The sequence below is a fragment of the Dendrobates tinctorius genome, unplaced genomic scaffold (assembly GCF_039654945.1).
Source record: "Dendrobates tinctorius isolate UK_male_01 unplaced genomic scaffold, ASM3965494v1 ptg000366l, whole genome shotgun sequence".
NCBI lineage: Eukaryota > Metazoa > Chordata > Amphibia > Anura > Dendrobatidae > Dendrobates > Dendrobates tinctorius.
Window position 1 is genome coordinate 2,003,996 of NW_027362032.1, and position 71,822 is coordinate 2,075,817.

Below are 71,822 nucleotides of genomic sequence, written 5' to 3' on the forward strand. Positions count from 1 at the left end.
AGTTACGTACTGAAAAATGGGGGTTATTTGGCTAAAGTTGTGGGGGGGGGGAGGGCTGGCTGCAGGTTTTCATGTGCCCTGGGCGAAAGAGCGCCCCTTTAACACATACCACAACTCATCATGCTCCGATACGGCAGATAAATAGCGGTATAGTACAATGAAAGATACCTCACTTTTTACATCTCATGACGAGGCCCATCTATTTCTCCATACAGAATCATTGGTCCCATATAATGTTTGAAACAGTATATGATGAGCTCCACATAATGCTACAGTATATGTTGGTCCCCATGGATGAAGCTCCACTGTCTTATGGGCCCAAATAATGCTCCAAACATAATGGGCCCCATTTCTAATGCTCTAGTGTATAATGGGCCCTGTAAATGTTGCTCCAGTGTCTGATGTCCACCTTTGGAATGTTCCAGTGTATGGTGGGCCCCATCTATCATTCTCCAGAGTATAGTGCTCCCCAAAAATTGCTGTCCCAACATTGAAAACAATCAAATAAGTCTCCTCCCTAGGGAATCCCTGTACTTGTCTGGACAGGTGCTGTAGCTTGCTTAACAGCTCGCCAGCCGTTCTCATGCCCAGTATGGATTGCACGTGATTGCACAAAGGTTAGAAAGGGTACCGTATCCCTGGATAACATGTATGGATAGCGTACACATTCAAAATATATGTCTCAGGAGGCAGGCTCAGACGGTGTCAGGCCCAGTATGGATTGCACGTGATTGCACAAAGGTTAGAAAGGGTACCGTATCCCTGGATAACATGTATGGATAGCGTACACATTCAAAATATATGTCTCAGGAGGCAGGCTCAGATGGTGTTAGGCCCAGTATGGATTGCACGTGATTGCACAAAGGTTAGAAAGGGTACCGTTTCCCCGGATAACATGTATGGATAGCGTACACATTCAAAATATATGTCTCAGGAGGCAGGCTCAGACGGTGTTAGGCCCAGTATGGATTGCACGTGATTGCACAAAGGTTAGAAAGGGTACCGTATCCCCGGATAACATGTGTGGATAGCGTACACATTCAAAATATATGTCTCAGGAGGCAGGCTCAGACGGTGTTAGGCCCAGTATGGATTGCACGTGATTGCACAAAGGTTAGAAAGGGTACCGTATCCCCGGATAACATGTATGGATAGCGTACACATTCAAAATATATGTCTCAGGAGGCAGGCTCAGACGGTGTTAGGCCCAGTATGGTTTGCACGTGATTGCACAAAGGTTAGAAAGGGTACCGTATCCCCGGATAACATGTATGGATAGCGTACACATTCAAAATATATGTCTCAGGAGGCAGGCTCAGACGGTGTTAGGCCCAGTATGGATTGCACGTGATTGCACAAAGGTTAGAAAGGGTACCGTATCCCCGGATAACATGTATGGATAGCGTACACATTCAAAATATATGTCTCAGGAGGCAGGCTCAGACGGTGTCAGGCCCAGTATGGATTTGACGGCCCAGATTACACAGCGGAGGAGCAGGGAGAGGTAAAGATTGCAAATGCTGGGGCCCTGCCCAAGCAAGGGGGGCCCACTCGTGGGCGTCGGTACTGGCACTGGGCCCCACATAGTACAGCGGTGTGTCTGACGGCGGTTGTGCACCACCACCGTCAGAGACACTTGATTGCACTATGAGGGACCCTGTGCCAGTGCCCGAGCCCAAGAATCAGCCTACCCAGCTGTCCAGGGCAACGGCACTCGCACGGTGTCGTGCGCTAGGTGGTGACCCCGGCCATGGGGGGGGAGGCAGCACAGTTAGGGAGTTTTAGAAAGTGGCATATGTTGATGTTGGACATTCAGCTGATGCAAAAGGCGAAATAGGTGAAGTACCAGGAAGAGGTGGACCAAAGCAAGCCATTTTTCTGTCACCCTATGTGTCATCAGGGGAAGGTGGGACAAAATCCTTGGAAACCCATGCGTGGTTCATTTTAATGAAGGTTAGATCATCCACATTTTGGGTTGACAGACGGGTCCTTTTTTCTGTCAGGATTGATCCAGCTGCACTGAAGACTCTTTCCGATAGCACACTTGCAGCTGGGCAAGCGAGCTCCTGTAAGGCATATTGGGCCAATTCAGGCCAGGTGTCCAGTTTAGCGGCCCAATAGTCAAAGGGGAATGACCTGTGTGGGAGAACATCGATATGGGAGGAAAAGTAGTTTGTAACCATAGTTGACAACTGCTGTCTCCTGTCACTTTCCATCGATGCAGTATTACCAGTTGTGTGAGCGGTATTTGAAAAATCAGTCCACAACATTGTCATGAAACCCCTGTCTCCAACGCCACTTCTGCTGTGTGCACCACGAACACCTCTGCCAAGCTGCCCCCGGCCCGTACGGCTTGTGTGAGAACCATCACCGCTGCTGTGTGCTGGGAATGCCTCAAGCAACCGATTTACCAGAGTTGCTTGTTTATTAGCCAATATTAGGTCAAGGTTCTCCTGTGGCATGATGTTTTGTAATTTGCCTTTATAGCGTGGATCCAGGATGCTGGCCAACCAGTAGTCGTCATCGTTCATCATTTTGGCAATGCGGGGGTCCCTTTTTAGGATCCGCAAGGCATAATCTGACATGTGGGCCAATGTTCCCGGTGTCAATGATGCACTGCAAGTGCTGGGTGGAGGAGCACTTTCTGGCAAATCCACATCCCTCCAGTCACGCACAAACCCTGTACCAGACCTTGCCACGCCAACATTTTCACTTGCCCCATGAGATGCATCCTCCTCCCCTAAGTAATCATCCCCATCATCCTCCTCCTCCTCCTCTTCTTCCTCCACCTCGTCCAGGAGAGGTCCCTGAGCAGACAATGGCTGAATGTCATCAAGGATTCCCTCCTCCTCTTCCTCCTCATCAACATTGGCTGCAGATGCCTGCTCCTTAAGGTGCGTCAAAGTTTGCATGAGCAGACGCATAAGTGGGATGCTCATGCTTAGGATGGCGTCGTCTGCGCTTACCAGCCGTGTGCATTCCTCAAAACACTGAAGGACTTTACAGAGGTCTTTCAGCTTCGACCACTGCACGCCTGTCAACTCCATGTCTGCTCTCAAAGTGCATGGCCGTGTATCCTCCCACAAATGCATTATGGCCTGCCTCTGCTCGCACAGCCGCTTCACCATGTGCAGGGTGGAGTTCCACCTTGTTGCAATGTCGATAATGAGGCGGTGGTTGGGAAGGTGGAGCAATCGCTGCAGCTTCTGCATACAAACGGAGTGTACAGGCGACCGGCGGATGTGCGCGCACAGTCTTCGCACCTTCTGGAGCAGGGCTGTTAACTCCGGATAATTTTTGAGGAAGCACTGCACCACCAGGTTCAAGGTGTGAGCCAAGCAGCGTATGTGGCTGAGTTTTGAAAGGGCTATGGCTGCCACAAAATTACGCCCGTTATCACTAACTACCTTGCCTGCCTCAAGATGTACACTGCCCAGCCATGACTCAGTTTGTCGCTTCAAGTACTCGGCCAGCACCTCGGCGGTGTGTCTGTCGCCCAAACACATCATCTGCAACACAGCCTGCTGACGCTTTCCACTAGCTGCTCAATAGGGGGACACATCATGTGCAACAGTGGCAGCTGCAGATGGAGTGCTCGTACGACTGCGCTCTGTGGACAAGCTTTCGCTTCTGGAGGAGGAGGAGGAGGAGGAGGGTCGAACGCCTACAGCCAACTGTTTCCTATACCGTGGGCTAGGCAGCACTGTCCCACCACCGCTGTCCCCTGTGGACCCTGCATCCACCACATTAACCCAGTGCGCAGTGATGGACACGTAACGGCCCTGGCCATGCCGACTGGACCATGCATCAGTTGTGAGGTGCACCTTTCCGCTCACTGACTGCTTGAGTGCATGGACAATGCGGTCTTTCACATGATGGTGGAGGGCTGGGATGGCTTTGCGAGAGAAGAAGTGGCGACTGGGTAGGTCATAGCGTGGTACTGCATAGGCCATGAGTTCGCGGAAAGCTGTGCTTTCCACCAACCGAAAGGGCATCATCTCAAACGAGATTAGTTTGGCAATGTGGGCGTTCAAACCCAGTGTACGCGGATGAGAGACTGAGTACTTTCTTGACCTACTCATAGTGTCTGGGAGGGTGAGCTGGACTTGAGAGCTGCATATGGTGGAAGTAGCGGTGGACAGGGCGGACTGAGAGAGGGTTGATGATGGTGATGGAGTTGGTGTTCTTTCTGATGGCCTAGAATCAGTCTTTCGTTGATATAACAGTGGGATTCCCTGACTGCTGTGGCCTTGCAACGACACCTCAACATTTGCTGCTGTGCTAACCGGTGGGCTTACAGTGGGGGAAACAATGTAGCGTTGCTGACTACCTTCGTTGTGATCAATTGCACATGTGGCACTTGAGGTTTGGTGTTGTGTCCACGCTTGCAAGTGCATGCTGGTTAAATGTCTAAGCATGCAACTGGTATTCAAATTTTTCAGATTTTTCCCTCGGCTAAAGGTCTTTGCGCACTTCTTACAGATAACCTTGGCCTGATCATGAGGATTTTGTTCAAAAAAGTGCCACACTGCACTCTTCCTACTTTGGCCAGACATTTTGCGGCCTAGCACGCTGTGATCTTTTGACCCTCTGGACAAGCTGTCCAGCAACTCTTTTGATGTTTGGAACCTGTCTTTGGAGTGCTCCGGGCCTGCCAGATAACAGCTGTTGCGATGTCGATGTCTGCTGTGGATGCTCCTCATCTGAGCTATTGGAAGCAGCACCCTCTTCCCCAATGGATGCCAATCTGGGTCAACAACTGGGTCATCCATCACCTCCTCTTCTATGTCATGTGCACCTTTCTCTGTGTCACCGTGTATGGTGGTATAGTGTGCGGGAAGGGGCACCTGAGTCTCATCAGGGTCAAAATCTGGCTCTGTACACTGCGAGGACAATGTAGTGCTCTGAGTGAATGTACCAGCAGAATCATCCATCAGCGGCTGTGCATCAGTGCACTCCATGTCAGATTCATCTTGGCCTGGGTAATTCACCATTTGACTTGATAATCCAGGCATGGTATGTGAAAACAGCTCCATGGAGTAATCAGTAGTATGGCCTGCGTCATCCTTCAATCTTGGTTGGGGTGAAGGACACAAGGAAAGGTGTGGTTCATGAACATGAGCCTCCAATGACGACTCAGTGCTTTTACTTTTTACAACTGAAGAAGAGGAGGCGATAGAGCTGGAGGCTGAGTCAGCAATGTAAGACAAAACTTTTTCCTGATGCTCTGCCTTTAAAAGCGGTTTGCCAACTCCTAGAAAACTAAGCGTTCGAGGCCTTATGTAGACAGACGATGACGCAGGGTCAGCACCTCCTGCATTCGGTCCTATTTTGCTCTTGCCACTACCATCAGATCCACCACCAACACCATCATTACCAGCTGCCAACCCCCGCCCAATTCCACGGCCTCTTCCACCAGCCTTCCTCATTTTTGGAAGAAATGTAGACAAAATCCAACAAACTATATAGTAATGTAAAACAAGGTACAAGGTGTCTATAGGACAGGGGAGATTTAGAATTTCTGCACACACTTGTGGACAGTGGACACTTTTGGATTGTGTGAGGCCCACTGATATCTGAGCGCTATGTGACACGCACGATGGCACAGCTGCCTGTGACCAAAGTGACGAGAGGATAATGGAGATTTTGAATCTCTGCGCACACTTTTGGACACTTGTGGATTGTGTGAGGCCCACTGATATCTGAGCGCTATGTGACACGCTCGATGGCACAGCTGCCTGTGACCAAAGTGACGAGAGGATAATGGAGATTTTGAATCTCTGCGCACACTTTTGGACACTGGACACTTGTGGATTGTGAGGCCCACTGATATCTGAGCGCTATGTGACAGGCTCGATGGCACAGCTGCCTGTGACCAAAGTGACGAGAGGATAATGGAGATTTTGAATCTCTGCGCACACTTTTGGACACTGGAAACTTGTGGATTGTGTGAGGCCCACTGATATCTGAGCGCTATGTGACACGCTCGATGGCACAGCTGCCTGTGACCAAAGTGACGAGAGGATAATGGAGATTTTGAATCTCTGCGCACACTTTTGGACACTGGACACTTGTGGATTGTGTGAGGCCCACTGATATCTGAGCGCTATGTGACAGGCTCGATGGCACAGCTGCCTGTGACCAAAGTGACGAGAGGATAATGGAGATTTTGAATCTCTGCGCACACTTTTGGACACTGGACACTTGTGGATTGTGTGAGGCCCACTGATATCTGAGCGCTATGTGACACGCTCGATGGCACAGCTGCCTGTGACCAAAGTGACGAGAGGATAATGGAGATTTTGAATCTCTGCGCACACTTTTGGACACTGGACACTTGTGGATTGTGTGAGGCCCACTGATATCTGAGCGCTATGTGACACGCTCGATGGCACAGCAGCCTGTGACCAAAGTGACGAGAGGATAATGGAGATTTTGAATCTCTGTGCACACTTTTGGACACTGGACACTTGTGGATTGTGTGAGGCCCACTGATATCTGAGCACTATGTGACACGCTCGATGGCACAGCTGCCTGTGACCAAAGTGATGAGAGGATAATGGAGATTTTGAATCTCTGCGCACACTTTTGGACACTGGACACTTGTGGATTGTGTGAGGCCCACTGATATCTGAGCGCTATGTGACACGCTCGATGGCACAGCTGCCTGTGACCAAAGTGACGAGAGGATAATGGAGATTTTGAATCTCTGCGCACACTTTTGGACACTGGACACTTGTGGATTGTGTGAGGCCCACTGATATCTGAGCGCTATGTGACACGCTCGATGACACAGCTGTGACAAAAGTGACTAGAGGATAAGGGAGATTGGATTGCTTTTAAAAAAGCAGTTTGCGGAGCAGTGGGTAAACAGCAATGCCAGCGTGTCAGGAAGCCTTAAAAGGCAGCCCAACAACCAACACCACTGATACACCACTATATAGCCTCCCCTTGCACTGCACACACATTGACTTGTGTGTTGTGCAGGCCAAATCGCTAGCAGCAGAAGCAGTTTTTTTGTCTTCTTCCCTGCCTAACGCTCTCCCTACAGAATCAGCAGCAACCTCTCCCTATAATAAGATCGGCAGAAGATGGCGGTCGGCGTGCACGCCCTTTTATACCCCCTGTGACGCCCACCAAAGCAAGCCAATCACTTGCATGCCCTTCTGAAAGATGGTGGTGACCCGTGCCTAGGTCATCACGTTGCCCACAGTGTCCGTGGATCCTGATTGGCTGAAAAAGAGCGCAAAACAAACTTTTGAAACGCGACTTTGGCGCGTAAGTCGCCGACCTCGTGGCCGACCTCATCCTACGGTCGGGTTTCGTTTCATGAAACCCGACTTTGCCAAAAGTCGGCGACTTTTGAATTTTTTCGACCCGTTTCGCTCAACTCTAGTTTTTATGTTTTGCTGAAATAAAGAAATTGAATTTCATACTGAAATGTTGTTTATGGGAGTAACGTTTGTAGGCCATGTTGTTGATTTCTACTTCTGAATATATGGAGGACCTTGTTTGAGCTATATATACACTCACTGGCCACTTTATTAGGTACACCTGTCCAACTGTGTATTAAGACTTAATTTCTAATCAGCCAATCACATGGCGGCAACTCAGTGCATTTAGGCATGTAGACATGGTCAAGACAATCTCCTGCAGTTCAAACCGAGCATCAGTATGGGGAAGAAAGGTGATTTGAGTGCCTTTGAACGTGGCATGATTGTTGGTGCCAGAAGGGCTGGTCTGAGTATTTCAGAAACTGCTGATCTACTGGGATTTTCACGCACAACCATCTCTAGGGTTTACAGAGAATGGTCCGAAAAAGAAAAAAAATCCAGTGAGCGGCAGTTCTGTGGCCGGAAATGCCTTGTTGATGCCAGAGGTCAGAGGAGAATGGGCAGACTGGTTCGAGCTGATAGAAAGGCAACAGTGACTCAAATTGCCACCCGTTACAACCAAGGTAGGCAGAAGAGCATCTCTGAACGCACAGTGCGTCGAACTTTGAGGCAGATGGGCTACAGCAGCAGAAGACCACACTGGGTACCACTCCTCTCAGCTAAGAACAGGAAACTGAGGCTACAATTTGCACAAGCTCATCGAAATTGGACAGTAGAAGATTGGAAAAACGTTGCCTGGTCTGATGAGTCTCGATTTCTGCTGCGACATTCGGATGGTAGGGTCAGAATTTGTCGTAAACAACATGAAAGCATGGATCCATCCTGCCTTGTATCAACGGTTCAGGCTGGTGGTGGTGGTGTCATGGTGTGGGGAATTTTTTCTTGGCACTCTTTGGGCCCCTTGGTACCAATTGAGCATCGTTGCAACGCCACAGCCTACCTGAGTATTGTTGCTGACCATGTCCATCCCTTTATGACCACAATGTACCCAACATCTGATGGCTACTTTCAGCAGGATAATGCGCCATGTCATAAAGCTCGAATCATCTCAGATTGGTTTCTTGCACATGACAATGAGTTCACTGTACTCAAATGGCCTCCTCAGTCACCAGATCTCAATCCAATAGAGCATCTTTGGGATGTGGTGGAACGGGAGATTCGCATCAGGGATGTGCAGCCGACAAATCTGCGCCAACTGTGTGATGCCATCATGTCAATATGGTCCAAAATCTCTGAGGAATGCTTCCAGCACCTTGTTGAATCTCTGCCACGAAGAATTGAGGCAGTTCTGAAGGCAAAAGGGGGTCCAACCCCTTACTAGCATGGTGTACCTAATAAAGTGGCCAGTGAGTGTATATATATATATATATATATATATATATATAGTTAGACAAACGAACTACATATAGCGGCAAAAGGCGTATACATGATAACCTCATACTGCAGGGAAAGACAATAAAGAAAGTGATAACACAAAATGACAATATTTGGGAGTATTTCACCAAACTCTGACATGGCTGTTCAACATATTTAGTACTGATCATTCTCGTACAATGAGTGTTTTTATTGTAACATGGCCAAACATGAGGAATGACAAGGCGCTGTCCTAGTAGTGGTCAACACCTATAAGAAGATACAATTTTCAGTTAAATTATTTCTAACATTATGAATATGAAAAAGGCTTCTCCCCTTGTGACAACCATGATGTTTATTAAGAGTTGATTTCAGTGTAAAACTTTTCCCACATTAAGAACATTAAAAAGGCTTCTCCTCTGTGTGAGTTCTTTGGTGACTTAAAACAGATGATTTCTTCACAAAACATTTTCCACATTCTGAACAGGAAAAAGGTTTCTCCCCTGTGTGAGTTCTCTGGTGTCTAACAAGATTTCATTTATGGTTAAAATATTTCCCACATTTTGAACAGGAAAAAGCCTTTTCCCTTGTGTGAGTTCTTTGGTGTCTAACCAAATCTGATTTCCAGATAAAACATTTCCCACATTCTGAGCAGGAAAAAGCCTTCTCCCCTGTGTGAGTTCTTTGGTGTCTAACCAAATCTGATTTCCAGATAAAACATTTCCCACATTCTGAACAGGAAAAAGGTTTCTCCCCTGTGTGAGTTCTTTGGTGTGTAACAAAACGTGATTTATGTGCAAAACATTTCCCACATTCTGAACAGGAAAAAGGCTTCTCCCCTGTGTGAGTTCTTTGGTGCCTAACCAAATGTGATTTCTGGCTAAAACACTTCCCACTTTCTGAACATGAATATGGCTTCTCCCCTGTGTGAATTCTCTCATGTGTAACAAGATCTGAATTCTGAGTGAAACATTTCCCACATTCTGAACAGGAAAATCTATTCTCTGTTATGTGAATTTTTTCATATTTAAGAAAACTCTTTTCAAGAAAATTATTTCCATTTTCTGAATATGAAAATGGCTCCTTTCCTTTAGAATCAATTAGTTTTTTACTGCTTATATTGTGACTTTGATTTTCCTTAGTAGTTGGTAATGAACCAAAAGATGGGACCTGTTTCATAGGATCAGATGACAGATCTTTGCTATGAAGCGATGATGGTATATCTGGAGTAATGGCATTAACTTCAATTGGATCCTGTGAGATCTCAAGATCATCAGATTTAAAAATTGAAGATGTCAGCGTTCCCTCTGATCTCCTGGTACAGTCATCTGCTAAAAATAAAACCAATTAATAATTTTGAATAAAATATCCTCAAATTTTATACTTTTGGACATTTCTACTTAAGTTGTCCATAAAAATACAAGCTTTTTAAAAATATTGAATTATTCACCAAGACAATGAGAGTTCACAGTCTAATCGAAAGCCTCATAGCATGAACCAGTGCATCATTGTGTTCAATGGTTTGTTCATTCTGCTTCCCAAACATGGAATAAAAAGCCAACAAACAATGTTATATAGGTGAAAATTATACCAATAAAACTTCTACTCATCTCACGGAAACACAAGACACCACTAAGGTCCATCATCTGTCAGAGGAAAACCAAAAGGTTTCCACAATATTTGTGGCTCAAAAGCTCTTGAAAAGCAACATGGCTTCCTTAAACCAATCCAGCAATATCCGCTCTCCCAAAGTCAAATATCCACTCTCTTCTGAGCCTTGTAGTGCGCCCAAACCATATTTAGCATCCGTATATTTGGCATTACTATAGTGAGAAGAACCCACTTAATTTACAGTGTGTGTTTCCTGGAGCACAATCTGGGCATTATGTGTTGGATAATAAAATGGCAAATGTGCAATTTTCATGTTGCAACATCCAGTGCGAGCTAATTTCCGTAAAGTGTCACTACTCCCATAGAATAATTCACTGAGGGTTATAATTTCCAAAATGGAATTACTTTATGGGGATTTCTACTGCTTTAGTTTCCAGTAATTTTGTTATATTAGGGCATCTGCAGATGGTGTGTCCCCTCTCCACTGGAATCTCCTGCGATGTTTGATTCCATCACCAAGCAGCGCCTTATTTATGGTGCAGACGTTGCTGGTAATAGAAGAGACATCGAAACCAGAAGCTCTGGGTGGCGCTAGCTCTGCCCAGCCACTAAGATTAGGGTGCCTGAGACCAGTAGTTTCATCCAGCCTGGCAGTATGGGTTTGTGTGCTGTCCAGCAATCTGGTAGCAATTTGCTACCTGCTTAAGCCAATTAGAAGGCACCAAACCCTCCTAAAGCTTGAAGCATATTCCCGGAATCTGCCAGATACAGCCTTGTTCTCCTCTGGTTCAGTCCTCTGTGCTCAGCTGGTGTATTTGTTTCCTGGTGTAATCCCAGCCCGCTTACTGACTACACTTGTGTCTTCTGATTTTGTACTTTCTCTGCCCTCCTGGTTATGACCAACTACCTGACTATTCTTCTTGCCATCTCACTCCACAGAATAGCAGGTAACACCATGGCCCAAGCCTAGGGGTCTCTGTGTAAGTCCAGAACCATATAGAGGGGTTAAAGGATGATGAGCAAGGCAATCACTGGGATCTGGAAAATAGAGTAGATAGAGCCAAGCCTTCTCGTGGTGGCCATCTTTTGATCTGCCAGGTGACCACGAACAGTGCTCCCAATACATTGTGTCTGCAAACTATTCCTTCAAGATCTGTGTACGAATAGCTAAATGGCGCTCCTTCCTTTCTTAACCCTACCATGTGCCCACAAAGTAGTGTACAACCATATATAGGGAATTGTTGTATTCAAGAGACATTGGAAAATAATTTGTAAGGTCCATTTGTTTCCTATGATTCTGGTGAAAACTCTCTGGGTAATTAGAGTATGGGGCTCGGTGGCTCTTAGCAATCTAAACAATCGTAAGGGCCAATATTTTCTGTCAGATGAGTTTTAAGAGGAAATAAACATGCTACCGTATTTTTTGGATTATAAGACGCTCCGGGTTATAAGACGCACCCCAAATTCTGAGGAGAAAAATAAGAAATTTTTTATTTTTTTAATAAAATGGTGGTGCTTCTTATAATCCTTGCGTCTTATTGCTGTGGTGAAGCGGGGTCCAGGGTCGCTGCTGGAGGAGGCAGGAGTGGGGTGATGCTGCAGGCCTCTGGGTGGGATGAGGGGGTGCTGCGATGTGCAGTGCGCCGCTGCGAGTGTTTGGTGCTGCCCAGGGTGACCACCACTGCTGCCACCCGGGGTGTCCGCTGCTGCAGGGGGGCTCTGCCGACATTTCGTGAGAGACAGAGCCCGCCGCATGTCCGTGAACATGGCCGCCGGGGGGGGTAGCACATGCACAGATGGAAATCTCAGTATCAAGATCTCGGGAGATGAGATTTCAGCCCTGAAATTACATCTCAGGATTCTAGGAAGCCAACAGCATTATTACCCTCCGCTTTCTCTTACAGGCCCAGCATAAGATTTTTCTTCAAGTGATTTTCTATCTTGTCAGCACATTCTACGTACGCTGTCATTTGGCTTTATAGTTTACAGATCTGGGAAGGTAACGGTCAGTGTCTCCTAATCCCAGGGGGTAGGTGGATCCTCCAGGTTGTAAGTTCTATAGAAAAGGGCTTTCAATGCCCAAAGTCATTTGAACAGTTTTGGATAGAGGAGAATGTTAAGCCAATGGGCAGCACGGTGGCTCGGTGGATAGCACTGCAGGACACCACCAAGGACAACATCTCCAAGGAGTTTGTATGTTCTCCCCATGTCTGAGTGGGTTTCCTCCCACATTCCAAAGACATACTGATAAGGAATTTAAAGTGTGAGCCCCATCAGGGACAGTGATGATAATGTGTGCAAAATTGTAAAGCGCTGCGGAATATGTTAGCGCTATATAAAAATAAAGATTACTAATATTAATGCTGTGGTCTAGAGGCAAAATTTTGATCATGGTAATATGGCCGGACTACACCACCGATAAAGCAGCCACAGCCGGTGACTGAGAGGAATCTGTGACTTCTCTGCATTCAGTGGTTACTACTCACCTGGGTAGTCATATGTGGGAATCTCCTCTTTACACCACTCATCATCTCTCACATATGTCTCTGTATATGTATTAATATGGGTCAGATCTTCACCCTGAAACAAATATTGTAAAAGTCACAGACAGATGGAGAAGTCCCATCTATGATCAGCTCTAATCCTGCCATCTCCACTGTTCTCATTACACAAGTTGTTGGAATATGTTTAGTGCAACAACTCCATTCCTGTCTATGAGTGTTTATTTGCTAGATTTGTATGCTGTTTATAAAGTTTAAAAAAAACTCCCAGAGACCGGAAGAGCATGTGACTGTACTTCCTGTTTTCCTGCTGTGTCTGTGTATGAGAAAAGCAGCCTGTTGTAGATGCTGCACAGATAGAGACACGCAAATGATTTATTCCTGATCTATTAAGCTTATCATATATTGTTCCTGAAAAAACAAGTTCTGTTGTCACAAGCTTAACAGTAACACAGCAACTATAGCCCAAAGAAAAAGCAGCACGGAGCAATAGAGAAGATGTCCACTAGCAGCAATCCTGTCAAGTTCTCAGTGCCAAGCCTCACTAACAAGAACTACCAGTCCTGGAAATTCAAGGTGAAAATGCTCATAAGAGAAGGTACGTGGATAAACACTCAGGATCAAGTGCCTTATCCATTACCAGATGATTGGCTAGAGAAGGATCAGAAAGCACAAAGCACGATCTCCCTCAGTGTAGATGATAATCAGATTGTGCAAGTGTGCAACTGCAAAAGAGATGTGGGATGAGTTACAGAAAGTGCATGAAAGATCAAATCTCAGCAATAAGCTTTATCTCATGAGAAAGCTGTATCAGTCTAAGCTAAGTGATGGAAAGAATATGCAGGACTATATAAGAAACACCCTAGAGATTGTGGAGCATCTCAGGGGTATTGGAGAAGAAATTAAAGATTTTCATGCTGCTGCATTTCTATTAAGTGGTCTTCCAGAGAGTTATGACTGCACTAGATGCACGGCCAGATGTCGACCTGACACTAGAGTATGTTAAAGGCAAACTTGTGGATGAATTCAAGAGAAAAACACAGCATGTAACCAGCAGTAATGAATCCAGAGCAGAAACAGCATTAAAGACACAGGATTTCCCTAAATATAACAACAATCTAAGAGAAACTCATGAGTGTTTTGTCTGTAAAAAGCCCGGCCACCTTAAAGCAGACTGCAGAATTTGGAAAGAAAGAATGAGCCAGCTTAAAAAGCTGAACAATCATCAAAGGGTTAAAACAGCTGTAAAGGAAGATTCTGCATGTCCTGAAGCTGTATTTAATGCCAGAACAAGCCCATCTGCAAAGTGTATATGGTGTATAGATTCTGGTTCAAGCAGCAATATGACAAATAATAAGGATTTCTTCACTGACCTTAATGAAAGCAAGTCAGAAAAGGTCATCTTAGCTAATGGTCACTATATGACTTCAGAAGGAGTAGGATATTGCTACCTCCACTGTCCAGTTTCCTCAGCACAAAGCAGAAAGATCCCAATAAAGGCGTAATGCTGCTGCAGCGCAGTAGCGTGCAACCTCCACTAGGGGGTGCTGGTGAGGAAAAAATGGTTGCACTCACAGCGTACCACCACAGTGCAGCAGTGCAGGTACCACTAGGTGGTGAAAGAGTGGTCATAGAAGCCAGGTCAGTAATGGACAGGGAATGCAATACCAGAGGAAATAGCAATAGACATGGTCAGATACAAGCCAGAGAAGTCGGAGGTGGTTGGGAGCAGAGATGCCAGATACATAAGACAGTCAAACAGGTCAGCGAACAAGCCGGGTCAAATACCAAGGGGTCACAGCACGGGGAGCAAATACCAAGACGAGCGGCGTAACAGGAGTGGGCAGACACGGGAACTCAGTAAACGGGCAGAGAACAAATCAGGGTGTAACGGGGTCAGCCGCTCAAGCCAGGGGCAGGAACTATAACTGACGCTGCCTGCAAGCAGCAGAGGACTGAAATAGCCAAACAGATCCCAAAACGAGGCAGAGAAAGTTAACCCCCGCATAACCAGGCCGGGGAGAGAATAACAAGAACTAAACTCCGACCTGGATCATGACAAAAGGATGTTTTCTATGCTCCAAGCCTTGAAAGCAATCTTCTGTCAGTAAAGAAGCTCACACAAAAGGGAATCTAGTTACTTTTAGAGATAATAATCAACACAAAAAGAGAAAGTCCAGTATAGCGTGCCAGTATAAAAATATATAACCCTTAATAATCTCAATCCGAGTAATTCATACACATGTAATGCAAAGTTATTCCCAGTAAAAAATTCAAAGTCACCACTTTACCATAATAGGGGAGTTAACCCCATAAGCCCAATCTACCACCTATGTAACCAGTGCATATGTATAATCTTTAATTTGTAGCCACTTAGAGCTCTAATACCCGGTACCGACCGTGTCCCACTCAGGCAGTAAATGAGAAAAAGTAAACAGAATAGCACTTACATTGATGGTGGTCTGCTGTGTGTGGTCACCTCAAGTGCCCCAACACGCCTTTCATCCCTTCGTCAGGAGGCGAACGATAGGGGGAAGGGGTGGGTGCAATAAATAGGACAAGTGGCCAATGGCAAGTGTGTTCTTTTCTGTGAAGGATTTGTCTCTTTTACTATGGGTGGGTGGGGGTGATCTTTTTGGGTTTATGATTGTTTCGTATATTTTAACCAATTGGTCTTGGGATTTTCCTATGATTTATTCCTTTTGTACCATATTCTAGGTTCCATTTAGTAACTGTGGTTGGGTAGCCTTTTGGCTCTCTCGGCATGTGATCCACTTCTGGATATGGTCTGACCTATATGGGACAAGATTTATTCTAATAAGCAAAAGAGGATCAAAATCAGTAAGGACTACGCAGTCATCATAAACATTCTGTGGCCTAGTCAGCTGTTCTTTTCCTTATGGAACGCAGTCTGATATGTGGGGTCACAGGATGGGATTTTCTTATCAATCGTGGGGTTATTCATAGTTTATCATGTGTTATGTGTGCTATTGGTGATATGCACTAGTTTATACACTAATTGTGAGATATTAGTATGGTATGCACTGGACACCTTATGTCACTATATGCACTTTGTTTCTACATATATAACTTTACTATAAATGTATGTTTACTCAATACAGTCTTATCCTATGTAAAATTATGCTGTTAAATGGGATAATTACTGCATTGTTAGCACATTATTTTTACTTTATCATTTATTTAGGGTATATTATTATGTTTCATACTGGGCACTTTACACTTACATCATATTACTTTACTTGAGCAGTACAAATATTACACTTAATGAGGCATCACTACTAGTATATGTCATTATGCACTTTTTTTGGTTATTCTTTACATTAATATATATGATCTCACATTATTTACTGATGGAACTCCTCACTTCCTGCTATGCCGCGTGCAAAGCCGTCACATTCACTGACGCTATGGAAAGTGGGCATTGGGGGCAAGGCGCATGCGCAATCTCCATGACGGCCCATGTTGTGCTTATGTTCCACGGCCGTAATCCATGACGTCTGATGGATGAGTGATGTTGGGAGCGCACGCGCAGTGAAGTACCGGAAGTGACCCCGACATGACATGGAACCCCTCATAGATCTGAGAGCACGCATGCCATAGGTCGCTTGTTCTATTTAATGCACCCACCCCTTCCCCCTAGCGTTCACCTCCTGATGAAGAGATGAAATGCACGTTGGGGAGCTTGGGGAGACCACACACAGCAGACCACCACCAATGTAAGTGCTAATTCATTTACTTTTTCTCATTTACTGCCTGAGTGGGACACGGCCGGTACCGGGTATTAGAGATCTAAGTGGCTACAAATTAAGGATTATACATGTGCACTGGTTACATAGGTGGTAGATTGGGCTTATGGGGTTAACTCCCCTATTATGGTTAAGAAGTGACCTTGAATATTTTACTGGGAATAACTTTGTATTACGTGTGTATGAATTCCTCTGAGTTTAATAAAGGTTATATATCTTTATACTGGCACGCTATACTGGACTTTCTCTTTTTGGGTTGATTGTTATAAATCAGTTTTTGTGCCTGGACATCTATATGGGTTTTGTGCTATTTTAGAGATAACAGCTGCGTTATCTAAAAGAAGGGTCACACTCTCGCAGTAGGAAAAATCCAACAAGAACTTTATCATATAAAATGCAAAGAATGAGTGTACAGTGCTAGACAAGAACTGCATAAGAACTGTGTCCATGTATGGCCCAGATGTCTTGGGCACAGAGACCCAGGAGCAGTAAGGAAGCTAGCGCAACTGGTAAATGGTATTGAAATCAACCAGTGCAGTCAAATGATGATGTGCACCAACTATCTTACAGGGAAAATGTCCAGAAAATCCTTTCCTAAAATAAGCACCACTAGATCTGCACAGCCTCTAGATCTGATACATACAGATGCATGTGGTCCAATGAGTGTTCAAACTCCTAGCAAGATGAGATATTTTCTCACATTTATTGATGACTACTCCAGATATACAGTCGCCTACCTGCTTCACAGTAAGGATGAAGTTCCACAGAAACTTGGAGAATATCTTGCTGTAGTGTTTAACAAATTTGGAAGAATGCCAAAAGCCGTGCGTACAGATAATGGAACCGAATATACAAGTGGTAAGGTGAAAACCATTTTGAAAAAGGATGGAATCATGTTCCATACAACCCAGAACAAAATGGCATTGCAGAGAGAAAGAACCGTACTCTTTGAGAAAGTGGAAGTAGTATGTTGTTTGATGTGAATCTACCTACAATGTATTGGGGAGAAGCCATCATGACAGCTTGCCATCTTCAGAACAGAGTGCCAGGTAAAGCCACAAATAAAACTCCATATGAGCTATGGAACTGGGAGAAGCCTCACCTGAAGCACCTCAGGATATTTGGAAGTATAACATTTGCGTATGTTTCCAAAGAAAAACGTTTCAAGTGGGAATCACACGCAAAGCAAGGAGTCCTGGTGGGCTATAGGGAAACTCAAAAGGGATACAGAATCCTACCCCCAGAGACCAACACAGCAACAATCAGCAGAGATGTAGTGATTGATGAAAACTCTATCGCTCAAATTCCATGAGGTTACACCAGTTATTCAACCTGAGAAGCAAGAACAAGAATCTCAATCACCAAACCCAGACACTGAAAAGGAAAACACTGAAGTGTAGATAAGCTCTGAAGCCACCAAGGAAGACACAGAAAAGCCAAGTCAACCTCCTGTCAGGAGATCAGAAAGGCCAAACAAAGGTATCCCAGCTAGACGCCTTTCTTATATGATCAGAACACTTCCTGAACCAGAGCCACAGTCATGGCAACAGATGTAAAACCTCCTGTCCATGAGAAGCTGAAGTGGATAAATGCTGCTAATGAAGAGTTGGAGTCCATTCACCAACTCCAGACATGGGAACTTCCTGAGCTACCACAAGGAAAAGGAGCTATCGAATGTAAGTGGGTCTTCAAAAACAAATATGACTCAGAAGGTAACGTTCACTGGTTTAAGGCAAGATTTGTAGCAAAAGTATGGTGAAGATTATGATGCTACATTTTCTCCAGTTGTGAAGCAAGCCACATTCAGAACTTTAATGTCCATAACTGCAGTTCAACAGATGACAGTGAGACATTTTGACATCAAAACAACCTTCCTACATGGTGACATTAATAAATCCATCTGAGGAAGACAGCGGTCTGCTGCCGAAATGCATTGTGGTCTAATAAAAGGCTGTTCACTATCTACTTATTGCAGTGTGCTCTATTGCCATAGCGCTCCTCAAATTGACCACATAACATTTTTTCAAAAAAAATACATGGTGACATTGAAGAAGAGGTACATGAGCCAACCCAAGGGGTATATTAAAAAGGGTGATGAAATCCTTGCCTGAGGAGGTGGTGATGGCGATCTCAGTCGAGGGGTTCAAGAGAGGCCTGGATGTCTTCCTGAAGTGTAACAATATTGTGTCTTACAGTTATTAGCTTCTTTAGAAGGACTTAGATCTGGAGATTTATTCTGATGGAATATAGGCTGAACTGGATGGACACATGGCTTTTTTCGGCCTTGCTAACTATGTTACTTTGGTTAAGAGCACCTTGTTTGTAAAATGCAAAAATCTCTCTATAGACTTAAGCCTTCAGCAAGAGCTTGGAACTCGAAAATGAACAAAGTCTTGATGGATGAAGGATTTAAAAGATCTCAAGCTGATCCATGTTTGTATAAGAAAAATGTAGTGAAGGAGTGGATGTATGTTCTCCTATATGTAGACAATGTAATCATGTCTTCTCAAGATGAAAAAGAAATTGCAAGGCTAGGTGAAATTCTCAACCAGCACTTTGAGACTAAGGACCTTGGAAATGTGACATATTATTTGGGAATCCAAATCCACAGAGAAGAAGATGGGAGTTTTCTTCTCAACGAAAGCTATAAAATTTCCACAATCCTAAACCAGTTTGGAATGTCACAAGCCAAAGGCTGAGAGTTACAGACAAGCAGTGGGGGAGCTTCTGTACATAGCAACCGCAACTCGTCCGGATATCACAGCCACAGTCGGAATTCTCTGTCGACGTGTAAGCGAGCTACGCCAGAGAGACTGGAATGCAATTAAGAGAATTCTTCAATATCTTAAAGAAACTCAAAGGCTAAATGTTAAAATATCTGCATCAGGAGATCTCACACTCAGAGGTTATGTCGATGCTGATTGGGCTGGAGATTCAAGTGATCAGAAATCAACAAGTGGTTACATGTTCAAGTTAGGAGCAAATTCAATTTCTTGGTCCAACAGAAAACAAGTGTCAGTCGCATTATATTCTACAGAAGCAGAATATATGTCGCTGCCTATGCTTATGTAATCTGGTTAAAACAACTTTTGGAAGATTTCGGCAAGCCATTAGCTCAACCAACAGTTACCTTGCCAGCAGTAAGAAGATTAGTGCAAGGACTAAGCACATTGATGTAAAACATCACCACTTACGTGACTTAGTAGAACGTGGTGTACTCCAGTTTGTTTATTGCGAGTCTGACAAGATGATAGCTGATGGCACGACAAAGCCATTATCAAGAGCCAAGTTTGTGGACTTCAGAACCGCAATGGGACTAACAGGGTAAGTATTTGTTGAGTGGGGGTGTATGAGTGTTTAGTTGCTAGTTTTGTATGCTGTTTATAAAGTTAAAAAAATCTCCCAGAGGCTCACACAGGGAGAGCATGTGACTGTATTTCCTGCTTTCCTGCTGTGTCTGTGTATGAGAGAAGCAGCCTGCTGTAGATGATGCACAGATAGGGACACACAAATGATTTATTCCTGATCTATTAAGCTTATCATATATTGTTCCTGATTGTTCCTGAATAAGCAAGTTCTGTTGTCACAAGCTTGGAGAGAATCGTGAGTAATCTGCTGCCAACACAAGTTCTGTGAAGTATTAAGAGAAGTATAGAGTCTACATCATGTCAAATAATTATTCTCATCTACTCCTTCTTGGTCAGATTTCTTCTGGAACACTGTGTCCAGTTCTGAGCACCAGATTTAAAAAAAAAACATTAAAAAGCGGAAGCAAGTTTAAAGAAGAGCTAACAGGATGGTGAGATAAAACAAGACTGAGCACAAGACCTTCACAGCCGTCTACACATCATAGGGGAGATCTCCTGACACCTTCTCTCCATCTACCTGATGATCCTGAGGAGCACTGGGATCTTCTTGGTTACAGTCCTGTGGAAGAAGAGGACGGGGACATCTCTCTGGTGTTGTCCTCTTACTGGATAGATCTGGAGGAAACACATACAGGGACTGAATTCATTCTCTACTTACAGATAATTATAGGCCGTGTGTATTTAGTCCTGTCTATTACCTGGAGATGTGAGGGGCTGGGGAACCTCCATTATGACGTTCTTGTACAGATCTTTGTGTCCTTCTAAATACTCCCACTCCTCCATGGAGAAATAGACAGCGACATCCTGACACCTTATAGGAACCTGACACATACAATGATACCGTCATCCCCCGATCCCTTCATAGTGTTACTGTATAATGTCCCAGCATTCCCAGCAGTGTCACCTCTCCAGTCAGCAGCTCAATCATCTTGTAGATGAGTTCTAGGATTTTCTGGTAATTGATGTCCTCATGGATCAGGGGGTGAGGTGGAGGCCCCGTGATTGGGCTCAGGGGTCTTCCCCATCCCTCAGACACAGGGTCCTGACAGCGATCACTAGAGGTCTTCTTCACCACTGTGTAATCCTGGTTATGGAGAGACACATTAATAAATCTCACTCCAGACATTTCCAGAGTCCTCACCTCTCCAGTTCTGTCCATCTGTTATTCCCATAGATAAGAATGATGTAATGTGACGTCATCAGAATCTCTCACCTCTCCAGTGAGACGGAAGAGGATCTCTAGGGTGAGGTGTAACATCCTCTCCGCCATCTTGTCTCTGTCCATATCCATCCTTGATGGGTAAATCAGGAAAATTCTCTTTTGTAGAAGATCTTCACTGAGAGGATCCGATATTGTAGAGACCTGAATGAGAAGAAGATGATCCGATGTAACATCATAAGAATCCTGTGTAATAATACAATTACTGGAGATAATAAGGGAAACATATGAGGAGGTTTATTATCTTACAGGGTTTAGTTTTCTTCCCTGACATCTACTAATAAAACCTATATATTTAGGCCACAGACAACAAGCAGTTTCCTCCTCGGAGTCGGCAGCTGAACACGTTCCTCATAGACTCATCTTCCATAACGCTAATTCTCGTCTCATTACCGACACTGGAATCGGCATTAGCAATACTGCAGGAGATATTCATTACACGCGACATGAGAAATAACTCCTTCATGGTGAGAACGACATCTTCATCTTCTACTGCGGCTCTAGAGACAGATGTGGCCAGAGTCGGTCACTGCCTCCATCCCCACCGGCCGTCTATATGAAGGTTTCCCGTCTTCCCCGCACTGGAATCTTCTCTCCCGTTAGATCTCAGCTCTGAGTCACACACAGAAGTTTGAGGCTTTTCTGGAAGAACAGGACAGGAGAGATCTGAGGCCGATGTCTCCATGTACAGGGTTTCCCCTCGGGATAAGACGCTTTTCTATCCCTTTCCCCCAATTAGAGGGGACACCTGTGGATATCGGGGTCTTTACCGGATGCAGTCCTGGGGGGATTTACTCGGTAACGTGGACGTTGGACAAACGTCACCATCAATTCCCATCAGAGTGAAGGAACATCACTCCTCTATTCAGCTCTATGGATCCAGGATGAAATCCACTGCGGCCCCTGCAAGAAAAGAGCGAAGTCTGGTGAGACCCCGAGGCCGGAGATTTCTACAGCTGCTCTGTGCGCACAGGACCTGTGATGAGGTCACAGGAGGGGAGGAGTCAGGGGTCACATGATCAGGGGCCTCAGTGTGTGCAGGACTCTGCTGTGCTGGTTGTCATGGTGCTGGATGAGGGGAAGTTTATGTGTGGGGTCAGGAGGGGTTTACAGGGTGGATGTAGCAGCGCCGTGTGTGTATGAGGTGTACGGAGCGGAGCCGTGTGTGTACGAGGTGTACGGAGCAGAGCCGCGTGTACGAGGTGTACGGAGCGGAGCCGTGTGTGTACGAGGTGTACGGAGCGGAACCGTGTGTGTACGAGGTGTGTGGAGCGGAGCCGTGTGTGTACGAGGTGTGTGTAGCGGAGCCGTGTGTGTACAAGGTATACGGAGCGGAGCCGTGTGTGTACAAGGTGTACGGAGAGGAGCCGTGTGTGTACGAGGTGTACGGAGCAGAGCCGCGTGTGTACGAGGTGTACGGAGCGGAGCCGTGTGTGTATGAGGTGTACGGAGCAGAGCCGTGTGTGTACGAGGTGTATGGAGCGGAACCGTGTGTGTACAAGGTGTACGGAGAGGAGCCGTGTGTGTACGAGGTGTACGGAGCGGAGCCGCGTGTGTACGAGGTGTACGGAGCGGAGCCGTGTGTGTACGAGGTGTACGGAGCGGAGCCGCGTGTGTACGAGGTGTACGGAGCGGAGCCGTGTGTGTACGAGGTGTACGGAGCGGAGCCGCGTGTGTACGAGGTGTGTGGAGCGTCCACCGTATACCCTCAGTTTCGGTCGCAGACTCCTCTGTGTACACTGTATACCCCAGCTTCAGCCGCAGACCCTGTGTACACTGTATACACCCGTATACCCCCAGCTTCAGTCGCAGACCCCTCTGTGTACGCTGTATACACCTGTATACCCCCAGCTTCAGTCGCAATCCCCTGTGTATGCTGTATACACCCGTATACCCCCAGCTTCGGTCACAGACCCTGCATCTCTCACACTGTAGAACTGACGCCGGACACACACGGTGAAACTGCGGTTGTCGGTCTCTCATCTCTCGCACTTATACTGATAACATAAGATGGAGTCAGACGAACCCTCCTACAAAACGTGAGAACAAAGTCATTACTACAGGACTGTGTGAGAAAGGGATTTATTCTACAAGAAACGCTGGGGCCACAAATGAGAGAATCCGGGCCCCGTGGCTGGATACTCTGGGCTCCCAGCGTGTTAGGACCAGACGGGGTCTTTGTCCCTGGAGCTTCTCTACTCTGGGTAATGAGACTCTGATCTTGGTCATCCATATGGATAATGGAAATGGAATTACAAAGCTTCTCATAGACTTTCCATGTTACACACGGACGTCTCATGTACAGCACACAGACGGCACACGGACGGCACATGTGCAGCACACGGACGGCACATGTACAGCACACGGACAGCACATGTACAGCACACGGACGGCACATGTACAGCACACGGACGGCACATGTGCAGCACACGGACGGCACATGTGCAGCACACGGACGGCACATGTACAGCACACGGACAGCACATGTACAGCACACGGACGGCACATGTACAGCACACGGACGGCACATGTACAGCACACGGACGGCACATGTACAGCACACGGACGGCACATGTGCAGCACACGGACGGCACATGTACAGCCCACGGACAGCACACGGACGGCATGTTTACATGGACCCATAGACTTGTATTGGTCCTTTGTCATCTGTGCTGCTGGGAAAACACGTACATGAGAGCAGCACCGTAGGTCAAATAGGGGACACGTGGCATCTGTGAAAAACATGACAGGTCGTGTGAAGGGGCCGTACAGTCACATAATAGAAAACATTAGCAGACTTGCCGTCTTTTTCTACATCCTACCTCACAAACAACAGTATGAAAAGTGATTAATAACAAGTCCTACATGTCCCCCAAACTACTCTGCTAAATCCCCTCTGGCTCCGTGGCCGATGGTTCGGGGGCCCTGATGGTTATTATTCACTTTGCAGCTATAATATAAGGTGAAGACACAAGACCCCTGCAGACCAGTGCTGAGACTGACGGAGACCCCCGGAGCCACAAGACCACTGCAGCCCAGCGCTGAGACTGATGGAGACCCCCGGAGCCACAAGACCACTGCAGACCAGTGCTGAGACTGACTGAAACCCCAGGAGCCACCAGACACCTGCACCCCAGTGCTGAGACTGGCAGAGACCCCCAGAGCCACAAGACCACTGCAGCCCAGTGCTGAGACTTACAGAGAACCCCGGAGCCACAAGACCACTGCAGCCCAGTGCTGAGACTGATGGAGACTCCCAGAGCCACCAGACACCTGCACCCCAGTGCTAAGACTGGCAGAGACCCCCAGAGCAACAAGACCCCTGCAGCCCAGTGCTGAGACTTACGGAGAACCCCGGAGCCACAAGACCACTGCAGCCCAGTGCTGAGACTGATGGAGACTCCCAGAGCCACAAGACCACTGCAGCCCAGTGCTGAGACTAGCAGAGACCACCCGGAGCCACAAGACCCCTGCAGCCTAGTGCTGTGACTGGCAGAGACCCCCAGAGCCACAAGACCACTGCAGCCCAGTGCTGAGGCTGACGGAGACCCCCGGAGCCACCAGTCACCTGCAGCCCAGTGCTGAGACTTACGGAGAACCCTGGAGACACAAGACCACTGCAGCCCAGTGCTGAGACTGATGGAGACCCCCGGAGTCACCAGACACCTGCAGCCCAGTGCTGAGACTTACGGAGAACCCTGAAGCCACAAGTCCACTGCACTCCAGTGCTGAGACTGATGGAGACCCCCGGAGCCACAGGACCACTGCAGCCCAGTGCTGAGACTGGCAGAGACCTCCCGGAGCCACAAGACCCCTGCAGCCCAGTGCTGAGACTGGCAGAGACCCCCAGAGCCACAAGACCACTGCAGCCCAGTGCTGAGACAGGCAGAGACTTCCCGGAGCCACAAGACCCCTGCAGCTTAGTGCTGAGACTGGCAGAGAAGCCCGGAGCCACAAGAACACTGCAGGCCAGCGCTGAGACTGGCAGAGAAGCCCGGAGCCACAAGACCACTGCAGCCCAATGCTGAGACTGACAGAGACCCACGGTGCCACAAGACCCCTGCAGCCTAGTGCTAAGACTCGCAGAGACTCCCGGAGCCAAAAGACCCCTGCAGCCTAGTGCTGAGACTCGCAGAGACTCCCGGAGCCACAAGACCACTGCAGCCCAGCGCTGAGACTGGCAGAGAAGCCCGGAGCCACAAGACCACTGCATGCAGCCCAATGCTGAGACTGATGGAGACCCCCGGTGCCACAAGACCCCTGCAGCCTAGTGCTAAGACTCGCAGAGACCCCCGGAGCCACAAGACCACTGCAGCCCAGTGCTAAGACTGGCAGAGACCCCTGAAACCACAAGACCACTGGAGCCCATTGCTGAGACTAGCAGAGACCCCCAGAGCCAAGACCCCTGCAGCCCAGTGCTGAGACTGATGGAGACCCCCGGAGCCACAAGACCCCTGCAGCCTAGTGCTGAGACTCGCAGAGAACCCCGGAGCGACAAGACCACTGGAGCCAAGTGCTGAAACTGACGGAGACCCCCGGAGACCCAAGAACATTGCAGCCCAGTGCTAAGACTGACAGAGACCCACGGAGCCACAAGAACACTGCAGCCCAGTGCTGAGACTAGCAGAGATCTCCCGGAGCCACAAGACCCCTGCAGCCTAGTGCTGAGACTGGCAGAGACCCCCAGAGTCACAAGACCACTGCAGCCCAGTGCTAAGACTGGCAGAGACCCCTGAAACCACAAGACCACTGGAGCCCATTGCTGAGACTAGCAGAGACCCCCAGAGCCAAGACCCCTGCAGCCCAGTGCTGAGACTGATGGAGACTCCCGGAGCCACAAGACCTCTGCAGTCCAGTGCTGAGACTGTTGGAGACCCCTGGAGCCACAAGACCCCTGCAGCCTGTAAAATAATGCTTATCCTGTAAAATACTCAGGACTAATTACCAGATAAAAATATAGTGGTTTATTTGGATTCTTCCATCAAAGAAAGGTTATTACAAAATAATTCAGGTGAATAAAAAGAGGTGAGATATTGTCCATTGTTCATAGCAAAAGCTTTCCATCTTCATTCTCTGAGATCCCACATGGCAAAAGCAACATGTATTCTTCTTCTCTCCGAGATCCTGAATAGCAAATGGCTGCTGTGTCTCAGTTCGGCTTCTCACATCGCCGTCAAGTAATATACCAGCTGTTATGTCATGTCATGGCCCAACACAGGCGACATCTTCGTGTCTGTCTCTCATGATGGTGAGGGAAGAAGAGCGACCTCTACAGTTAGCCATGAATTATATACGTCTCCTAAAGCACGTGGTCTCTACATATATGGAGCTGTCTTTCTACCATGAGCCAAGCTTAAAAATAGCCTATGTCATGTAAGCTAAAGCATTCTACAGAACTGGGTGTAATAAGAAATTAACGGATTATTAATATTTAACAATTCCCCCTTTTGAGGGAGACAGACATTAATTGGAACCCTCAAATATAACAAGATCTTCTTTCTTCTTTTCTTCTTCTTTGACAAAATAATTTAATATCAATAATAATAATAATAATAATAATAATAATAATAATAATATCAGATTACCGTTATAAGTACTCAATGACATAATTGATGTGAATTCATGTTATGGTAAGTCGTGAACAATATTCATATAAAATATGTATAATTATACTTCCCTAAGTCTAAATTGAAGCATCTCAGGTCCAGTCATCATCATCTGATGTCATCTGGTCTTCATTTTGATGTCTTCTGTCTTCTTCTTGGTTCTTTTAAAAATACAGTTTTCTTATAGCATATAGATGTTGTAGGAATTGTGTGGTGTATCAAATCAAAGTCCATAAATTCAAATGTTGATAAGAAACAAAGTCTATAGATGAAATGCAGCTTTAATATCTGTGCAGTGTCACCTTTAAAAACCTGGGCTTACATTGGCTCGCCTTGGATATTCTGGAATCCTCCATCGGCACTGGTCTTTGAACAGGTGTGACGTCTTTGGTCAGCAAAGCAAGGGTTAAAATGACTCTTCCTTGCTAAACATAGCACCATAACCAGTCCTTGTCCTAATGCACAGGACATATGTCAGGGTTGTAGCTTCCTGACAATTACCTTCATTGTTCACCAGCTTTCATCGAAGCTTTTCAGGTGATTGAAAACCTCTGGAACTTGATAAGAACGTGATAACACCATTCATCTCAGCATCATAGGATCATCGTCCTCTGGTTGTCAGGTTAGACACTTTAATTGTGACTGTCGGTGGTGGATACTGCACTTGTGACTGTCGGTGGTGGATACTGCACTTGTGACTGTCAGTGGTGGATACTGCATTTGTAATTAACACAGTCTATTACTCAGTAATCATAGCTTTGTTACCTTCTGGGACTTCTGGATCGCGGCATTCTTCTTCTTGCAACTGATAAAAATCAATGAAGTTTAGAAATGTGAAAAGTCTTTATTAACATAATTTCAGTATCTTGCTTGAAGTCTTCATTCCCTAGTCTATACCAAATCTGGTAATTTTCTATCCTATAATATCACAGCGTACCATAGCAATCAGTAATATCCATATAATTATTATCAGAATTTGTACCATATATGGATTTCAATATTTGAAATAATAAACCAATAATAAGTGATAATACATTATTATCCATTTTTTTTTATGTGATAGAACATTTTTATGTCATAGGTGTAATTACCTTTTTCAACCCATAGGTGTCACTGTGTTTTATGTAACCAGTGTTATCATCTTTATTAATAAGGAATATATTTATTATACTAATAATATGTAGGAATGTATAGCCATGAACCAAAATAAGAATATATGAGTGAGCGAATGAATGAATAAAAGAATTGTTGCATATAACTCAGAAGTGAAACATTTTCCTTAGTAATAGAACCATATAATCGCTATATTTAGTGAAGCAATATTCTCAGTAGATATTACTTTACTAAATATTGGTGAAAGAATTAAAAATAATGAAAAATAAGAATAAAAATAAAAATAAGAATAAGGCCTTTATGTTGATGCAGAGTAGTTATGTCTTCAGTAACATATACCCTTAATATTTCCATGATCTGGATTATTTCATAATTGTCATAAACTTGTGTTATCAAAATATTCAAATCATGCAACTTTGCATGTAATTCCTCTTAGTGTAAAGAAATGACTCTTTATAATACTTGTTATTATACCCAATACTTATACCATTGTACCTTATTAATATTTTTTTCCTATTAAAATGTGTGAAGAAGAGGTATTAATCAAATGTGATGATGTAGTCAGGATAAAAAACATATTTTCCCCCTTAATACCAAAAAATATTGTTTCATGAAATAATTCATTTATCAAAACCAAAATTAAAAATAATTAATTTATAAATTGTGTAAATATTATACTTGCTTATACCATTATTTGTCTGAAGATGTGTAACCATTAAAATTAATTTGAATATCATAAAATTATCCTTTGGAAAAATTAATTTGCATAAACCATTTTGATGTGCGATTGCACTTTGCACTTATCCACTATTAACTAAATCAAGAAATAATAATTACTATAGAAATATAGAAATATATGTTGTATAGATAATATTTCATTATATATCCTAATATTCTAATAATTTAACTGATCTGCATATTTCTCCTAAAGATAAAAGCTTTGGGGTTTTTTTTTTTTTTTTTTCCTTTCCTCATTCAGAATCCTGAGGCCTCTTACAAACGTATCACATCACTCGCTCAGCAGCTGCTCATACACTCAGTCACTGTCACTCAGACTGTGTCACATATTAACTTTAAACCAAATACCTCACATATGAAGGTGTGATGAATACACGTGTTTTAACCCAAATTATCCTAATTATCAATGCATTGTAAACTATTTCAATTTAGTCTCTTAATATTTCTTTGAATATTCCTCCACATTACATAAATATATGTTGTATAGCTATACTTGACATTTAGGCCTGGAAAAAAAAAATTCCATTGGTTTGCAAAAGTTGAGACCCCCTTGAAAATTCTTTCCCTATGAAACAGGGACATAGTATACTGGTCTGGTATACTTATTATTAGAACAAGGTTGAAATTTTCACCTGTTGAGGTTGTCATTCAAGCCATGCAGCACAAAAGCACACACACAAGACATTTTTTTTAAAAAAGCAATCAGTTATTTCCTTTTAAGGGTTAGATATATAAAATCATGCAATTATTGCAACTTCCTGTGTAAATAAAGGCATAAATCCTTGGAAGAGAATTTTTCTCGATTAAGTCCTGCTTTGAAATGAAAATTCTAAGGAAACATAAAAAATAAGGTTAATATCATATTCATATTCTAAATATTATTACTGATGTAGATTTTAATTTTCATTAAAAAATACAGTTCTACTATTTCTACTTCTACAAACACTCTATATATACTGTATGAATATGTATATATCCACAAACCATAAAACTACAGGATTATACTCTATAACTCACTAATTGTATACCACTGTTACACAATATATATTACTTTTTTCCTAGCCAATTCCTACACCCATACTTATTTCTCTGCAAAAAATATCCTGAAAGGTTCTTGCCATTTTAAAGCTGATAGATTCTTGGAGCAGAGTATTCAGTTTACAGGCCATGATGTCACTCACCACCTGTTTCTGTCTGTTAAATTCGGCCATCTTTGTTACAGAAAGAAAATCAGAACTCATCATTTTTCTTAATTCCATTTGTGTCTTTTCGGTGTTCCTTAGTATCATTCCATATGGCTTATAACAAACATGTGATTTTCTTTTTCTTTCTTCGTAGATTTGATTTTGGGGAAATCTCATTTTAGAAGGCTTTGCTAATACAGGCTTCTGATAAGATTTTACTCTGCCTGTCTTCCCAAAATTAGCACAATTTACTTTCCTCTCACGATTCTCGTGTTTTCTGGCAAAATCAAGGGATTGCGCACATTCAAACAAAGAATCTTTTTGTGACGCAATAACACGAGATGCAGGATTTAGAAACCAAAATTTGCTTACAAAACTCCTTATGAGGGACGGTGTTTTGACATTCTCACTCAGCATTTTGTACAAACGTTCATATATGGACATGAACGTAAAAATACATTCCTTCCGACCAATCCTTAATTTTTGAAGAATATCAATATCTGGATGATTTTCATTTGATGAACAAAAAATGAGAATTTTTAATCTGTCTTTATCAGTTAAATTCTCATGTGTTTCACCAGATAACTTTAAAGACAATCTCCTTGCAAAATTTACAGGGATCCACATTTTGAACAACTGATTCTTCTCCTCGTTAGATAAATCAAATTTTTCAGAACAACTTTCAAAGATCTCAGAGTTTCTACAAACATCTATTTTGTTGTCATAAGCAGGAATTATTTGGCATATCTTTATCAAATCCTTCCTCACGCTACTTCGGATTTGGGCCTGTGAGTCGTCTATTTTTAGTGGTACGTCTTTCCCTTGTACGTCCTCTACGTCAGTTCTGAAGTCTCCTCCTACTTCTCCATCTTGTTCCATGTCTGCAAGGTCACCTTCAATGGCTGCTACAGACACTTGATTACAGTCAATCTCCCTAACTTTACAGCCAATCTCGAGAACATCACAACAATCATTTTTGGATTTCTCTGACACAGATCTATGAAATATATCTACCATCTGTAGAATATTTTTTAATCTCTCTCTTTCTCTATTGAAAAACTTAGAATCTAACCTCTGATTCTCGAGTTCACACTCGGCATATAAACTTAACCATAAAACTTCTGAATTAGAATTGTCTACAGACTTAAATTTCAATTTACTCTGCTTAGCAAGACAATTAATTACATCCATTTCTCTTACCTTGAAATTTCTCAGCTTGTTTCTTTGATAGACAACGCTGGGCTCTTGTCTTCACCCTTCTTGGCTTCAGCACGTCTGGCACTTTGGCACTTGTAGTACTTCTCAATCTATCTGGCAATTCTTACTTCTAGGTTCTATGTGATTCTTGTAAGTAGTGGAATTCCCGATAACTTGCACATATGATTTGACGTTAGCAAAGTCCAATCCCCCGTGTGGGCAAGTTGAGGGAAATCCGCAAAAAAGTACAAAAATTCAGATCTGGCTGGCTCTCCAATGTAAAATAATGCTTATCCTGTAAAATACTCAGGACTAATTACCAGATAAAAATATAGTGGTTTATTTGGATTCTTCCATCAAAGAAAGGTTATTACAAAATAATTCAGGTGAATAAAAAGAGGTGAGATATTGTCCATTGTTCATAGCAAAAGCTTTCCATCTTCATTCTCTGAGATCCCACATGGCAAAAGCAACATGTATTCTTCTTCTCTCCGAGATCCTGAATAGTAAATGGCTGCTGTGTCTCAGTTCGGCTTCTCACATCGCCGTCAAGTAATATACCAGCTGTTATGTCATGTCATGGCCCAACACAGGCGACATCTTCGTGTCTGTCTCTCATGATGGTGAGGGAAGAAGAGCGACCTCTACAGTTAGCCATGAATTATATACGTCTCCTAAAGCACGTGGTCTCTACATATATGGAGCTGTCTTTCTACCATGAGCCAAGCTTAAAAATAGCCTATGTCATGTAAGCTAAAGCATTCTACAGAACTGGGTGTAATAAGAAATTAACGGATTATTAATATTTAACACAGCCTAGTGCTGAGACTCGCAGAGAACCCCGGAGCCACAAGACCACTGAAGCCAAGTGCTGAAACTGACGGAGACCCCCGGAGACCCAAGAACATTGCAGCCCAGTGCTAAGACTGACAGAGACCCACGGAGCCACAAGAACACTGCAGCCCAGTGCTGAGACTAGCAGAGATCTCCCGGAGCCACAAGACCCCTGCAGCCTAGTGCTGAGACTGGCAGAGACGCCCAGAGTCACAAGACTACTGCAGCCCAGTGCTAAGTCTGTCAGAGACCCCCCCGGAGCCACAAGATCACTGCAGCCCAGTGCTAAGACTGGAAGAGACCCCCAGAGCCACAAGACCACTGGAGCCCAGTGCTGAGACTGACAGAGACCCCCAGTGCAACAAGACCCCTACAGCTCAGAGCTGAGACTGGCGGAGAAGCCCGGAGCTACACGACCACTGCAGCCCAGTGCTAAGACTGACAGAGACCCCCAAAGCCACAAGATCTTTGCAGCCCAGTGCTAAGATTGACAGAGACCCCTGGAGCCATAAGATCTTTGCAGCCCAGTGCTAAGATTGATGGAGACCCTTGGAGCCACAAGACTATTGCAGCCCAGTGCTGAGACTGGCAGAGACCCCCGCCCGGAGCCGCAAGAACACTGCAGCCCAATGCTAAGACTGGCAGAGACCCCCGGAGCATCGGTGCTTGAGCAACCGGGGATTTATCAGTTCATGCTAACTATTTTTACATTCTCAGAAATCCCATGCAGTGTCTGTTCACACCCACCATTTTTGCTGTGGATTGATCTACAGTGTTGGCAGGAAATATTCTACTTTTTTGCAGCCTTTTCACTTACATTTTTGTGTCCCATTCATTTGAACAGGAAAAAAACACTGCAGAAACTCTGAAAGACGACAGCAACAGATTTATAAAAAAAGTGTCTTCTGGCTGGTGTCCGTGACTGGTCGGTGTCAATGTCTGGCCGGTGTCGGTGTCTGGCCGGTGTCGGTGTCTGGCCGGTGTCCGTGTCAGGCCGGTGTCCGTGTTTGGCTGCTGTCCGTGTTTGGCTGCTGTCTGTGTTTGGCTGCTGTCTGTGTTTGGCTGCTGTCTGTGTCTGGCTGCTGTCCGTGTCTGCCTGGTGCCTGTGTCTGGCTGCTGTCCGTGTCTGGCCGGCGTCCGTGTCTGCCCGGTGTTCGTGTCTGGCCGGCATTCATGTTTGCCGGTGTCCGTGTCTGGCCGGCGTCCGTGTCTGCCCGGTGTTCATGTCTGCCCGGTGTTCGTGTCTGGCCGGAATTCATGTTTGCCCGGTGTCCGTGTCTGGCCAGCATCCGTGTTTGGCCGGCGTCCGTGTTTGCCCGGTGTTCGTGTCTGGCCGGAATTCATGTTTGCCCGGTGTCCGTGTCTGGCCAGCATCTGTGTCTGCCCGGTGTCCGTGTCTGGATGCTGTCCGTGTCTGGATGCTGTCCATGTCTGGACAGTGTCCGTGTCTGCCCGGTGAACATGTCTGGCTGCTGTCCGTGTCTGGCCGGTGTCCGTGTCTGGCCGCTGCACTGGGACAGTGCGGAATAGTATAGTAGACGGCACTATTCCACACAATAGGATATTAAGCCCTGTTCACACTGCAGTGCGTCCGGGGGCTCTGCCTGAATCCCTCTAAAATAGGATTCTCATAAATCCCCATTGGGGCCACAGACGGCACTGACACCAGCAGAGGTCAAAGGAATTTTTTTTTTTTTCTGAAACTGATTTATTTCTTAGGCCGGGGTCACACGATCAGGAATTGGCAGCGCTTTGGACGCAGCACATGTCCGCTGCCGGCTATTGAACACAGGTGACTCCACATGTGATCACTGAATCGTGCGGGTTCACTGCGTTCAATACATTGTACGGGTGAGATTTATCGCATCTCCACAAGATAAATAGACATGTTGTGATCTGGAAAGACGCCGCCGCATGTCCGTCTCTAAAGATAGGGAATGTAGATTGTGAGCCTCATTGGGGAAAACACCACTAATGTCTGTAAAGCGCTGTGGAATTAATAGCACTATATAAATGAGTAAAAATAAATATATAAACTGCGGGGGTTCTGGCCTTTCACAAAATGTCGGCAGAGCCCCCGCAGCACCGTACACCCGCAGCGGAGCGCCACACATCCGAACGACCCCTCATCCCAGCCTGCAGCAATGCTCCACTCTTGCCTCCTCTAGCAGCGACCCTGGGACCTCGCTTCACCGCAGCCACCACCTCCGGTAAGTAATTTATTAAAAAAAGTTATTTTCCTTTTCTTCTCCTCAAAATTTGGGGTGCGTCTTATAATCCGGAGCGTTTTATAATCAGTAAAATACGGTAAACTACTGATTCCTATTATGGCGACACTACAATTATAGGACAATATATGCAGCACATATACACAGATACACACTATACATGGACACACATTATATATACTTTATAAATATAGAAACATACACTATATGCTGTACATACAGTACACACACATACTGTGTATATAAAGTATATACACACAGAAACAGTCAGTTTATATACAGTATATACAGTATGCTCACATACATATACAGCTTATATATATACACAATATCGTGCACACATGCAGTATACAAATATAATATACATACACATACTATATACTGTATGTACATGTATATATATATTATATATAAACTCACATGCACCACAGATATACACAATCATACTATATTATATATATATGCACACACATACTATATACACATATACAGGCACACACACTATATATTGCACATGTACACACACAGATACACATATACATGTATACTTACCAGATTCTGTGGTTTCACTTGTACAGATCCATTCCCAGGACAGTGCTTTACGAGCAGCCATGATGAGGACTCAGGAGGAGATGACAAAGACACACAGGGCTGCAGGCATCTTCCTGGCCCTGCTCTGATCTCTGCTGTGCTGTAATCGTCCCATCCCCCCTCACTCTCATCTTCTAACCTGACTGTAGGGAGAAAGAGAGAGGGGGGCTGGAGGGGGGTTTGGGAGAGACGCTCCGGGACTACAGAGGATGCACAGCGTTATTGACTGCTGTAAATCCTCTACTATAGAGCAAAATTGGGATTTATATCATTGTAACCGGTTGTTGTATTGTTTACTGTTTTTTCTTTTTTTATTGTTTTTCTCACAGTGTTTGTATATGAAAAACAAAATGTTGGTAATTCTTTGTTTTGTTCAATAAAATTTATCCAATTGAAAAAAAAGAAAGGCGGTAAAGTGGTTAATAGATGAAACAATAGAAAATACCAAGATCACATGAGAAGGTGCTCGTACGAATTCACAGATAAATGTGGTCGCTCATTGGCAAGGAGGTTATATCCATGCATGCAAGGGACATATGTATCCAAAATAAAAGGGGCACCCGGGCCAGAAATGCATAACCCCTCTGACATAGCTGAGGCATGTTGTTGCTATTATAGCTCGCTCTATAATATCCATGGATAATACCACGACATGGCACCTAATATTCCAGAAAGAAAAATTGACAAATATATTATGGACGCTGCTCTTCCTTCCTTACAGACCCCTGAGGAGGAGGAACTAGACAAAGCTGTCACTGAGAAAGAGATCGGAGAGGCCATTACATCATTCCCTATCGGGAAGAGCCCTGGGCCGGATGGAGGCAATAATAGATTTTATAAGATGTTTGCACCCCAGTTATTACCATTTTAGGAAAAGTGATCAGTAATATCTCAGAAGACTCCCTCTTCGCCCCTTAATTACTTGAGGCTGACATAACATTGTTTCTGAAAGCCTGGAGAAGAACCAAATGTCGGCCCTAATTTTCATACAATATCACTAATTACTGTAGAGGTGAAGATATTCTCTAAAGTGAATACAGCCCGGCTCTCCCACTACCTGCCCCCAATTGTTACCGACCATCAGGTTGGCTTTATTAAGGACAGAGAAGCTCGTGAGAAAACATTGTTATTAATGTCATATGCGGAAACCCCGGGGATCCCAATGTGCCTTGTTTCTGCCGACACTGAAGAAGCGTTGGACATAGTGCCCGGACTTTCCTGAAGGTCACCCTACGACATATTGGGTTGGGCCTTTTCTTGTTATCTATCATTCTCTCCTTATACACTGACCCTAAAATGATAATTAGGGGAGACGGCCTTCTATCTGACACATCATCTATCAATAATGGGACGAGGAAAAACAGCTCTATACACTCGCTCTATACACAGGTGACATGTGGCTCTATGTTTCACCCTCAATGGTCTCATTTTCCTCTGTAATAAAGGAATTCGGAGAATTCGGCCATGGAAGGAATTTTATAGTCAACTCCTCTAAATCAGAAGCCATGAACATAACGCGGAACTGACACAACTAATTTCTAACTTTCCCTGTAAGTGGCAGAAAGACGCAATTAACCCCTTCATGCTGCGGGACATTTTCGTTCTTTTGTTTCTGTTTTTTCCCTCCCTTCTTCCCAGAGCCATAACTCTTTATCTCTCTGGCCACATAGACATATGAGGGCTTGATTTTTGGGGGGCGAGTTGTACTTTTCAATGACTCCCTTAATTTTACCACATAGTGTACTCAAAAATGAGGGAAAAATTCCAAGTGCAGTGAAATTGTGTAAAAAACAATTCTGACATTGTTTTTTGTGAATTGTTTTTGTACATTTTGTGGTATAATTGACCATGTAATATGATTCTCCTCATCACTATGATTACGGCAACACCAAACATGTCCAGTTTTTATTATTTTAATGGAGAAAAAAAATCTGAGGTTTGGAAAGAAACATTTTTGGAGCAGTTTCTCCATTTTCCGAGTCCCGTAACATTGTTATTTTCCTCCGGTGGAGCTGTATGATGGATTATTTTTTGCAGGACGAGATAACGTTTTTATTAGTACAATTGTGATCGCTCGTTACAGCATTTTTTGTGGAATTGTGCCATCCATAAATACGTAATTTTGTCATTCTCACATTTTTTCTATTTCCGGTGTTTACTGATCGGGTTAATTGTTTTTATGTTTTTTACAGAGGGGTAAAAGACACACAGGCAGTGCTGTACAAAAACAACAGATAATGTAACAAAAAAGAACAGCGAGCACTGAAGGAGATAAAAACTGCCAAGATCCTGTTATTAGAGAAGCCGATAAAGGCAATAATGTAGTGTTAATAGCAATGGACAATATAGTAAGGAGCAGAAAGACAGCGATCAGAGAGCAGCACAGAGAAAAGCAAGCGCTGATCCCACAAATAACGAGAAGGAACAACTAAGATCTTCTCTGAGATTTCACATAGAGAAGGGACGATTGTCTAAGAAATACCAGAGAAACTCTTCCCTGAATTTCCACACAAGCCGCATTGGTATTATATTCCTAAAGTCCACAAAGACGCAGCGCCCCCACCAGGCCGCCCGATAGTGTGCGGGGTCGGATCAGTAACAGAATCTTTATCTACATTTATAGACCGGTGTCTGAGACCATTACTGAGAATAGCACCTGCTCACATCAAGGACACCGGAGATTTATAGAGAATTGGGTCCGGTATAGATTGGCAGGAGGGTTATAAATTGGCTTTGATCGACGTCGGGAGCTTGTACGCACGAATTCCACAAATCACAGGACTGGAAGCAATAAAAAATCTATGAAAAACACTGCTGAAACAGATGACTATATTGGATTCATCCTGGAAAGCCTGAATGTTATATTGTCCCATAAGGCCTTCTCTTTTGGGGGCAGCTGGTACACCCAGATGACGGGGACAGCGATGGGGGAGCCGGATGCTGCAGTCTCACTACTTTGTTCTTGTCAGACTTTGAAAATAAATATATTTATAGTGTAAACCCCCACCTGATACCTCTGTGCGGACCACCGGTATGTGGATGATGTGTTTCTGGTGTGGGCTGGGACAGAAAGGGGTTAATGATTTCATTAAATATATAACAAGGAGAATAAGGTTAATATGAGATTTATTCACAATTTGCACAGAATAACTTAGATTTCTTAGGTGTGAATATTATCTGCCATGGTCTCTCTGATCTCACCCTTATTTCTACTGGTGAAATTTTCCTGATCAAAACTCCCATGTCATGTTCCACCAGTTATGTTACACACGTGATTATATGCTCATACCAGAAATTATATGTGGGAAGGACGACCCAACCCCCCCACAAAAGGCTGAACTCACACCGTCCCAATACTCCATAGGGTTTTCTCCAACATGGGCTTTCACGTCACTGCACCATCAAACACCAGAAAGATTCCACACAACTGAGAATATTCCCCACAGAGGAGATTCCCTCGCAGGGTCAGAATCGCATTGGACAAGTACATCGGGAAGAAATCTTCTGGATTTATAAACTAAACCCCCTTACTCCAAATGGCCTCAGTGAGATTACAGATGTTACAGAGGCTCCTGCTGCACCAGCCTGGGATAAGTCAGATCATCACCGGATCACCGAACACCTCCTGTGACCCAGCTCCACCAGCGCTGTCGATCCCCCCCGGGTTTACTGAATTCAGACTGTGGGACAGACCCCCATTTGACACATTAACTTTTGCCCCATTATCCTTCTGAAAATTTGGGGTGCGTCTTATGGTCCAGTGCGGCTTATAGTCCAAACCAATGAAGCGACTGCTGGGACCGTAACGGGGTCCATCTGAGACCCCAATGCAGAAGCCTAATGTCCTGAGAACTGGACCTGCTGGACCACAATTTGTCATTTCTCCAGGTTACCAAATAAATAGTTGTCACGTAGAACCTGGAGACCCTGTCTGACATGCTCAGCATGCTCCTCCAGAGGACGGGAGTAACTCACTATATCATCCAGGAAAATTACCACAAATCTACCAATCAGTGAGAAAAATATAATTACTGACATTGTCACAGACTGCCGGAGCATTGGTTACCCCAAATGGCAGCATCAGGTTGGGTTTTCTTACAATGAATATTGGATTTATGTTGGGGCCCCCTGTCCCTGACAGCCGGTGTCGTTTCCCCTACAGAGGCTAATCCACAAGGGCACTGAGGAGCGAGACTCGGGCGAGTTTCTCCCGAGTGTGACCCCGGCCTCAGCCGGACTCTGGAAGGGGGGAAATAACCAAGATTTGGGCATTTTAGCTCCTGGTGTGGAGTCGATAGCACAGTCATATGCCGCCATATAGTAGACGGCCGGTAACTGGTGAGAATTCCCTCCTGTGTGGGGTCTATTTCCCTCCAGAGAAATCACACGTTACATTCCACACATAACACTGTGTAGAGAAGGCGGCGCGGGGTAATTGTGCCAGTAGTGAGGGGCGAATAATGGCGGGAATGTCACTGACTGAGGAGAAGGCTCCATGGAGGTCTGCACTCCGGAGATCATGTGACCCCTGACTCCTCCCCTCCTGTGACCTCATCACAGGTCCTGTGCACAGAGCAGCCATATATGTGGAGTGCGGCTCTGCAGGTTAGTGATGGGCAGTCCGGCTCTTCTGGCTCCTTTCCCCACTTTTCTCCCTCCTGTCCCTTCACTATAAAGCCTGGGCCTCATTATACAGCTGTACAGGGGTCTAGTGAAGGCTTTTTAGCTCTTTCCTCAGACTGTAGCTCCTGGGAACAGGCCCTCACTCCTGTCCCTTCACTATAAAGCCTGGGCCTCATTATACAGCTGTACAGGGGTCTAGTGAAGGCTTTTTAGCCCTTTCCTCAGACTGTAGCTCCTGGGATCAGGCCCTCACTCCTGTCCCTTCACTATAAAGCCTGGGCCTCATTATACAGCTGTACAGTGGTCTAGTGAAGGCTTTTTAGTCCTTTCCTCAGACTGTAGCTCCTGGACACAGGCCCTCACTCCTGTCCCTGCACTATAAAGCCTGGGCCTCATTATACAGCTGTACAGGGGTCTAGTGAAGGCTTTTTAGCCCTTTCCTCAGACTGTAGCTCCTGGGATCAGGCCCTCACTCCTGTCCCTTCACTATAAAGCCTGGGCCTCATTATACAGCTGTACAGTGGTCTAGTCAAGACTTTTTAGTCCTTTCCTCAGACTGTAGCTCCTGGACACAGGCCCTCACTCCTGTCCCTTCACTATAAAGCCTGGGCCTCATTATACAGCTGTACAGGGGTCTAGTGAAGGCTTTTTAGCTCTTTCCTCAGACTGTAGCTCCTGGGAACAGGCCCTCACTCCTGTACCTTCACTATAAAGCCTGGGCCTCATTATACAGCTGTACATTGGTCTAGTGAAGGCTTTTTAGCCCTTTCCTCAGACTGTAGCTCCTGGGCACAGGCCCTCACTCCTGTCCCTTCACTATAAAGCCTGGGCCTCATTATACAGCTGTACAGGGGTCTAGTGAAGGCTTTTTAGCCCTTTCCTCAGACTGTAGCTCCTGGGATTAGGCCCTCACTCCTGTCCCTTCACTATAAAGCCTGGGCCTCATTATACAGCTGTACAGGGGTCTAGTGAAGGCTTTTTAGTCCTTTCCTCAGACTGTATCTCCTGGGATTAGGCCCTCACTCCTGTCCCTTCACTATAAAGCCTGGGCCTCATTATACAGCTGTACAGGGGTCTAGTGAAGGCTTTTTAGCCCTTTCCTCAGACTGTAGCTCCTGGGCACAGACCCTCACTCCTGTCCCTTCACTATAAAGCCTGGGCCTCATTATACAGCTGTACAGGGGTCTAGTGAAGGCTTTTTAGCCCTTTCCTCAGACTGTAGCTCCTGGGCACAGGCACTCACTCCTGTCCCTTCACTATAAAGCCTGGGCCTCATTATACAGCTGTACAGGGGTCTAGTGAAGGCTTTTTAGCCCTTTCCTCAGACTGTAGCTCCTGGGAATAGGCCCTCACTTATGTCCCTTCATTATAAAGCCTGGCCCTCATTATACAGCTGCACAGGGGTCTAGTGAAGGCTTTTTAGCCCTTTCCTCAGACTGTAGCTCCTGGGATTAGGCCCTCACTCCTGTCCCTTCACTATAAAGCCTGGGCCTCATTATACAGCTGTACAGGGGTCTAGTGAAGGCTTTTTAGTCCTTTCCTCAGACTGTAGCTCCTGGGATTAGGCCCTCACTCCTGTCCCTTCACTATAAAGCCTGGGCCTCATTATACAGCTGTACAGGGGTCTAGTGAAGGCTTTTTAGCCCTTTCCTCAGACTGTAGCTCCTGGGCACAGACCCTCACTCCTGTCCCTTCACTATAAAGCCTGGGCCTCATTATACAGCTGTACAGGGGTCTAGTGAAGGCTTTTTAGCCCTTTCCTCAGACTGTAGCTCCTGGGCACAGGCACTCACTCCTGTCCCTTCACTATAAAGCCTGGGCCTCATTATACAGCTGTACAGGGGTCTAGTGAAGGCTTTTTAGCCCTTTCCTCAGACTGTAGCTCCTGGGAATAGGCCCTCACTTATGTCCCTTCATTATAAAGCCTGGCCCTCATTATACAGCTGCACAGGGGTCTAGTGAAGGCTTTTTAGCCCTTTCCTCAGACTGTAGCTCCTGGGAACAGGCCCTCACTCCTGTCCCTTCACTATAAAGCCTGGGCCTCATTATACAGCTGTACAGGGGTCTAGTGAAGGCTTTTTAGCCCGTTCCTCAGACTGTAGCTCCTGGGCACAAGCCCTCACTCCTGTTCCTTCACTATAAAGCCTGGGCCTCATTATACAGCTGTACAGGAGTCTAGTGAAGGCTTTTTAGTCCTTTCCTCAGACTGTAGCTCCTGGGATCAGGCCCTCACTCCTGTCCCTTCACTATAAAGCCTGAGTCTCATTATACAGCTGTACAGGGGTCTAGTGAAGGCTTTTTAGCCCTTTCCTCAGACTGTAGCTCCTGGGCACAGGCCCTCACTCCTGTTCCTTCACTATAAAGCCTGGGCCTCATTATACAGCTGTACAGGAGTCTAGTGAAGGCTTTTTAGTCCTTTCCTCAGACTGTAGCTCCTGGGCACAGGCCCTCACTCCTGTCCCTTCACTATAAAGCCTGGGCCTCATTATACAGCTGTACAGGGGTCTAGTGAAGGCTTTTTAGCTCTTTCCTCAGATTTTAGCTCCTGGGAACAGGCCCTCACTCCAGTCCCTTCACTATAAAGCCTGGGCCTCATTATACAGCTGTACAGGGGTCTAGTGAAGGCTTTTTAGCCCTTTCCTCAGGCTGTAGCTCCTGGGCACAGGCCCTCACTCCTGTCCCTTCACTATAAAGCCTGGGCCTCATTATACAGCTGTACCGGGGTCTAGTGAAGGCTTTTTAGCCCTTTCCTCAGTCTGCAGCTCCTGGGAACAGGCCCTCACTCCTGTCCCTTCACTATAAAGCCTGGGCCTCATTATACAGCTGTACAGTGGTCTAGTGAAGGCTTTTTAGTCCTTTCCTCAGACTGTAGCTCCTGGACACAGGCCCTCACTCCTGTCCCTGCACTATAAAGCCTGGGCCTCATTATACAGCTGTACAGGGGTCTAGTGAAGGCTTTTTAGCCCTTTCCTCAGACTGTAGCTCCTGGGATCAGGCCCTCACTCCTGTCCCTTCACTATAAAGCCTGGGCCTCATTATACAGCTGTACAGTGGTCTAGTGAAGACTTTTTAGTCCTTTCCTCAGACTGTAGCTCCTGGACACAGGCCCTCACTCCTGTCCCTTCACTATAAAGCCTGGGCCTCATTATACAGCTGTACAGGGGTCTAGTGAAGGCTTTTTAGCTCTTTCCTCAGACTGTAGCTCCTGGGAACAGGCCCTCACTCCTGTCCCTTCACTATAAAGCCTGGACCTCATTATACAGCTGTACATTGGTCTAGTGAAGGCTTTTTAGCCCTTTCCTCAGACTGTAGCTCCTGGGCACAGGCCCTCACTCCTGTCCCTTCACTATAAAGCCTGGGCCTCATTATACAGCTGTACAGGGGTCTAGTGAAGGCTTTTTAGCCCTTTCCTCAGACTGTAGCTCCTGGGATTAGGCCCTCACTCCTGTCCCTTCACTATAAAGCCTGGGCCTCATTATACAGCTGTACAGGGGTCTAGTGAAGGCTTTTTAGTCCTTTCCTCAGACTGTAGCTCCTGGGATTAGGCCCTCACTCCTGTCCCTTCACTATAAAGCCTGGGCCTCATTATACAGCTGTACAGGGGTCTAGTGAAGGCTTTTTAGCCCTTTCCTCAGACTGTAGCTCCTGGGCACAGACCCTCACTCCTGTCCCTTCACTATAAAGCCTGGGCCTCATTATACAGCTGTACAGGGGTCTAGTGAAGGCTTTTTAGCCCTTTCCTCAGACTGTAGCTCCTGGGCACAGACCCTCACTCCTGTCCCTTCACTATAAAGCCTGGGCCTCATTATACAGCTGTACAGGGGTCTAGTGAAGGCTTTTTAGCCCTTTCCTCAGACTGTAGCTCCTGGGAACAGGCCCTCACTCCTGTCCCTTCACTATAAAGCCTGGGCCTCATTATACAGCTGTACAGGGGTCTAGTGAAGGCTTTTTAGCCCTTTCCTCAGACTGTAGCTCCTGGGAACAGGCCCTCACTCATGTCCCTTCATTATAAAGCCTGGCCCTCATTATACAGCTGCACAGGGGTCTAGTGAAGGCTTTTTAGCCCTTTCCTCAGACTGTAGCTCCTGGGAACAGGCCCTCACTCCTGTCCCTTCACTATAAAGCCTGGGCCTCATTATACAGCTGTACAGGGGTCTAGTGAAGGCTTTTTAGCCCGTTCCTCAGACTGTAGCTCCTGGGCACAGGCCCTCACGCCTGTTCCTTCACTATAAAGCCTGGGCCTCATTATACAGCTGTACAGGAGTCTAGTGAAGGCTTTTTAGTCCTTTCCTCAGACTGTAGCTCCTGGGATCAGGCCCTCACTCCTGTCCCTTCACTATAAAGCCTGAGTCTCATTATACAGCTGTACAGGGGTCTAGTGAAGGCTTTTTAGCCCTTTCCTCAGACTGTAGCTCCTGGGCACAGGCCCTCACTCCTGTTCCTTCACTATAAAGCCTGGGCCTCATTATACAGCTGTACAGGAGTCTAGTGAAGGCTTTTTAGTCCTTTCCTCAGACTGTAGCTCCTGGGCACAGGCCCTCACTCCTGTCCCTTCACTATAAAGCCTGGGCCTCATTATACAGCTGTACAGGGGTCTAGTGAAGGCTTTTTAGCTCTTTCCTCAGATTTTAGCTCCTGGGAACAGGCCCTCACTCCAGTCCCTTCACTATAAAGCCTGGGCCACAGAAGATGAGTCTGTGAGGAACGTGTTCAGCTGCCGACTCCGAGGAGGAAACTGCTTGTTGTCTGTGGCCTAAATATATAGGTTTTATTAGTAGATGTCAGGGAGGAAAACTAAACCCTGTAAGATAATAAATCTCCTCATATGTTTCCCTTATTATCTCCAGTAATTGTATTATTACACAGGATTCTTATGATGTTACATCGGCTCATCTTCTTCTCATTCAGGTCTCTACAATATCGGATCCTCTCAGTGAAGATCTTCTACAGAAGAGAATTTTCCTGATTTACCCATCAAGGACGCTTCAACGGATCCTAGCGATTCTGAGAATTTTTTCATCACATATTGGGCTTCATGTTAGTGGTAAATTTAGGTCAATAATTTTTGCATTTATTTTTGAAAAAATTGGAAATTTGGTGAAAATTTTGAAAGTTTCACAATTTTCAAATTTTGAATTTTTATTCTATTAAACCAGAGAGTTATGTGACACAAAATAGTTAATAAATAACATTTTCCAAATGTTTACTTTACATCAGCACAATTTTGGGAAAAAAAAATTTTTTGTTAGGAAGTTATAAGGTTTAAAAGTTGACCAGCGATTTTTCATTTTTACAACACCATTTTTTCTTAGTGATGACCACCTCACATTTGAAGTCACTTTGAGGGGTCAATATGACAGAGAACACCCAAAAGTGACACCACTCCAAAAACTGCACCCCTCAAGGTGCTCAAAACCACATTCAAGAAGATCATTAACTCTTCAGGTGCTTCACAGGAACTAAAGCAATGTGGAAGGAAAAATGGACATTTTAATTTTTCCAACAAAAATGTTCTTTTAGCCTCATTTTTTCATTTTCACATGGGCAACAGGATAAAATGGATCCTAAAATTTGTTGGGCAATTTCTCCTGAGTACACCGATACCTCATATGTGGTCATAAACCACTGTTTGGGCGCACGGCAGGGCTCGGAAGGGAAGGAGCGCCATTTGACTTTTTGAAGGGAAAATTAGCTCCAATCGTTAGCGGACACCATGTCGCGTATGGAAAGTATGTAGTGTATGTCAGATTAGTGTGTGTAGTGTAGTATATGTCAGATTGGTGTGTATGGTGTTGTGTATGTCAGGTTGGTGTGTGGTGTAGTGTATGTCAGGTTGGTGTGTGTGGTGTAGTCTATGTCAGGTTGGTGTGTGTGGTGTAGTGTATGTCAAGTCTGTGTGTGGTGTAGTGTATGTCAGGTTGATGTGTGTGGTGTAGTGTATGTCAGGTCTGTGTGTGGTGTTTACTACACCACACACATCAATCTGATGTACACTACACCACACACCAACCTGACGTACACTATACCACACCACACACCAATCTGACATACACTACGCCTCTCACAACAACCTGACACACTTTGTCCGGTTGGTGTGTATGGTGTTGTGTATGTCAAGTCTGTGTGTGATGTAGTGCATGTCAGGTCGGTGTGTGGAGTAGTGTACGTCAGGTTGTGGTGTGTGTGGTGTAGTGTTTGTCAGGCCTGTGTGTGGTGTAGTGTACATCAGGTTGGTGTGTGGTGTAGTGTATGTCAGGTTGGTGTGTGTGGTGTAGTATACATCAGGTCTGTGTGTGGTGTAGTGCATGTCAGGTTGGTGTGTGTGGTGTAGTGTATGTCAGGTCTGTGTGTGGTGTAGTGTATGTCAGGTCGGTGTGTGGTGTTGTGTATGTCAGGTTGGTGTGTGTGGTGTAGTGTATGTCAGGTCTGTGTGTGGTGTAGTGTATGTCAGGTCTGTGTGTGGTGTTGTGTATGTCAGGTTGGTGTGTGGTATGGTGTTGTGTATGTCAGGTCTGTGTGTGGTGTAGTGTATGTCAGGTCGGTGTGTGGTGTATTGTATGTCAGGTTGGTGTGTGCGGTGTAGTGTATGTCAGGGTGGTGTGTGTGATGTAGTGTATGTCAGGTCTGTGTGTGGTGTAGTGTATGTCAGGTTGGTGTGTGTGGTGTAGTGTATGTCAGGTTGGTGTGTGTGGTGTAGTGTATGTCAGGTCTGTGTGTGGTGTAGTGTATGTCAGGTCGGTGTGTGTGGTGTTGTGTACGTCAGGTTGGTGTGTGTGGTGTAGTGTATATCAGGTCTGTGTGTGGTGTTGTGTATGTCAGGTTGGGGTGTGTGGTCTAGTGTATGTCAGGTCGGTGTGTGGTGTATTGTATGTCAGGTTGGTGTGTGTGGTGCAGTGTATGTCAGGTTGGTGTGAGTGGTGTAGTGTATGTCAGGTCGGTGTGTGGTGTAGTGTATGTCAGGTTGGTGTGTGGTGTAGTGTATGTCAGGTCGGTGTGTGTGGTGTACTGTATGTCAGGTTGGTGTGTGGTGTATTGTATGTCAGGTCGGTGTGTGTGGTGTAGTGTATGTCAGGTCAGTGTGTGGTGTATTGTATGTCAGGTTGGTGTGTGGTGTAGTGTATGTCAGGTCGGTGTGTGTGGTGTAGTGTATGTCAGGTCGGTGTGTGGTGTATTGTATGTCAGGTTAGTGTGTGTGGTGCAGTGTATGTCAGGTCAGTGTGTGGTGTATTGTATGTCAGGTTGAGGTGTGTGGTGTAGTGTATGTCAGGTCGGTGTGTGGTGTATTGTATGTCAGGTTGGTGTGTGTGGTGCAGTGTATGTCAGGTTGGTGTGTGTGGTGTAGTGTATGTCAGGTCGGTGTGTGGTGTAGTGTATGTCAGGTCGGTGTGTGTGGTGTAGTGTATGTCAGGTCGGTGTGTGTGGTGTAGTGTATGTCAGGTTGGTGTGTGTGGTGTAGTGTATGTCAGGTCTGTGTGTAGTGTAGTGTATGTCAGGCCTGTGTGTGGTGTAGTGTACGTTAGGTTGGTGTGTGGTGTAGTGTATGTCAGGTTGGTGTGTGTGGTGTAGTGTACATCAGGTCTGTGTGTGGTGTAGTGTATGTCAGGTTGGTGTGTGTGGTGTAGTGTATGTCAGGTCTGTGTGTGGTGTAGTGTATGTCAGGTCGGTGTGTGGTGTAGTGTATGTCAGGTTGGTGTGTGTGGTGTAGTGTATGTCAGGTCTGTGTGTGGTGTAGTGTATGTCAGGTCGGTGTGTGGTGTTGTGTATGTCACGTTGGTGTGTGTGGTGTAGTGTATGTCAGGTCTGTGTGTGGTGTAGTGTATGTCAGGTCTGTGTGTGGTGTTGTGTATGTCAGGTTGGTGTGTGGTATGGTGTTGTGTATGTCAGGTCTGTGTGTGGTGTAGTGTATGTCAGGTCGGTGTGTGGTGTATTGTATGTCAGGTTGGTGTGTGCGGTGTAGTGTATGTCAGGGTGGTGTGTGTGGTGTAGTGTATGTCAGGTCTGTGTGTGGTGTAGTGTATGTCAGGTTGGTGTGTGTGGTGTAGTGTATGTCAGGTTGGTGTGTGTGGTGTAGTGTATGTCAGGTCTGTGTGTGGTGTAGTGTATGTCAGGTCTGTGTGTGGTGTAGTGTATGTCAGGTCTGTGTGTGGTGTAGTGTACGTCAGGTTGGTGTGTGGTGTAGTGTATGTCAGGTTGGTGTGTGTGATGTAGTGTATGTCAGGTCAGTGTGTGTGGTGTTGTGTATGTCAGGTCGGTGTGTGGTGTAGTGTACGTCAGGTTGGTGTGTGGTGTAGTGTATGTCAGGTTGGAGTGTGTGGTGTAGTGTACGTCAGGTTGGTGTGTGGTGTAGTGTATGTCAGGTTGGTGTTTGTGATGTAGTGTATGTCAGGTCAGTGTGTGTGGTGTAGTGTATGTCAGGTTGGTGTGTGTGGTGTAGTGTATGTCAGGTCTGTGTGTGGTGTAGTGTATGTCAGGTCGGTGTGTGTGGTGTAGTGTATGTCAGGTTGGTGTGTGTGGTGTTGTGTATGTCAGGTTGGTGTGTGGTGTATGTCAGGTTGGTGTGTGTGGTGTAGTCTATGTCAGGTTGGTGTGTGTGGTGTAGTGTATGTCAGGTCTGTGTGTGGTGTAGTGTATGTCAGGTCGGTGTGTGTGGTGTAGTGTACGTCAGGTTGGTGTGTGTGGTGTAGTGTATGTCAGGTCTTTGTGTGGTGTAGTGTATGTCAGGTCTGTGTGTGGTGTAGTGTATGTCAGGTCGGTGTGTGTGGTGTAGTGTATGTCAGGTTGGTGTGTGGTGTAGTGTATGTCAGGTTGGAGTGTATGGTGTTGTGTATGTCAGGTCTGTGTGTGGTGTAGTGTATGTCAGGTTGTGGTGTGTGGTGTAGTGTACGTCAGGTTGGAGTGTATGGTGTTGTGTATGTCAGGTCTGTGTGTGGTGTAGTGTATGTCAGGTCGGTGTGTGGTGTATTGTATGTCAGGTTGGTGTGTGCGGTGTAGTGTATGTCAGGGTGGTGTGTGTGGTGTAGTGTATGTCTGGTCTGTGTGTGGTGTAGTGTATGTCAGGTCTGTGTGTGGTGTAGTGTATGTCAGGTCTGTGTGTGGTGTAGTGTATGTCAGGTCGGTGTGTGTGGTGTTGTGTACGTCAGGTTGGTGTGTGTGGTGTAGTGTATGTCAGGTCTTTGTGTGGTGTAGTGTATGTCAGGTCTTTGTGTGGTGTAGTGTATGTCAGGTTGGGGTGTGTGGTGTAGTGTATGTCAGGTCTGTGTGTGGTGTAGTGTATGTCAGGTTGGGGTGTGTGTTGTAGTGTATGTCAGGTCGATGTGTGGTGTATTATTTGTCAGGTTGGTGTGTGTGGTGTAGTGTATGTCAGGTCTTTGTGTGGTGTAGTGTATGTCAGGTCTGTGTGTGGTGTAGTGTATGTCAGGTCGGTGTGTGTGGTGTAGTGTATGTCAGGTTGGTGTGTGGTGTAGTGTATGTCAGGTTGGAGTGTATGGTGTTGTGTATGTCAGGTCTGTGTGTGGTGTAGTGTATGTCAGGTTGTGGTGTGTGGTGTAGTGTACGTCAGGTTGGAGTGTATGGTGTTGTGTATGTCAGGTCTGTGTGTGGTGTATTGTATGTCAGGTTGGTGTGTGCGGTGTAGTGTATGTCAGGGTGGTGTGTGTGGTGTAGTGTATGTCAGGTTGGTGTGTGTGGTGTAGTGTATGTCAGGTCTGTGTGTGGTGTAGTGTATGTCAGGTCGGTGTGTGTGGTGTTGTGTACGTCAGGTTGGTGTGTGTGGTGTAGTGTATATCAGGTCTGTGTGTGGTGTTGTGTATGTCAGGTTGGTGTGTGGTGTAGTGTATGTCAGGTTGGGGTGTGTGGTCTAGTGTATGTCAGGTCGGTGTGTGGTGTATTGTATGTCAGGTTGGTGTGTGTGGTGCAGTGTATGTCAGGTTGGTGTGTGTGGTGTAGTGTATGTCAGGTCGGTGTGTGGTGTAGTGTATGTCAGGTTGGTGTGTGGTGTAGTGTATGTCAGGTCGGTGTGTGTGGTGTAGTGTATGTCAGGTTGGTGTGTGTGGTGTAGTGTATGTCAGGTCGGTGTGTGGTGTATTGTATGTCAGGTTAGTGTGTGTGGTGCAGTGTATGTCAGGTCAGTGTGTGGTGTATTGTATGTCAGGTTGAGGTGTGTGGTGTAGTGTATGTCAGGTCGGTGTGTGGTGTATTGTATGTCAGGTTGGTGTGTGTGGTGCAGTGTATGTCAGGTTGGTGTGTGTGGTGTAGTGTATGTCAGGTCGGTGTGTGGTGTAGTGTATGTCAGGTCGGTGTGTGTGGTGTAGTGTATGTCAGGTCGGTGTGTGTGGTGTAGTGTATGTCAGGTTGGTGTGTGTGGTGTAGTGTATGTCAGGTCTCTGTGTAGTGTAGTGTATGTCAGGCCTGTGAGTGGTGTAGTGTACGTTAGGTTGGTGTGTGGTGTAGTGTATGTCAGGTTGGTGTGTGTGGTGTAGTGTACATCAGGTCTGTGTGTGGTGTAGTGTATGTCAGGTTGGTGTGTGTGGTGTAGTGTATGTCAGGTCTGTGTGTGGTGTAGTGTATGTCAGGTCGGTGTGTGGTGTAGTGTATGTCAGGTTGGTGTGTGTGGTGTAGTGTATGTCAGGTCTGTGTGTGGTGTAGTGTATGTCAGGTCGGTGTGTGGTGTTGTGTATGTCAGGTTGGTGTGTGTGGTGTAGTGTATGTCAGGTCTGTGTGTGGTGTAGTGTATGTCAGGTCTGTGTGTGGTGTTGTGTATGTCAGGTTGGTGTGTGGTATGGTGTTGTGTATGTCAGGTCTGTGTGTGGTGTAGTGTATGTCAGGTCGGTGTGTGGTGTATTGTATGTCAGGTTGGTGTGTGCGGTGTAGTGTATGTCAGGGTGGTGTGTGTGGTGTAGTGTATGTCAGGTCTGTGTGTGGTGTAGTGTATGTCAGGTTGGTGTGTGTGGTGTAGTGTATGTCAGGTTGGTGTGTGTGGTGTAGTGTATGTCAGGTCTGTGTGTGGTGTAGTGTATGTCAGGTCTGTGTGTGGTGTAGTGTATGTCAGGTCTGTGTGTGGTGTAGTGTACGTCAGGTTGGTGTGTGGTGTAGTGTATGTCAGGTTGGTGTGTGTGATGTAGTGTATGTCAGGTCAGTGTGTGTGGTGTTGTGTATGTCAGGTCGGTGTGTGGTGTAGTGTACGTCAGGTTGGTGTGTGGTGTAGTGTATGTCAGGTTGGAGTGTGTGGTGTAGTGTACGTCAGGTTGGTGTGTGGTGTAGTGTATGTCAGGTTGGTGTGTGTGATGTAGTGTATGTCAGGTCAGTGTGTGTGGTGTAGTGTATGTCAGGTTGGTGTGTGTGGTGTAGTGTATGTCAGGTCTGTGTGTGGTGTAGTGTATGTCAGGTCGGTGTGTGTGGTGTAGTGTATGTCAGGTTGGTGTGTGTGGTGTTGTGTATGTCAGGTTGGTGTGTGGTGTATGTCAGGTTGGTGTGTGTGGTGTAGTCTATGTCAGGTTGGTGTGTGTGGTGTAGTGTATGTCAGGTCTGTGTGTGGTGTAGTGTATGTCAGATCGGTGTGTGTGGTGTAGTGTACGTCAGGTTGGTGTGTGTGGTGTAGTGTATGTCAGGTCTTTGTGTGGTGTAGTGTATGTCAGGTCTGTGTGTGGTGTAGTGTATGTCAGGTCGGTGTGTGTGGTGTAGTGTATGTCAGGTTGGTGTGTGGTGTAGTGTATGTCAGGTTGGAGTGTATGGTGTTGTGTATGTCAGGTCTGTGTGTGGTGTAGTGTATGTCAGGTTGTGGTGTGTGGTGTAGTGTACGTCAGGTTGGAGTGTATGGTGTTGTGTATGTCAGGTCTGTGTGTGGTGTAGTGTATGTCAGGTCGGTGTGTGGTGTATTGTATGTCAGGTTGGTGTGTGCGGTGTAGTGTATGTCAGGGTGGTGTGTGGTGTAGTGTATGTCAGGTCTGTGTGTGGTGTAGTGTATGTCAGGTCTGTGTGTGGTGTAGTGTATGTCAGGTCGGTGTGTGTGGTGTTGTGTACGTCAGGTTGGTGTGTGTGGTGTAGTGTATGTCAGGTCTTTGTGTGGTGTAGTGTATGTCAGGTTGGGGTGTGTGGTGTAGTGTATGTCAGGTCTGTGTGTGGTGTAGTGTATGTCAGGTTGGGGTGTGTGTTGTAGTGTATGTCAGGTCGATGTGTGGTGTATTGTTTGTCAGGTTGGTGTGTGTGGTGTAGTGTATGTCAGGTCTTTGTGTGGTGTAGTGTATGTCAGGTCTGTGTGTGGTGTAGTGTATGTCAGGTCGGTGTGTGTGGTGTAGTGTATGTCAGGTTGGTGTGTGGTGTAGTGTATGTCAGGTTGGAGTGTATGGTGTTGTGTATGTCAGGTCTGTGTGTGGTGTATTGTATGTCAGGTTGGTGTGTGCGGTGTAGTGTATGTCAGGGTGGTGTGTGTGGTGTAGTGTATGTCAGGTCTGTGTGTGGTGTAGTGTATGTCAGGTTGGTGTGTGTGGTGTAGTGTATGTCAGGTTGGTGTGTGTGGTGTAGTGTATGTCAGGTCTGTGTGTGGTGTAGTGTATGTCAGGTCGGTGTGTGTGGTGTTGTGTACGTCAGGTTGGTGTGTGTGGTGTAGTGTATGTCAGGTCTTTGTGTGGTGTAGTGTATGTCAGGTCTGTGTGTGGTGTAGTGTATGTCAGGTTGGGGTGTGTGGTGTAGTGTATGTCAGGTCGGTGTGTGGTGTATTGTATGTCAGGTTGGTGTGTGTGGTGCAGTGTATGTCAGGTTGGTGTGTGTGGTGTTGTGTATGACAGGTCGGTGTGTGGTGTAGTGTACGTCAGGTTGGTGTGTGGAGTAGTGTATGTCAGGTTGGTGTGTGTGGTGTAGTGTACGTCAGGTTGGTGTGTGGTGTAGTGTATGTCAGGTTGGTGTGTGTGATGTAGTGTATGTCAGGTCAGTGTGTGTGGTGTAGTGTATGTCAGGTTGGTGTGTGTGGTGTTGTGTATGTCAGGTCTGTGTGTGGTGTAGTGTATGTCAGGTTGGTGTGTGTGATGTAGTGTATGTCAGGTCGGTGTGTGTGGTGTAGTGTATGTCAGGTCTGTGTGTGGTGTAGTGTATGTCAGGTCGGTGTGTGTGGTGTAGTGTGTCAGGTTGGTGTGTGTGGTGTTGTGTATGTCAGGTTGGTGTGTGGTGTATGTCAGGTTGGTGTGTGTGGTGTAGTCTATGTCAGGTTGGTGTGTGTGGTGTAGTGTATGTCAGGTCTTTGTGTGGTGTAGTGTATGTCAGGTCTGTGTGTGGTGTAGTGTATGTCAGGTTGGTGTGTGTGGTGTTGTGTATGTCAGGTCGGTGTGTGGTGTAGTGTACGTCAGGTTGGTGTGTGGTGTAGTGTATGTCAGGTTGGTGTGTGTGGTGTAGTGTATGTCAGGTCGGTGTGTGTGGTGTAGTGTATGTCAGGTTGGTGTGTGGTGTAGTGTATGTCAGGTTGGAGTGTATGGTGTTGTGTATGTCAGGTCTGTGTGTGGTGTAGTGTATGTCAGGTTGTGGTGTGTGGTGTAGTGTACGTCAGGTTGGAGTGAATGGTGTTGTGTATGTCAGGTCTGTGTGTGGTGTTGTGTATGTCAGGTTGGTGTGTGGTGTAGTGTATGTCAGGTTGGGGTGTGTGGTGTAGTGTATGTCAGGTTGGTGTGTGTGGTGCAGTGTATGTCAGGTTGGTGTGTGTGGTGTAGTGTATGTCAGGTCGGTGTGTGGTGTAGTGTATGTCAGGTCGGTGTGTGGTGTAGTGTATGTCAGGTTGGTGTGTGGTGTAGTGTATGTCAGGTCGGTGTGTGTGGTGTAGTGTATGTCAGGTTGGTGTGTGTGGTGTAGTGTATGTCAGGTCGGTGTGTGGTGTATTGTATGTCAGGTTAGTGTGTGTGGTGCAGTGTATGTCAGGTTGGTGTGTGGTGTATTGTATGTCAGGTTGGGGTGTGTGGTGTAGTGTATGTCAGGTCGGTGTGTGGTGTATTGTATGTCAGGTTGGTGTGTGTGGTGCAGTGTATGTCAGGTTGGTGTGTGTGGTGTAGTGTATGTCAGGTCGGTGTGTGGTGTAGTGTATGTCAGGTCGGTGTGTGTGGTGTAGTGTATGTCAGGTCGGTGTGTGTGGTGTAGTGTATGTCAGGTTGGTGTGTGTGGTGTAGTGTATGTCAGGTCTGTGTGTAGTGTAGTGTATGTCAGGCCTGTGTGTGGTGTAGTGTACGTTAGGTTGGTGTGTGGTGTAGTGTATGTCAGGTTGGTGTGTGTGGTGTAGTGTACATCAGGTCTGTGTGTGGTGTAGTGTATGTCAGGTTGGTGTGTGTGGTGTAGTGTATGTCAGGTCTGTGTGTGGTGTAGTGTATGTCAGGTCGGTGTGTGGTGTAGTGTATGTCAGGTTGGTGTGTGTGGTGTAGTGTATGTCAGGTCTGTGTGTGGTGTAGTGTATGTCAGGTCGGTGTGTGGTGTTGTGTATGTCAGGTTGGTGTGTGTGGTGTAGTGTATGTCAGGTCTGTGTGTGGTGTAGTGTATGTCAGGTCTGTGTGTGGTGTTGTGTATGTCAGGTTGGTGTGTGGTATGGTGTTGTGTATGTCAGGTCTGTGTGTGGTGTAGTGTATGTCAGGTCGGTGTGTGGTGTATTGTATGTCAGGTTGGTGTGTGCGGTGTAGTGTATGTCAGGGTGGTGTGTGTGGTTTAGTGTATGTCAGGTCTGTGTGTGGTGTAGTGTATGTCAGGTTGGTGTGTGTGGTGTAGTGTATGTCAGGTTGGTGTGTGTGGTGTAGTGTATGTCAGGTCTGTGTGTGGTGTAGTGTATGTCAGGTCTGTGTGTGGTGTAGTGTATGTCAGGTCTGTGTGTGGTGTAGTGTACGTCAGGTTGGTGTGTGGTGTAGTGTATGTCAGGTTGGTGTGTGTGATGTAGTGTATGTCAGGTCAGTGTGTGTGGTGTTGTGTATGTCAGGTCGGTGTGTGGTGTAGTGTACGTCAGGTTGGTGTGTGGTGTAGTGTATGTCAGGTTGGAGTGTGTGGTGTAGTGTACGTCAGGTTGGTGTGTGGTGTAGTGTATGTCAGGTTGGTGTGTGTGATGTAGTGTATGTCAGGTCAGTGTGTGTGGTGTAGTGTATGTCAGGTTGGTGTGTGTGGTGTAGTGTATGTCAGGTCTGTGTGTGGTGTAGTGTATGTCAGGTCGGTGTGTGTGGTGTAGTGTATGTCAGGTTGGTGTGTGTGGTGTTGTGTATGTCAGGTTGGTGTGTGGTGTATGTCAGGTTGGTGTGTGTGGTGTAGTCTATGTCAGGTTGGTGTGTGTGGTGTAGTGTATGTCAGGTCTGTGTGTGGTGTAGTGTATGTCAGGTCGGTGTGTGTGGTGTAGTGTACGTCAGGTTGGTGTGTGTGGTGTAGTGTGTCAGGTCTTTGTGTGGTGTAGTGTATGTCAGGTCTGTGTGTGGTGTAGTGTATGTCAGGTCGGTGTGTGTGGTGTAGTGTATGTCAGGTTGGTGTGTGGTGTAGTGTATGTCAGGTTGTAGTGTATGGTGTTGTGTATGTCAGGTCTGTGTGTGGTGTAGTGTTTGTCAGGTTGTGGTGTGTGGTGTAGTGTACGTCAGGTTGGAGTGTATGGTGTTGTGTATGTCAGGTCTGTGTGTGGTGTAGTGTATGTCAGGTCGGTGTGTGGTGTATTGTATGTCAGGTTGGTGTGTGCGGTGTAGTGTATGTCAGGGTGGTGTGTGTGGTGTAGTGTATGTCTGGTCTGTGTGTGGTGTAGTGTATGTCAGGTTGGTGTGTGTGGTGTAGTGTATGTCAGGTCTGTGTGTGGTGTAGTGTATGTCAGGTCGGTGTGTGGTGTAGTGTATGTCAGGTTGATGTGTGTGGTGTTGTGTATGTCAGGTCTGTGTGTGGTGTAGTGTATGTCAGGTCGGTGTGTGTGGTGTTGTGTACGTCAGGTTGGTGTGTGTGGTGTAGTGTATGTCAGGTCTTTGTGTGGTGTAGTGTATGTCAGGTCTTTGTGTGGTGTAGTGTATGTCAGGTTGGGGTGTGTGGTGTAGTGTATGTCAGGTCTGTGTGTGGTGTAGTGTATGTCAGGTTGGGGTGTGTGGTGTAGTGTATGTCAGGTCGATGTGTGGTGTATTGTTTGTCAGGTTGGTGTGTGTGGTGTAGTGTATGTCAGGTCTTTGTGTGGTGTAGTGTATGTCAGGTCTGTGTGTGGTGTAGTGTATGTCAGGTCGGTGTGTGTGGTGTAGTGTATGTCAGGTTGGTGTGTGTTGTAGTGTATGTCAGGTTGGAGTGTATGGTGTTGTGTATGTTAGGTCTGTGTGTGGTGTAGTGTATGTCAGGTTGTGGTGTGTGGTGTAGTGTACGTCAGGTTGGAGTGTATGGTGTTGTGTATGTCAGGTCTGTGTGTGGTGTAGTGTATGTCAGGTCGGTGTGTGGTGTATTGTATGTCAGGTTGGTGTGTGCGGTGTAGTGTATGTCAGGGTGGTGTGTGTGGTGTAGTGTATGTCAGGTCTGTGTGTGGTGTAGTGTATGTCAGGTTGGTGTGTGTGGTGTAGTGTATGTCAGGTTGGTGTGTGTGGTGTAGTGTATGTCAGGTCTGTGTGTGGTGTAGTGTATGTCAGGTCGGTGTGTGTGGTGTTGTGTACGTCAGGTTGGTGTGTGTGGTGTAGTGTATGTCAGGTCTTTGTGTGGTGTAGTGTATGTCAGGTCTGTGTGTGGTGTAGTGTATGTCAGGTTGGGGTGTGTGGTGTAGTGTATGTCAGGTCGGTGTGTGGTGTATTGTATGTCAGGTTGGTGTGTGTGGTGCAGTGTATGTCAGGTTGGTGTGTGTGGTGTTGTGTATGACAGGTCGGTGTGTGGTGTAGTGTACGTCAGGTTGGTGTGTGGTGTAGTGTATGTCAGGTTGGTGTGTGTGGTGTAGTGTACGTCAGGTTGGTGTGTGGTGTAGTGTATGTAAGGTTGGTGTGTGTGATGTAGTGTATGTCAGGTCAGTGTGTGTGGTGTAGTGTATGTCAGGTTGGTGTGTGTGGTGTTGTGTATGTCAGGTCTGTGTGTGGTGTAGTGTATGTCAGGTTGGTGTGTGTGATGTAGTGTATGTCAGGTCGGTGTGTGTGGTGTAGTGTATGTCAGGTCTGTGTGTGGTGTAGTGTATGTCAGGTCGGTGTGTGTGGTGTAGTGTGTCAGGTTGGTGTGTGTGGTGTTGTGTATGTCAGGTTGGTGTGTGGTGTATGTCAGGTTGGTGTGTGTGGTGTAGTCTATGTCAGGTTGGTGTGTGTGGTGTAGTGTATGTCAGGTCTTTGTGTGGTGTAGTGTATGTCAGGTCTGTGTGTGGTGTAGTGTATGTCAGGTTGGTGTGTGTGGTGTTGTGTATGTCAGGTCGGTGTGTGGTGTAGTGTACGTCAGGTTGGTGTGTGGTGTAGTGTATGTCAGGTTGGTGTGTGTGGTGTAGTGTATGTCAGGTCGGTGTGTGTGGTGTAGTGTATGTCAGGTTGGTGTGTGGTGTAGTGTATGTCAGGTTGGAGTGTATGGTGTTGTGTATGTCAGGTCTGTGTGTGGTGTAGTGTATGTCAGGTTGTGGTGTGTGGTGTAGTGTACGTCAGGTTGGAGTGAATGGTGTTGTGTATGTCAGGTCTGTGTGTGGTGTTGTGTATGTCAGGTCGGTGTGTGGTGTAGTGTATGTCAGGTTGGAGTGAATGGTGTTGTGTATGTCAGGTCTGTGTGTGGTGTTGTGTATGTCAGGTCGGTGTGTGGTGTAGTATACATTAGGTCGGTGTGTGGTGTAGTGTACGTCAGGTTGGTGTGTGGTGTAGTGTATGTCAGGTTGGTGTGTGGTGTATTGTACGTCAGGTTGGTCTGTGTGGTGTAGTGTATGTCAGGTCGGTGTGTGTGGTGTAGTGTATGTCAGGTCTGTGTGTCGTGTAGTGTATGTCAGGTTGGTGTGTGTGGTGTTGTGTATGTCAGGTCAGTGTGTGGTGTAGTGTACATCAGGTCGGTGTGTTGTGTAGTGTACATCAGGTCGGTGTGTGGTGTAGTGTACGTCAGGTTGGTGTGTGGTGTATTGTACGTCAGGTTGGGGTGTGTGGTGTTGTGTATGTCAGGTTGTGGTGTGTGTGGTGTAGTGTATGTCAGGTCTGTGTGTGGTGTAGTGTACGTCAGGTTGTGGGGTGTGTGGTGTAGTGTATGTCAGGTCTGTGTGTGGTGTAGTGTATGTCAGGTTGTGGGGTGTGTGGTGTAGTGTATGTCAGGTCGGTGTGTGGTGTAGTGTACGTCAGGTTGTGGTGTGTGTGGTGTAGTGTATGTCAGGTTGTGGGGTGTGTGGTGTAGTGTATGTCAGGTCGGTGTGTGGTGTAGTGTATGTCAGCCTGGTGTGTGTGGTGTAGTGTATGTCAGGTCGGTGTGTGGTGTAGTGTATGTCAGGTTGGGGTGTGTTGTGTTGTGTATGTCAGCCTGGTGTGGGTGAGTTCTGTAGTGGAGTGTCAGGATGTGTTTAGTCCCTGGACGTGTGATGAATTCTCAAGCATTCATTCATACACAGTCCAGTTTGTCAGGACACGTTTCACATTGGAAACGAGTTTCCCTTCTCATCCCCCTTTTATTGCACACCCGGCACCTTTATTTTTGCTCTCCCCTTAGTGGGAGCATGTTGTCCTGGTACCATATGGGAAACTTGAGTTCCAGGGGTGCTGGGACACGCTCCGTCCTCCTCTCCAAAAATCATGGCCTTTATCACCTCCTCCTGGAACTGAAGGAAGGTGTTGTTGGTCTGGCCTGCACATCGTGATAGCACGCATGCGTTATACAGTGCCATTTGTACGATGTGCACAGCCAGTTTTTTATACCACACCTTCGCCTTCCGCATGGCACGATAGGGCTGGAGGACTTTATCACAAAGATCAACTCCCCCATGTGTTTGTTGTACCCCAGGGCACAGTCCGGTTTGTGGACCTGGTCTGGGGTACCTCGAACGGTGGTGGCCGTGGTGCCGGGACCATGGATTGTTGTCAAGAGAAAGACATCTCTTTTGTCTTTGAACTTGACCACAACCATGTTGCCGCTACATTGGGCTCAGCTCTCACCCTTTGGGAGAGGCTGCTCAATTAGTGACAAAGGGAGACCCCTCTGGTTTCTGCGCACGATACCGCAAGCGACGGTAGCTCTGACAGAGAGGGAGTGAAAGAGTGCGATGCTTGTATAAAAGTTATCAACGTACAGATGGTCTCCTTTATCAAGCAGAGGGTGGACCAAATCCCACACTATTTTCCCACTCACCCCCAGAGCAGGTGGACATTCTGGGGGCTGGATCCTGGTGTCCTTCCCTTGGTAAACTCTAAAGCTGAGTGTGTACCCTGAGGTACTCTCACACAGCTTGTAGAGTTTTATCCCGTACCTCGCCCTTTTGCTGGGCAGGTACTGACGGAACGGAAGCCTCGCTTTGAAGTGGATGAGGGGTTCATCCACACAAATTTCCCTTTGGGGAATGTACACTTCAGAAAACTTGTTGCTGAAGTGTTCGATGACCGGCCGAATTTTGAACAGTCTTCCAAAATTGGGGTCATCGCGGGGAAGGATTTCAGTGTTGTCCCTAAAATGGAGAAACTCATGAATCGCCTCAAAACGTCTGCGACTCATAACCATGCCAAATACTGGAGTTTGATATAAAATATCAGTACTCCAGTATTGACGAATTTCTGGTATCTTCACAATCCCCATGTGAAGGACCAGTCCCCAATATTTCATCATTTCTACAGAGTCAATGGGGCTCCAAGTAGAGAATAATGAATTAGGGTTTTCAGCCAAAAATTGCTGGGCATACAAGATTGTTTGCTCCACCATGAGACTGACGATTGACTCCGAGAAATAGACTTTGAAAAAGTCTATGTCCCTGAAGTTGGCAGTCTCAAACTGGATTCCTGATTGGGGAACGAAATCAGGAATCCATGGAGCAAAATTCTCAGGGACAGGGGTCCAGGAGGGGGCACTAGTGCTAGGTTGGGCCTGACTAGCACTAAGTTGGGGGAAACTCACACTTGGATGTGGGTCTTCTCCCCCGGCCTCCGTCTCTTCGTCCCTGGGCTCCAGACTATTTCTCGTCCTGCAACATCTTGGTGGTGGTAAGTCTGTGTCGCTGGAGGAGGAAGAGTGGGAGGAATAGAGAAAGGTGGGGTCCTCTCCCTCACTATCAGTTTCAGAGGCAATAATGTCAAATGACTCCTCAATTGAGTAGACCCTTGATGACTGGGATGAACGGGACATTGTGTGTGTGTGCGTAAAAAAAAGGTTTATAATAGTGCACGTGTGTATGTGCGAGTGTTTGTTGAAACTTTACTGCAGAACTTTACTGCAGGAGGCGGCTGTCAGGAGGAGGCTGTCAGGCACGTGGGGGGGGGCAGGAAGGAGCTGTCAGGAGCGCAGGGGGCAGGAGGGAGCTGCAGCAGCAGCAGGGGGATGATCACCGGGGGCAGAAAGGGGCTGAGGAGATGGAAGTGGATATGCAGCAGGGGCAGTGGGGGGGGGGGTGATCAGGGGGGCTGGGGGATTATCACTGGGACAGAAAGGGGCTGTCAGGCGTGGGGGGGGCAGAAGGGGGCTGAGGAGATGGAGGTGGATATGCAGCAGCAGGGGTTGATCATGGGGGCAGGGGTTGATCAGGGGGGCAGGGGTTAATCGGGGCTGAGGGGTGATCACGGGGGGGCCAGGAGGGGGCTGTCAGGCACAGGAGGAAGGGGCTGAGGAGCCTGCAGCAGCAGGGGAGATGATCAGGGGTGCAGGGGTTGATCAGGGGGGCAAGGGTTAATCAGGAGTGCAGGGTGTAGTGAGCGGAGGTTGGGGGGATGAAATCAGGCGGTGGGGAAGAAGAGGTGTGTAACGTATGTCAGTGGCGGCGGCGGTGATCACGGGGCAGGGCAGCTGTCAGTCACCTCACTCCGCTTCCACAAACAGGATGAAGCTGAGGCCATCGTTTTACTCTGCCCCTCCATATCTGATTGGACGGCTAGCGTCACATGGACGCTAGCTCCAATCAGATGTGAGGGGGGGGTGACTAAAAGGTCACCAGGAGTGATCGTATCCCCGAGTCTAGGTCTCCCTGTAACGGCACAGGAGGGAGATCTATTTATGATGCCACATAGGTGTCACTGGTCGGATTGGCACTGACTTTCATGATGCCTATGTGGCGTCATTGGTTGGGAAGGGGTTAAACAATAACCAGCCCGCAGCTGCCCAAAAATGGCACATCTATTAGGTGCGCCAATTCCAACGCTCTGCCCGGCTCTTCCCACTTGCCCTGTGTTTTGTTTTATTTCTAATAAAAGACTTTATTCTGGCTGTGTCTTTATTTACCATATAACTGTAGGATTAGGAATGGATAGGGGTCTTATAGACGCCTCTCCATTACTAAGCCCACGTAATGGAGCGCTGTCTTTAAGACACCCATACATTACTAATTCTATAGTTATATGGTAAATAAAGACACAGCCAGAATAAAGTTTTTTTTTTATGTCACCTGACAATACAAGGGTGACATCAACCCCACAAATATGAACCCCACTTGCTGTCACTACAGGGCAAGTGGGAAGAGCCGGGCAAAGTGCCAGAATTGGAGCATCTAGTAGATGTGCCTTTTCTGGGCAGCTGCTATTTTTAGGCTGGGGGGTTCAATATCCATGACCCCTTACTAGCATGAGAATACCAGCCCCCGGTTGTCAGCTTTAGCAAGACTGGTTGTCAAAAATGGGGGGTCCCCACGTGGTTTTTTTAAATTATTTAAATGATTAAAAAACAGTGGGGACCCCTCTATTCTTGATAGCCAGCCTTGCTGAAGCTGACAGCTGAGGGTTGCAGCCCCCAGATGTGAGTTTTGCCAGACTTGTTATAGAAAATAAGCAAAAACAGAGGGAAAAAAATCCAGCTTCCAAAATTCCAATTTATTGTGAATAAAAGCAAGTCCAAAAGATCCAGTAAAAGAGAATCACATGGTTGTGTGTAACAAGCAACGCGTTTCGAACTGTATCTTGTTCTTTCTCAAAGCATCATTCATTTTTTTCTTTGGTTATAGAAAATACAGGGGAACCCACGCCATTTGTTTCATTCATTTATTTAGTTATAGCGCAGGCGGCGGGTGAGGAATACTCTCATCATCCGCTCCTGCTGTCACTGTTCTTAGCAGCAGGTGTAGGTTGATGGGAGTAATAGTCCCAAAATCCGCCACCTACTGTCATCATTCTGACTTTTATATAACTCTCATCATTCTCCCCGAGTGTCTTCAGCACCCGCCGCCGGGGAACATACTGCACTGATGCTGCACATGGTTGTCACATGTCTGCCACAAGTATTACACACATGGACATCTCCGGTACCGGAAATATCAGGACGTGTGATACCGGCCTTATACACAGTTCTCTATAAATGTGTAATATTTCTCCATGAAACTCATCTGACAGAAAATATTGGACCTTACGATAGTTTAGATTGTGACGTCACCGAGCCCCATACGCTAATTACACCAGAGAGGTTTCACCACTAGCTGCTCATTTATTACTGATGGAGACTGTGGAGTTTGATCATTTCAGTAGATGTTATTGTCTATAGTCACAGTGTTTGATTACAGTAGTGTCCAAAATCCTCTGATTTAACCTCTTCCTGCAGCCAGTTTTGTGTTCCTAATCAGGCCCCATTATTAATATCTGACGTGTGTCACTTTATGTGGTGATAAATTATTCACAAAGGATAATAGGAAACAAATGGATCTTACAAATTATTTTCCAGCTTCGCACTATACCCTACATACGATTGTACACTACTGTCTGGGCACATGGCAGTGTTCAGAAGGGAAGGAGCGCCATTTAGCTATTTGAATGCAGATCTAGCTGGAATAGTTTGCAGACACAATGTATTGGGAGCACTGTTCATGGTCACCTGGCAGCTCAAAAGATGTCCACCATGAACATGCTTGGCTCTATCTTCTCTGCTTTCCATATTCCAAGGATTGCCTTGCTCATCACCCTATAACACCCTCACATGGATCTGGACTTACACTGGGACCCCTAGGCTTGGACCATGGTGTTACCTGCTATTCTGTGGTGTTAGATGGCAAGAAGAATAGTCAGGTAGCTGGGTCAGAACCAGAAGGACAGAATACAGAATCAGAAGACACAAGAGTAGTCAGTAAACTGGCCACGGTCACAGCAGGAAACAAATACACAAGCCGCAAGCTGAGCACAGAGGACTGAACCTGAGGAGAACAGCGCTGTATCTGGCAGATTCCGGCCATGTGCTTTGCACTTTAGTAGGGTGTGGTACTTTCCAATTGGCTGAAGTAGGGAGCAGATTACTCCAGCTGGACAGCAGGAACAGATCCCAGATGAGATTGGACACATCATATGCAGAAGCCCTAACATAACTAAATGACAGAAAACCAGAATAGTAGAAATCCCCATAAAGTGATTCCATTTATTAATTAATTCACTGAGGGTTATAATCCTTAGGAGGAGTGAATATTTTGACTCCACAGCCACTTTCCGGAAATTAACACACAGTGGATGTTGGAGAGTGAAAATTACACATTTGCCATGTTATTACCCAGCACATAGTGCCCAGATTGTGCTCCAGGAGACACACACCAAAAGTTAAGTGGGTTCTTCTCACTATAATACTACTAAATACAGGGATGCTAAGGGTGTGTGCACACGTTGCGGACTGTGCAGCGGTTTTGGCCCTGCGGGTCCGCAGCAGAATAAGCTGCGTTGTACGGTACCATGAAAGTGAATGTAAATTGAAAAGCGCTGTGCACATGCTGCAGAAAAATCTGCGTGGAAACGCTGCAGGTTCATTTCCGTAGCATGTCAATTCTTTGTGCGGATCTGCAGCGTTTCTGCACCCATTGACTTGCATTAAGTCGGGCATATCCAGAGCAAAACCGCAGATCTAAAAAAGATCTGCGTTTTTGCTGTGGATGGAACGCTGCAGATGGGGAGGGGGGGAAGAGTGGGGGCGGAGTGTGGGCGGTGACTGTGTGCGTGTATGGGCCTGTGTGTGTGTGTGGGGGGGTCATCGGGCTGTACGGGGGTCATCGGGCGGTCTGCCGGGCTGTGCGGGGGTCATCAGGCGGTCTGCCGGGCTGTGCGGGGGTCATTAGGCATATGCCGTGGCTGTGCGGGGGTCATTAGGCATATGCCGTGGCTGTGCGGGGGTCAACGGGCGGTCTGCTGGGCTGTGCGGGGGTCATCAGGCGGTCTGACGGGCTGTGCGGGGGTCATTAGGCATATGCCGTGGCTGTGCGGGGGTCATTAGGCATATGCCGTGGCTGTGCGGGGGTCATCGGGCGGTCTGACGGGCTGTGCGGGGGTCATCAGGCGGTCTGCCAGGCTGTGCGGGGGTCATTAGGCATATGCCGTGGCTGTGCGGGGGTCATTAGGCATATGCCGTGGCTGTGCGGGGGTCATCGGGCGGTCTGCTGGGCTGTGCGGGGGGTCATTAGGCACATGCCGAGTGGGGGCGGAGTGTGGGCGGTGACTGTGTGCGTGTATGGGCCTGTGTGTGTGTGTGTGGGGGGTCATCGGGCTGTGCGGGGGTCATCGGGCGGTCTGCCGGGCTGTGCGGGGGTCATTAGGCACATGCCGGGGCTGTGCGGGGGTCATCGGGCGGTCTGCCGGGCTGTGCGGGGGTCATTAGGCACATGCCGGGGCTGTGCGGGGGTCATTGGGCGGTCTGCCGGGCTGTGCAGGGGTCATTAGGCACATGCCGGGGCTGTGCGGGGGTCATCGGGCGGTCTGCCGGGCTGTGCGAGGGTCATTAGGCACATGCCGGGGCTGTGCGGGGGTCATTGGGCGGTCTGCGGGGCTGTGCGGGGGTCATCGGGCGGTCTGCCGGGCTGTGCGGGGGTCATTAGGCACATGCCGGGGCTGTGCGGGGGTCATTGGGCGGTCTGCGGGGCTGTGCGAGGGTCATCGGGCGGTCTGCCGGGCTGTGCTGGGGTCATTAGGCACATGCCGGGGCTGTGCGGGGGTCATTGGGCGGTCTGCGGGGCTGTGCAGGGGTCATCGGGCGGTCTGCCGGGCTGTGCGGGGGTCATTAGGCACATGCCGGGGCTGTGCGGGGGTCATTGGGCGGTCTGCGGGGCTGTGCGGGGGTCATCGGGCGGTCTGCCGGGCTGTGCGAGGGTCATTACGCACATGCCGGGGCTGTGTGGGGGTCATTGGGCGGTCTGCGTTGCTGTGCGGGGGTCATCGGGCGGTCTGCCGGGCTGTGCGGGGGTCATTAGGCACATGCCGGGGCTGTGCGGGGGTCATTGGGCGGTCTGCGGGGCTGTGCGGGGGTCATCGGGCGGTCTGCCGGGCTGTGCGGGGGTCATTAGGCACATGCCGGGCCTGTGCGGGGGTCATTGGGCGGTCTGCGGGGCTGTGTGTACTACAAGTCCCATCGGGCTATGCCTGCTACACTGTCAGTGCTTATACACTTAGATAGGAAGGAAGGATCATCCCCGCGCTGCCGCAAGAAGAATTCTAGAAATTGGTTTATTCTATGTGTTTCGGGGGGTTCAGGTGACCCCTTCATCAGGACATACCACAAATATTGTACCAAGTCATTCTCAAACACTATCCAAAGCCAAGAATCATCTAGAAAAGATTAAATTACAAATTAATCTAATTTAAAGATAAAACCACTGCTGTCCCGAAGACACTGAGAGGTAATAATAAATCTGGGACAAAAGGAGCCAACTCTAATTCGGATCTGTCCAGTTCTCTCCCTCTTTCACTTCTTGAGTTCTCCATTCATGATACCACTCCAAGCATGTTGGTACCTTCACTAACCACTATCTCATTAGGTCCTGACGACCCTGATACCTCCACTCCACCAGCCCCACCAATAATACTATTGTAGTGGATCATTCAGATGCCTCTAAATCCGGGACGGTTCCTTTTTTACCCCGGGCAATAAAAAAACTCCCAACTGAACCAATTTTTTGTACCCAAAACCGTAAAAAGAAAAAGCACTACAGAGGAACTAGGGGAGGGAGAAAAAGAGGAAAAATACCACCTTAACCCCTCCATCGCTAATGAATTAACTTCTAATATTTGTAATCTTTCTGACTACAAACTCTCTGAAAGTGAGGAATCCCTCCTATCTAGAGGATTGTCCTTCTGTCTCTCCAACAAACCTAAGGATTTTAATTTATTTTTAGATTTACAAATTTTCATAAGGAAATTAAACCTTAAAAGACATTTCTTTATTAAGGAAAATAAATCCAACCCTCCAACCAACACAGAAAATACTGAAGAAACAGATGAATGGTTTCACCTGAACGTACCTGCAAAGTCTAAATTTTATCCTGTTGAGGACAAAAGTCACCATCTATCTATTATCTATCTATCTATCTATCTATCTATCTATCTATCCTTCTATCTATCTCTCTATCTTTCTATCTATTATCTATCTATCTATCTATCCTTCTGTCTCTCTATCTTTCTATCTATTATCTATCTATCTATCCCATATCTATCTATCCTTCTATCTATCTTTCTATCTATTTCTCTATTTATCTATCCTTCTATCTATTATCTATGTATCTGTGTGTAATGGCGTGTGAGTTGGACAAATGTAAATGAGGAGGTTGGACAGAAATGACATCACAAATCTTTTTTTTTGTTAAATAAGATATCTTTATTTAGCTTACAAAAACGCAGACAAATCTGCCTGAAAAACCGCAGCAAAAAGGCATCAAAGACGCTGTGGATATTGTGCGGAAAAATCCGCGGCAAAATCTGCAACGTGTGCACACAGCCTAAATGTTGTTTGCGCACACTGCAAGACTCCGAAGTGAGAGCGGATTTTGCTGGATTGGTTTATAGAAACCTTGTTGCTTTTCAACAGCCTTTGAGCCACTAATAGTGCGGGAACCTCTGTTTTTCCATTGACAGATGATGGACCTGAGTGGGGACTTGTTTTGGTGAGATGAGAATTGGTATTATTTTCGCCTACATAACATTGATTGGTTTTTTTTTATTTGATACTAGATGTGTGCCCGATGCTATCGCATCGGGAGGGCAGTAACATCACGATGGGGGCAGCTTTGTGGTGCTGGGGGTGGCGGCCCACCCACCTCCATGCAGTCACAACTGGCAGGAAAGTCTGTGTTTTGCGATCTGTGCTGGAGATGGTGTGCGGCGCCACCAGAAGGTGGCTGCACCCAATCTCCAGCACAGGCCTCAAGTCGCAGTCTTTCCTGGTGACTGTGACTGCATGGAGGTGGGCGGGCAAGCAGCGGTGGGATCCGGCGCATGTAGTCAGGCAGTGGGTCCAGGCGGGGGTCTGGCGGCGGCATCCCTCTCATTACTCCCCCCTCATTACACCCTCTCATTATACCCCCTTTATTACACCCCTCTCTTTATACCCCCTTGTTACACCCCTTTCACAGCCTCATGATCGCAGCGGCGACCTGGATCCGAGCGGTGGTCGGGATGCCAGTAGCGGTCGGGATCCCAGCGGCGGTCGGGATCGCAGTGGCAGCCTGGATCAAAGCGGCAGCTGGGATCCCAGGGGTGTTCGGGATCGCAGCTGCGTCCTGGATCTGAGCGGCATCACTTGGGTGTACCAAAATAGCGGTCGTCATACGTCCGGTGCGGCGCAGTGGATTGTGGGATTCGGGGACATCCAGATGGAAGTTGACGACAGACAATTTAAGGCAATTATATATATACTAGATTAAGGCCCGATGCTATTGCATCAGGAGGATAGTGACACACCTCTTGCCATGTTAACCCTCAACACACACACCTCCTCAACACACACTCCTCTCACCTTTCACCATCTCCACATCTTCACGTCCCCCCCTCTTTCACTCCACATACAACCCTTTCTCTCACTCTGTCTCTCATACTCACGCCGTCATCGCCGTTGCTCCACGATCCCCAACATCTTCCGCCGGCGCCAGCCATCCTGGATCCAGATGTCGTCCACGCCAGCGACATGTTCTTGCGGCGACGCCATCTTGAGTAATGCGGGATTTCGCGATACTCAAGATGGCGTCGCCGTAAGAACATGTCGCCGGCGTGGACAACGTCTGGATCCTGGATGGTGCCGGCGGAAGATGATGTCGGGGATCGTGGAGCAGCGACGATGACGGCGTGAGTATGAGAGACGGAGTGAGAGAAAGGGTCGTATGTGGAGTGAAAAAGTGAGTGGACGTGAGTGGAGATGGTGAAAGGTGAGAGGAGTGTGTGTTGAGGAGGAGTGGTGTGTTGAGGGTTAACATGGCAAGAGGTGTGCTGTGACGTCACCAGTTACAACTGGACGGAAGTTGTTACAACCCGGAAGCTGCTTAGCGCATTTATTATTATAGAAGATTTGGGAGGCAGAATGAACAAACAATTGAACACCGCACACTACTGGCTCATCCAACAAGGTTTTCAATTAGACTGTGAACTGTCATTGTCTTGGTAAATAAATTTTTTTACATTGCTTGCCATTTTTTAAGTAGAAGTGTTGAAAAATATAAAACTCAAGGATATTTTATTTAAAAAAATTGCTTTTTATGTTAGATGACTGTACCAGAAGATCAGAGGGACAGCTGACAACTTCAATTTTTAAATCTGATGATCTTGAGATCCTACAAGATACAACTGAAGTGAATGCCGTTACTCCAGACACATCATCATCCATTCACAGCAAAGATCTGTCATCTGATCCTATGAAACAGGTCCCATCTTCTGATTCATTACTGACTACTAAGGGAAACCAAAGTCACAAAAGAGACATTAAAAAACAAACTGCTCCTAAAGCAAAGAAGTCATTTTCATGTTCAGAATGTGGTAAATATTTTACATGGAAATCACATTTTGTTAACCACCAGAGAATTCACACAGGGGAGAAGCCTTTTTCATGTTCAGAATGTGGGAAATGTTTTAATCGTAAAGGGAGTCTTAATGAACACCATAGAATTCACACAGGGGAGAAGCCTGTTTCATGTTCAGAATGTGGGAAATGTTTTATCAATAAATCAGCTTGTGTTAAGCACCAGAGAATCCACACAGGAGAGAAGAAGCCTTTTTCATGTTTAGAATGTGGGAAATGTTTTGCACATAAATCACATTTTGTTACCCACCAAAGAACTCACACAGGGGAGAAGTCTTTTTCCTGTTCAGAATGTGGGAAATGTTTTGCACATAAATCATATTTTGTAACCCACCAAAGAACTCACACAGGAGAGAAGCCTTTTTCATGTTCAGAATGTGGGAAATGTTTTATCAATAAATCAGTTTGTGTTAAGCACCAGAGAACTCACACAGGGGAGAAGCCTTTTTCCTGTTCAGAATGTGGGAAATGTTTTGCACATAAATCATATTTTGTAACCCACCAAAGAACTCACACAGGAGAGAAGCCTTTTTCCTGTTCAGAATGTGGGAAATGTTTTGCACATAAATCATATTTTGTAACCCACCAAAGAACTCACACAGGAGAGAAGCCTTTTTCCTGTTCAGAATGTGGGAAATGTTTTAACACTAAATCAGATTGTGTTACGCACCAGAGAACTCACACAGGAGAGAAGCCTTTTTCATGTTCAGAATGTGGGAAATGTTTTATCAATAAATCAGTTTGTGTTAAGCACCAGAGAACTCACACAGGGGAGAAGCCTTTTTCCTGTTCAGAATGTGGGAAATGTTTTAACCAGAAAGGGAATCTGGATAAACACCATAGAACTCACACAGGGGAGAAGCCTGTTTCATGTTCAGAATGTGGGAAATGTTTTATCAGTAAATCAGCTTGTGTTAAGCACCAGAAAATCCACACAGGAGAGAAGCCTTTTTCATGTTTAGAATGTGGGAAATGTTTTAACAATAAATCAGATTGTGTTACACACCAGAGAATCCACACAGGAGAGAAGCCTTTTTCATGTTTAGAATGTGGGAAATGTTTTAACCAGAAAGGGAGTCTGGATAAACACCATAGGACTCACACAGGGGAGAAGCCTTTTTCATGTTCAGAATGTGGGAAATGTTTTAGCAGGAAATCAGATTGTGTTAAGCACCAGAGAACTCACACAGGGGAGAAGCCTTTTTCATGTTTAGAATGTAGGAAATGTTTTAACAGTAAATCAGATTGTGTTAAGCACCAGAGAATCCACACAGGGGAGAAGCCTTTTTCATGTTTAGAATGTGGGAAATGTTTTAACCAGAAAGGGAGTCTTGATGAACACCATAGAACTCACACAGGAGAGAAGCCTTTTTCATGTTTAGAATGTGGGAAATGTTTTAACAGTAAATCAGATTGTGTTAAGCACCAGAGAACTCACACAGGAGAGAAGCCTTTTTCATGTTTAGAATGTGGGAAATGTTTTAACCAGAAAGGTAATCTTGATGAACACCATAGAACTCACACAGGGGAGAAGCCTTTTTCATGTTCAGAATGTGGGAAATGTTTTAGCAGGAAATCAAATTATGTTCAGCACCAGAGAACCCACACAGCAGAGAAGCCTTTTTCCTGTTAATGTGGGGAATTTTTTAACCGGAAAGCGCTTTTTGATCGCCATCAGAGCAGTCACACAGAGGAGAAGCCATTTTCATTTTCTTAATGTGGGAAATATTTTACTTGGAAATCAACTGTTAATAAACATCAGAGACGTCACATAGGGGAGAAGCCTTTTTTTATATTCATAATGTTGGAATAGTTTTAACCAAAATTGAATCTTCTTAAATGGGTTGTCTCTTGTCATTCCTCATGTTTGCTGCCAAAAGGATAAAACTAAACCTTATTAATTCCAAATATAAAGCTATACCCATAATTCACCCCCTGAAGGTTAGTCAGAAGGTGACTAATAGAAAAAACATGTACCCCACATCTCAGTATATAGGGTGAGGTGACGTGTACACACTCACTCTCCAAGCCTCTCATTTCTACGGGTTTCATCGTCCTCACCAAAGGCGACTCATCAGGAGACTATTTAATATTGACCTATATTCAAGCGAGACTAAACGAAAAAAAAAACTATAATCATGTATCATATTATCCGAAACAGTCAGAAAACTAGCCCCATATTGGGCAACCCCAGACCTCAAACTATATACTTTGGAAGTTTATAAGCCACTCCAGTGTCAGGAATAGATAGTATGAATTTGAATTTACCAAATGGCTGCAATGAAACAAAGAGTGAAAAATTTAAAGGGGTCTGAATAATTTCCATACCCGCTGTATCAGTAAAAATAACTCCTCTTTATTAGGTAAAGTATAAAAGAATTGCACCATTTTCCGATATCCATCACTTCTCCATTTTTCATGATTTCAGGTTGGGTGAAGGCTTATTTTTCGTGTCAAGCTGAATTTTTTAATGGATACCATTTTGGTGCAGATACGATCTTTTGGTCATCCTTTACTGAATTTTAATGTTGTGGTGACCAAGAAAAGTAATTCTGGTGCGTTGACTTTTTTTCTCTTTACGCCATTTAGCGATCGGATTAATTCTTTTTTATATTGATAGATCGGGCGATTCTGAATGCCGCTATAACAAATATGTGTATGTTTGATTTTTTCATTGTTTTATTTTGAAAGGGGGGTGATTTGAACTTTTATATTTTTTTAATATTTTTAAAAACTTTTTTACTTTTGGCATTGTGAAGACATACAGCATTGTATCTTAATTAACCAGACGACTATTTTTTAGCAAATGAAGAATAATAGAATGTTATCTGTATGTTGGCTTTAAATTTAAGTGTTGATTTCTGGTTGGTCAAGAAAACAGACTTTTGTTTGTGTAAGCCGGTAATATTGACTTTTATTGTGCGCTTATCCTTGATCACTAGTGATGTTTGCTGATATGCTAATTATGCCTTGTGTTATGGAGCCAGTTTGTTGACTTATAAAGCAGAGAGAGAAAAACTATGCAAATAGCTTAAATAATCAAGTAATGCTATAATAATCTCATCTCCATTCTTACCCTTTATGTAAATACTGAATGAGGGACACTTGTTAAGTCTAAAAATAGGTTACATACCTCTGTATAAAGAGACTGAGAGAAACAGCCAGAGAGATTCTGCCAAGACATCCATACATCCAAAGGACAAGAGACAGGACAGCAGCCACAACATCATCACAAGGGACACAGATCTATCATTCTATAGGAAACATCCTAGGGGTTTTCAGCCGCGGTTGGAAAAATACAGATCTGCTCCATTGACCATCACTGAACCATGGAGACGTTCGGAGAAGCCAGATTGTGGTCTTTGGATCAACTGGACTTGTACCTTGTATGGACTCAATGGACTGTCATCTTCCTACGCTTGTTGTTACCTCCTCTCTGTGTGCATGCCACAGGTGGAGTAGTCGACCCTGGAAGATGAAGCCAGGTTGTGATCCTCGGATCAACTGGCCTTGTATGGACTGTCATCTTCCTACGCTTGTCGTTACCTCCTCTCTGTATGCTACAGGTGGAGTAGCGACCCTGGAAGATCTGAAGTCACAGCTGCCATTATCCCAGCGGGTCAGTGGAAGGGTGAGACTCTGTAATGTGCCCCATCTTGGGTACTGTGCTGGGACTGTTCTATGCC

The 71,822-nt window shown here is 46.2% G+C and overlaps 2 protein-coding genes across 2 annotated transcripts; one reads left to right on the top strand and one right to left on the bottom strand.

Moving 5' to 3' along the window:
- Positions 1-8,937: 8,937 nt before the first annotated feature.
- On the bottom strand, positions 8,938-34,726 carry LOC141075635 (uncharacterized). The gene is made up of 4 exons (XM_073562741.1): positions 34,666-34,726; positions 20,512-20,609; positions 12,845-12,938; positions 8,938-10,075 (listed from the first exon to the last, which is right to left on the bottom strand). Exons 1-4 carry the CDS (start codon positions 34,724-34,726, stop codon positions 9,282-9,284), a joined length of 1,047 nt encoding a protein of 348 aa, XP_073418842.1. The 3' UTR covers positions 8,938-9,281.
- Positions 34,727-67,816: 33,090 nt separating this feature from the next.
- Positions 67,817-70,515, top strand: LOC141075636 (uncharacterized). Its single transcript, XM_073562742.1, has one exon. It carries the CDS (start codon positions 67,817-67,819, stop codon positions 69,767-69,769), a length of 1,953 nt encoding a protein of 650 aa, XP_073418843.1. The 3' UTR covers positions 69,770-70,515.
- Positions 70,516-71,822: the final 1,307 nt, after the last annotated feature.

What these genes read in the sequence shown, in the direction of transcription:
- LOC141075635 (XM_073562741.1), bottom strand. Translation starts at nt 34,726, where the DNA reads ATGGCTGCTCGTAAAGCACTGTCCTGGGAATGGATCTGTACAAGTGAA. An exon ending in GTGCTCCTCAGGATCATCAG is followed by an intron (nt 12,939 to 20,511) that starts GTAGATGGAGAG and finishes TATTTGTTTCAG; the next exon opens with GGTGAAGATCTGACCCATAT. An exon ending in TCCCACATATGACTACCCAG is followed by an intron (nt 10,076 to 12,844) that starts GTGAGTAGTAAC and finishes TATTTTTAGCAG; the next exon opens with ATGACTGTACCAGGAGATCA.
- LOC141075636 (XM_073562742.1), top strand. Translation starts at nt 67,817, where the DNA reads ATGTTAGATGACTGTACCAGAAGATCAGAGGGACAGCTGACAACTTCA.